At 37.3% G+C, this 72089-nt stretch overlaps 1 protein-coding gene across 3 annotated transcripts; it reads left to right on the top strand.

Moving 5' to 3' along the window:
• Nucleotides 1-32722: 32722 nt before the first annotated feature.
• PEX5L (peroxisomal biogenesis factor 5 like) lies at nucleotides 32723-71703 on the top strand. Of its 3 annotated transcripts, XM_068405744.1 has the most exons (14): nucleotides 32723-32806; nucleotides 34240-34278; nucleotides 47397-47508; nucleotides 49226-49435; nucleotides 50573-50699; nucleotides 51855-51951; nucleotides 58139-58234; nucleotides 64905-65021; nucleotides 65923-66066; nucleotides 66938-67008; nucleotides 68224-68421; nucleotides 70191-70356; nucleotides 70713-70870; nucleotides 71499-71703. In XM_068405744.1, the coding sequence occupies exons 1-14, from the start codon at nucleotides 32738-32740 to the stop codon at nucleotides 71701-71703; spliced, it is 1809 nt and encodes a 602-aa protein (XP_068261845.1). In that variant the 5' UTR covers nucleotides 32723-32737. The 3 variants fall into 3 exon arrangements, with proteins under 3 accessions (XP_068261845.1, XP_068261846.1, XP_068261847.1); XM_068405745.1 differs by lacking the exon at nucleotides 34240-34278; XM_068405746.1 differs by lacking the exons at nucleotides 34240-34278; nucleotides 49226-49435.
• The last annotated feature ends 386 nt before the right edge of the window (nucleotides 71704-72089 follow it).

The following is a 72089-nucleotide window of genomic DNA, read 5'->3' as shown; positions in this document are numbered from 1 at the left end:
CTCTCAGCTGTTCCAACAGTATTTAGCTTTGAAAGATGTCTCAATATACATTAAGCTAGGGAAATATCTGGGGATGGATTATTAGTGTGCTGTAGATGTTTTTTTCCTATTCATCCTGTTTAGTTTATCTTCATAATCTGAAAGACTGTGTAAAAGATAGCTACATAAACTAATTAGCTGTTACCGAATCTGCATTCTAAAGAGGAATCTGCTTCTTATTGAAAGCTGCAAGAAGCAGGTGACTTCTGGTTTCTTTGAGCATGCTAATGTATTCTGGGCTTTAATCTAGAAAAATCTTTTAAGTTCTCATCTCTTTCTTGTGATAGGTACATAAAGCGAGGCACCTCTTGTTGACGGGAACAGGAATGCTGATAAATTACCATGCTGTGGAAAGTTGTATCAGATTTATGTAATGCAGAAAGCATGAATGTTCAGATTTGTATTTAATATGCATAACAACTTTGTCCCCATAACTTTGCACACAGTTTCTATTAGTACAGGCTGAGCATAGATAAGTTGGTATGGCTTTGGGATATTTCTTTTTAAAAATTTGTCAGCCTTTAAAGTGTCTTCTCATAATCACTTACTGACTTTCAGCTTCAATCTATGCTTTCCTGACCCTGCTCCTGGAACCAAGATCCAAAGCTTCCAGCCTCTACCTTGCTTGAAGTCCTAACCAGCTGCAAACATATGCATGTGTACAGCAGACATCTCCTTTAGGACTGCCTTTTTTGTTCTTCTCCAGTGTTTTGCTGAAATTGATAGACAGTCTTAATGTGAATGGAAAAGACAACACACGAGTCAAGCTCTTCTACACCAATTTGAGGTCAATAGACAGCTTTAATTAGGGTTTGAAATGTGCACATTTTTTCTTTTGTGGCCAAACTATTCTCTCAGTTTCAATGGAATAACCCCACCAAACTAAGTCCCCATGGACAATCCTGTATGATCAAAGTTTGCACTATATGCATTAAGAGAATTCACGTTACAAACATTTAGCTGAAAATTAATGTAAATTAGAAAGGTTGGTGTATTATTTATATTGTTTTAGCCGCATGGATATATTTCAATATGTAGACTTCAGCTGGCTTAGAAGAATAAATTCTGCAACTGTAGAAAATATGTATTCCTGCTATGCTTTCTCCAACATAATAATGTTTAGTCTCAGCAATTTCTTGTCCTCTTTGGGGAAAAAATGCAAAAATTCAGTGCATTGTAACCTACTGTGAATTCAGCATCTGTTTATGATATTCTCAACAGGAAAAGCTGTTTCTTTTCATCATCTGCAGATGCAATTATAACAGCAAGCCCTGCAAAATGTTCAGATAAGAGATGTTTAAGACTAGCAAAAAGCCTAGAATGAAATGTTACTTTTGTCACAAAAAAAGATCCCTTGGGTTCTTCTGTTCAGAACCCTTTAGCCTGAGCATAAATATCATGTAACTATAATACTTTGCACCTTTGTTTCACCTTCCATCTGAGCCTCTCAATTCACTTTGCAAACATAACTGGATTGAGTATCCCAACAGAGAGAAGCACTCTGCAAAATGCAAAAGCAGAAGACCCCCAGAGGTCACACTTACACATTGAGCTCTGCACATCTACCACTGTTTACACACAAATATGCTAGCACTGTACATACAAAATAGAAATTTAAACTTTTGAATGCTAACATGCATATTTTCAAAATAAGCATGACAATATATTAAGATTTTGACCTGCTAATCACAATAGGATCTGAGAGTTTGAGTGGAAGTTTCAAAGCACAGTTCAAGGAGGGTTCAGAGCCATATTCCCCACAGATAACAAAAAAAAAAAAAAAGCAGTCCCATGCTCAAAGACTAGGTAAATTTGTCAAAAGTACGTATATAATTAAGGGCTTCGATACATGAAATTGTCACAAGTCAGTTAACCCACCAGACAATAAGTATTCACTCTCCTAGCCTGCACCAAATGCAAAACAACTCAAGTTACTGTAGCCATTCTTCATCAATTTCACAGAATCACATAACTGTTGATGTTGGCAGGAACTTCTAGGGACCATATAGATCTTCTCTGCTCGGAGAAGAGTTAACTAAAGCAAGTAGCCAAGGACCATGTCCATTAGATTTTACAGCTGAAGTAATTTATGTCTCTGTGATCCTTAGTCCCACTTCACTAAGTGCCTAAAGATGACACTTTGCAGTATTTACAGAATCATCAGACTACTTCCCCAACTTCCATTAGGATCAGCAACCTAATCTTTGTAGATACTTCGAAAATACCACTGGACGCCTATCTGCATCTTTTGGCAACAAAAACTTGGCAAAATTCTACCAGGAATCACGTCTTAAATGAAAATTCCAGCTCCTAAAAAATTTATCACATTTATTCTTACTTTGTAAATGAGCAATTAGTCATCATTGTCCTCTTAGAGGTGACAAATTGAAACAATAAGAATCTGGGCAAAGTTTCACCAAAAAAAATGTAGCTGAGCCAGGAGCTGAACCTAATCACAATGATTTAAGCATCACTCCTTTCAGAATTAAGTTGTGGTAAAATCGTTGAAGATTATGAACGTTATGCAGAAGGAGCATATATATCCATTCTCATTACAAATAAAGGGCAAGTTGGTTTTGATTGAAATAATATTTGCACTTTATTTTAGGACTCCTCCTTGCTGCTAATTTTCTCCAACTCTGCCCTTCTGCTTCATGTTTCTCATACCAACATTTATGTCTGGTTCACAAGTCTACTACAAGCCAGAGTAGGAGGCTGACAGAAGGAGCAATCAGAAGAAGGTGGGCAGCAAAGCAGGAGACATTTGCTTTGTTTTTCACTTGGTGCTGAGCTGACATGGATCCAGCTAGGAAGTCCAGTCCAAACAGGACATCTGAGAGAGCACAGAGGGCAAGTAACTGAAGGACAGACTTCAAAGCAGAGGACTGGTGGAAATTTTTGTGTGCAAGACAGGCGACTGTTGCACACCTCCAGCTTATGCAATCTAAGTAGATCCTAATATAGTTTTTCTATCACTAATTAAAACAACCCAAAATTCTACTGCCAGTTTTCAGTGGGACAATTCTGCAAAGATGAATAAGTGTGAAGTTACAGTAAGCAGCGTGCTTGCTTTCTGATCAGCTGGCAGTTAGTTACCCTCAAAGACAGACAATTTACTGGAGAAGACCTCATCTCATTTCTTGCCACACAGTAGTGGTAAAATTTACATAACAAACTGTATTAAGGGATTAAATTTTACTGTAAGGGTAAGTAAAGGCTAGGCTTTAAGTAACTGTTTATTGCAAAGGAATAAATGAGTCAGGGCCAAAATCTGATCCAGAATGTCCAGGTGACCACAGAGCCGTCTGGATGGCAGTAGTAAAATACAGAAGAAACAAAATTACCACCATTACTTTTTTTCTGGTCTGCTGCATATTGTTGCTTTATCCAATAAATCTTAGCCCACACCAATGGTTTTCCACCTGTGGCCCACAGACAGGGAAAATTCACAATTAAGGAAAATTCATGGATAATATCCAGGGAAACTAGAAATGCAATTAACAAAAGCAGTGTCACAGTTGCTACATCTAAATTCCCTCTGCAGAGGTTCGTACTTCCACTGGAAATACACAAGGATCTACAAGTGAAAAAGATTCAAAAATAGTACCCATGCTTCACACCCAGGAGAGAAAGGACAATTCATTGATTAGAAAGCAAGCTTATGAACTGGAGAAAAATATTCAAATCTCTGCTCTGCACTTATCTGATCCTCAGCAAATCAATCACAATGTTTCTCAGTCTCTACCTGCAAAACAGCGCACACACATCCTTATCTCTTCAGATCCTTGTGAGAATAGCATTAAAGACGTAAACTTCAAATGAATTATTGTCAATAGGTGTCACTAGATGGAGGAACAGCTGCCAACTGAATTATTTCAGAAACATTCATAAAAGAAGCTACCTGTAATTATCAGTGGATTAACTGGCTTCACTGCACTGTGGAAGAAGGAATATTAGAAACAGCAGCCAGTCCACTGTGTAGTCAATTTATGAGACAGCTATGAATAAGTGAAAGATTTTTGTGAAGAAATATGAAAAGCCAAAAGTATCCCCCAACTGTCATATATGAGATTAATCACAGGATAAAAATCAGTCACTCTGCATTCCACTGCTCAAACTATTCTATTAAACCAGCAAACCTACAGGAAGCAAGAGAAAAATCAATCAGTGGCTTAAAATGATTTGGGATATGCTCAGTCACAGCATAAAAGAGATTTCATTTTGTACTTGCAAGGAAGAAAGTACTTATATAGGAATTTGTTGTTTCACAGTTTCTACGTACTACAGAATGACATTAAAATGCCTCCCATAAATATTTATAAGTTCAAAGACAGTCAAAGCTTCCAGTATTTCAAACAGTACTCCACAGCCATCTCTGGGATACTATATATTTCCTCCTCCAGCAGAAATGCTGATGCACAAAGTATCAAAAGCTCTACCTGCCTTGTGAATTTACCTGTCAGTATGGAAATACAGGCTCAAAAGGGGTATAAATTGCAAGCTGTTGCCAGTGGAGTTATTACAGCTAGTAACAACAAAGGATTTTGTCCCTTTTGTCCAAGATGTAACATATCTCCCAAGTGCACAATAATAAAAAATAAAATAACATTTAAAAAATTGAGCTTATAGAAGTAACATAAGGTACAAATATTTTGTAAAGCGTGGAAAGGTGTCCCTGACCATGGCAGGGGGGTTGGAACTAGATGATCTTTAAGGTCCCTTCCAACCCAAGCCATTCTATGATTCTATGATAAATAACGCTGAGTATTCTGAGGGCTTTGGTCAATACAGATGCTTCAAAAGTGCAACTAGTCATTGAGTCATTCCAGGCTGCTAAAGACTTTTAAATGTTTGTCTTAATCTCTTTGTGCAAGATCTCCTTGCCTCTTGGCTATACTGTGAAGTCAGAAATTCATGTCTGAACAGGCCACTCCAGTTTCCAGAGACAGTGTTACATAGTGCAGCCTAGAACATTAAAAAATGCAAGTTGCACGATTCACAGTGCACAGGTAGGACCACTTCGAATACCAGCACCCATATGCCAAAACAGGCAGGGTTAATGCATATTCATGAAGCATTCAGATACTGTAATGATAACCACAAATAATGGAAAGATGATGACAAAAAATAACCTCACTCCTAAAACATCTTTAGGAGCCGTAGAAGTCTCACTAGGGATTGTCTTGATTTACTCAAAATGTAAGTTATATTACAAAAAACATGCAAGCACAATTGAAAACATCAGTCAAATCTGTAAAATAAAGGGCTGCAATATATCATATTTAGTCACCTTTTATATAAAGCCTTCTGTAACCATCTCAAATTTCTTGGCATATACATTTCTGAAGTGGAATCATATGGGTCTTCTGTAGTGAAGGTTTCCTGAGGTTTATCTTTGAAAACAGTATGCCCTATCACTGCTAAATTTCTCATAAAATGGTCTCTGCATCTTGGACAACACTATTAGTTTTCAGTTCTATTTCCAATCACGTAATATATGCTGTCTTCAGTAGGATGACGAGTCTTGGAATAACATGATTTTCTCAGTAGAAAAACAGGAAGAATATAAAAAGTCTATAAAAGCAGAAGGTAGTAATGAACTTCAAATGAAGCATCTGCAAACTCACAAGGCTTTTATAGACAACTTTGGCATTTTGAAGGGGATGGCGCAACATTTTATCATTTAGGTTAGATAGCTCATATTTTGCCTGCCAAAGCATGACTGCTTTTAACATCACGTATGCAAATGAAAACACGCACCTAAAAGTTGCATATGTGTCAATCAACGCTCATTTAAACCAACAGAACCATTTGCACATACATTTTCTCAAAATTTTAATGCATCTAGAACTCAAAAACTTCTCTGACTAAAAGATTTCAAAGGAATAAGTGAAAAGTTTGCTAATAAATTGCTACAAGTCCCTTGAATGCTGATCCACTTAGTAATATTTGTATCATAATGCAATTCGTAACCCAAATTGCATTCAGAGTCTGCTACATTTCAGTAATGAATATAGCAATTCCTTCACAATAGGTTTATAAGAGTAAAGTTCAGCAACTTCACTAGCAAAAAAAAGGTGTAAAGAATTCAAACAAACTTTATTAGTTGCTTGAAAAAGTGTCTGTATCTGATTTCCAATACAAGTGTTTTCAGAAGAATTCTGCACAACCTGGCTATGGGCACAATAATAATCCTGAAAGTCTTCAAGGAAATAGCTGATTATATGCCTAAAATATACAATTCTCCCAACATTCTGGTCTACTACAGCTTGGACAATGACAAACACTCAAGGACATTATAAGCAGGTGGAAAAAAAGACCCTTAAAAATAGAAAAAACAATGGTCTTTTTTTTTTAATTAAAAGAGTCCATGTGTTTATATGCAGTTGCACCTAGTTTGGGACCTACTTACCTTGTACATAAATACAGCTATCCTCAGCACCAATTTAGAAAGCTCAGTAGAAATTTTCATTAAGCAAGTTAGTAAGCAAATTGTTTCAAAAAGTTACCAAGTAGATAAACTGAAGGAGAGATTAATAGTATACAAAACTGTGGAGAATTAGTTTCTGGCCTTAAGTCAGATTTCATCAAGTACATGCTAGCACATGTCTTTCAACCTTTGGCAAGATCATCAACCGTATCTTATCCTGCTAACTATCTTTTCCCTATATTTTGTCCCAAGATAAAATAAGGTAACATCCATATCCAAAGTTTCTGGGCATAGATAGCACCAGGACAATGGCAATATCTCTGACATGACATGTGAGTTATATCCATGGAGTTAAATTTATTTGCTTGGCAAACTCTCCTCCTTCACGTATTATCACCTGTCGCTTACAAATTTGGCAATGATAAGCATTAGTCTCTGCAGAGCTGTGTTAATAGATTTAACAGAAAGGCCTGAAGAAATGTCCACAATGCCTGAGGCTTAAGTACATATACACATACATATGCTTTAAGTTTCACCACGTCAAATATTATACAGTATATTTGCTCCTTGTAACAATGCCTCTAGCAAGGTTCAGCCCAAGAAACCCAGAATAGAATATGTAAAGATCCCTTACTCAGCCAGTCTTCCTCTAGCAGCTTTTAAAAAATGATTTTAGCTCTATTTCTCAAGTCTTTGCTAGAGCTACATTCATCCAACCAAGAAACAGAGCCAATACCACATCCTCAAAGTAACAAATCACACAGAAGCTGAGTACTGAAAACACATCTTTAATCCTTCAGTAGACTGAAATAGGTTTGCATGAGAATCCATTCAATAATTCTGAATAAAAAGCCTACAACTGAGAATGAAGAACTGTTCACATGGGATTTCTCAACAAGAAGGACGGACTTAATACTCAACCCATCTATAGCGCCATTTATAAAGTAGTATGTGATTCATTATTTACATCAAATACTCACTGGAGAAAAGGCTTATGCTCCAAGTTGTTAAGTCTTAGGCATGCTTTCTTTCTTTTGAAGATTTATTTGAGCTCAATGGTTATGTAGGTGACATGCTACTAATTAAAAAGATTATCCAAAATTTACAGCCTAACACTGAAAACTGTTTAGTTTTAGATTATACTTAATCATGGATTTCAAGCAAGAATGCAAATAGGGGCCAGTGCCTATATCACAGTTAATATGATTGGAAAGAACATGATGTTCAGGAGAAGAGACAGAGACTGTCTGCTTCAGGTACACAGGAACTGATTAGTTTCATATAACAGCAACAAAATTCATTGACGTGGATCTGTCAGAGTATTCAGGTGATGACTTAACACTGAATGATGTGCAGCAACACAAAGAATTTACAGTCTAAATCAACTACAACACAGGAAGAGATGAAAATAAAGAAGTGGAAGCATGTGGCCATTTTTCTTGTTAGAATTCTACATGTGAAAAATCAACTTGATGTAGACATCAGTACTTAAAGGGCTACTTGAAGACAGTGAGTCTGGAGAGATTTTTGTTCTCATACAGGTAATAGAAATTAATTTCTTAGTTCAATGATTCTGTAAGGTACGAAGAATTTTCTAGAAGCATGAAAATAAAGATGATCGTTATCTCCTAGGAGACAATAATCTTCAGTAAGATCATCTTCCTGAACATATTTAGCAAATCTGTAGGGTTCAATTGTTTTACAGGAAGAATTCAGAGTTCACCTGTACTTTTAAATGTTTTTTCAAGGGTGGATAACAACTGCATCTTTTAAACAGCTTTTGAAAGGCCAGTAAAGTGAAATTATTGGAGAGGGACCAATACAATTTACAATTATTTCTTGTTTATAGTCTCCTGACATAACATAGTAGCAATATGTATTTCTTCAGAAGCCTTCTTATTTCCACAGCCAGATTTCATGCTTTAGCTTTTAGAGCCATACTGTCCATCAACTCCATCACAAGTCATGTAAGAATTCCTCTTTTCAAAACAAAGGTACACATTCAAAACTCCCAACAGAAATCTGAAGGTCAGGCATTTACGTTTTCACCAGTTAGTACCTTTCCAGCAGAAAAGTCCCATGGAGGAATTCAGTGAATTCCTCATTATTATAACTTTTTTTTACCATTTAGAGAACAGAGGGTGATATACCCCTTTTAATGGGAATATTGGTGGAAGCCAGTTATTAAAGAGTCATTTTCTCTTAGTACTGAAACAAATAGTTTATAATTTTGAAAATTATTGCCTTGTGTAACAAACACAGCATGTAACATTTCCTTCCACTGGAAACGCCCTAATGAGGCACTGTCGTCTCTGCACAAGAGGATTGCTCATATGTATCAATCTCAAAATGCGTCAAAGACTTTTGTTTCTTTGACCCAAGCTACTCTTAGATCATCAGCCTTGACTCTGGAAAACATCCTTACAGAAATTAATCAAAGTGACAGACACAGAAAGAGGAGCAGATCAAACAGCAAAATTACCATCAGCAATTAAAGAGAGCATTCTCTGAGGCCGCTGCCTGTTGCTGGGGACCCTCTTCCTGCTCTGGACCAAAAGGCCTCTGATCGGAGCAGGGAGGTGAGCAAGAAGAGGGGCAAGCATGACAGTCTGCCAGGGCTTGCACCTCCCTGCACTGAACAGACTCGGGTTTTGCATTCGAGTTCAGTAAGAGGGATGGGTTTTCATACTCTTCTCTTTCAGGTACCTAATTACTCACCTTATCAATTTGAGTGTTTTCATATTTCCAGCTCATTCACGTTCCTTCACAGCTGCTTTTCCCCGGGTCAGGACCCACCTTGCTGCAGTTCACTTTTTCAGGATTATCACACAGTACATGCTTTATATGACATGCTGGAGAATAAATGTTCCCACCATTTGTAAGAAAGCAATTTGCCAGATGGCATCTACAGAACAAGAACCTTGGACAATTTCATAAACACTGTCCCTCAGTTCTTACCTAGGTACCAAATGATTCAGGCAGAAATGCACCATGGGTGGCTCTGTGCTCCCTCATCTCGGGTCTGCTATTAAAAGTTCAAAACTTTTTTTTTTAAAAGGAAGTAAAGATTAAATTCAGGATAAGATAACAGAATCATATAATAATTTACTTTGGAATAGGCCTCTGGAGATCATCTGATGCAAACCCTTTTGCCCCAAAGTAGGTCTATTTAATATAATACAAAAAGAATCTATAAATCTGCAGAAGATAATCCTGTGCAGAGTCCCATACTAGAATATTCTTCATAGGACACAGAAATTAATTGAACTTATATCATGTGCAAACAGAAATGACAACCTTTGTTCTATTTGATACCCAGTGGCTGACCTAATCATAGGCTTTAACTAGGAAATGCATTCAGACTCCCATGACAAGCATTCACAACAGTTTTCCCAAATAGGAGCAATTTCCTGCCTCACACGTGGTCTAAGTCCCACATATCCCACAAACAGAAGGAATGAACAGTTACAATAAAAGAACAAGTATTTTACTTTGTCTTCCTTCTTGCAAAAGGCAGAGGAAGCTTCACTTGGTGACACCACAGCGCAGCTAAAGGAACCAAGACACTGTGTCATCCTAGTTTTCTACACACAGACAGCAGCAGCCAAATGCAAAAGACATTTAATTAAAACTCTCAAGTTCATTATTTAAGTTTGGAGTGCTTCCACTGAAATATATTCTCCCACATAAAACGAAAATTATAATCAGCCAGTATTGTGGGACCCACTGACAAGAGGAGCAACGGGCTTTCTGATGCAGCCTGCAGATTTTATTAGTACTCTATAAAAAAAAATATTTTGAAATTATTTTAATGACAGCAATACAGCAAAGTCAAAATACAAAGAGATGGACAAGCTGGTTTTGAAAAACCAATAACCCCATCTCTGAGAGAATTTTACTATACCTAAGAATATACCCTGCCACATTTTTAATTAAACGCTATGAACCCAATAAGCTTAATATAAAGATCAAATGCCAGGTACAGTCCAGATCATCCATTCCTTCTAGTGCAAATAAATTAAACTGGATTCAAAGTAGAGATCAGGATCAGATTATAGCACTTGAGTTAACTGCAAATAGTTTTTGTCTTTTGTGCCTACAAACCATAGCTATTACACCATCACCAATATTCATAACCTTAGTTATAAACAATTTCAGAGGGAACCCTGTGGAAAGCTGCACCCCGGTAGAGCTGTCTGGGCCACCTCTTCAGCTGTGTTTTCTGCAGATACATGCCAAGTACAACATTTTTAAAAAGATGAAACTCTTTTGAGGCATCCAGGAACCAAAGCTCTCCCTATGGCAAAGCAGATTTAATAACTCCTTTGAAGAAAGCTCTTGAGGAAGTCAGAGAAGCCACTAGAGTCTTATAAGTAGCACTTCCAATGACTCAATTCCAGCACCACGCTGTGGTGCCCTTTGCTTCCTCCATTTAACACAAAGCCTGAATCACAGTGTTAGCAGGCAGATAATAGTTATATAAAGCGGGCTTAGACAGAAGGACGGTAAAAAGAAACGGATTATTTGTGCCCCTCTTGCTTGCATCAGTACCTGGAGCATTCCTAACTCAGCTCCTCCAGGAAGGCTATACAAAAGACAAGGCTACGGCTGTACCCAAAACCCACACTGGGCAGCTGGTAAGAGAGTGATGAGATTGCCTGGTGACAGCACAGAACTGACTTTTGGCGTGACTCACAAACACATGGGCTGCACACAGCTACAAACAACTCTGACTTCAACCTTTCTATCAACAATTAGGCTCCAGTCCTGCTGCTGTATGAATAGAGACATCCACCTACATTTCCCAAAAGGAGGATATAGGATGATAGGTACTTCAAACTGGTTTAAAAGATAATGCAACAAAAATACAACTACATTTTCCTGGCAAAGATATATCAGACACATAGGAGCTACTAGCTCAAAGAAGGGCATATTAAAAATTACCGAGACTGAATTAGAAGGAACAAGGCACCTGGCCTTCCATGTGTAGCAGATTTCCAGGAGACAACCCTTCACACCTGAGTCTTTTAGAAAGAGCACGCTGAAGTTATAACATATATAAGGCTGAAGAACCACACAATATGATGTGCCAAGGCACCCAATTAGTTTCAGAAAGTGCATAGACATAGATAGGAGGAAAAAAAAAAATAAACTCTTTTTTTTTTTTTCCTCCAAAATTAACTTTAATCTTTGTGAATAAATTGTCCTCTAGGGTAAGAGGGAGGAAAAAGTTCCTAGAGTAGATTTTAAAACTTCAGGTTTTTGGCATTCTTCTTCAGGTTTTTTTCAGCTGCTAGATACCATCATAAACAGCTGCTCCCAGTCACAGTACACTTGCCCCTGCCAGACTGCACACTGAGAGCTGGAAATCTACTGTAAGAGGATTGTATAGAGGGAAACTCCACAGGCTACTTTTAAGGCTGATTTAGTACTCTAGAGGTTAATAATTTGCTTCCAGTTTTTACTGGAATTTTACAATTTTACTGGAAGTTTTACTTCTGCGTTTGATTATGTGACAGACCTTTAGTCTCAAAGAGAAAGGCTGTGTGCTCTGTGCAACTTGTCACTGGTATTTTACATATGCAATGGGTAAAACAACATGGCAGCATGAATCCTGCAAAATTTGGCAAATAATGTGACTTTTCAGTTGAAATCTTCTTACCTATTTACATCCTTCTGTACATTTAGGAAGGCATGATAGATAATGTGATTAATTGCAAATGAGTGCATGTTGTTGAAATATGATCATCCAATAGTTAGAAGCTTTAAAACTCCCATATTTGTGTTTCTGCAGTTGCTGAATCTTCTTCCTAACTGGTCTTTTAAAAAGATTTCACTCTAGAAAAATTACATGTCTGACTTCACCGAGTCTTTTCACTAATTTAAGCAGTAAAAGTAGTTCATTATACAACACAGAACACACATATTTAAAAGCTTAATTCTCTAGATTATGACTTTTAACGGGATGTATATAAAAGTTCAGCTAATGTATCCCTGCAGAAAAATGTTATGCCTCAAAATAAAATGCCTTTTGCAGGCAGCAGCTGGAGACAGTATTTTCTAACCACATGCAGTGCATGGAGATGCAGGGCTATAGGATTACTTCAGGTCATATTTGTACAATATATTTCTGGAGTTTAAGACAATCAGTTTTCACTGTTTACTATCAATTTGAACTTTATATCTCAGTAGGAAGTCCAAGTTCATCTGTAGTCCGGAAACTGCCAAAGACAGTTTTGAGCTTTAGCAAATCACAGCAAAGCTTCTATTGGAAATGAGCTGATAGGAGAACTTGCAAAGACACCTTTAACCATTACAATTCTTGGATGGTCCTGAGCAGACACCATCCTTCCTCCCTTGTGAAAAGGTCTAGGGAACTTGGTCCTGATGTACCATGACTTCATGTAGTTGCCTATGCCTCATAAGACTGTCAACATATTAGATCTACCTCTCTGAAGACCCAACAACGTAATTAGGAAAAATAGAAGAATGACTACAAAAGATAACACAAAGACTGGGAGGTAAAATATAAATTGCACTAGCATATGTCAGTTACCTGCCCACTTTAACAGAATGATTACTTATTAAAAATACATTATTACAAAACAAATCATACCAGGGAAATAGAGGTAGCAATGCCAGGTACCTGCATAACGACTCCAAAGTCAGCCAGGTCTATTTTACCTCCCCTCAAGCTAAGTACATAGGACAGGCTGCAAGTGTAAGATGGTACAGTTAGAGCCATGTGCTGTGCTGGTATTCGGATTTCACAGCTGCTGTGAGACTGCTCTAACTTGAGTGGAAGTCTTCTGAAATCCACAGACATTAATCGTTACAGAATCACAGAATGGTTGGGGTTGGAAGGGACCTCTGGAGATCATCTAGTCCAATCCCCTGCCAAAGCAGGTTCACCTAGAGCACATTGCACAGGGGTTACCTATAAATGCAAATAGTGGAAGTGCACCACCATGACGAATTACTTGTATCGTAGATACAGTTCCTGAGCATCACTTGCTGTAGCTCTTGATTGCTCTGATGCATTTCAAGCTTTCTGTGCTACGAGTTCTGTGGCAGACTCTTTGGAGAGAGTAGGCCGTCAAAGTCCACAGGAGAACTTATTTTTTCCCCTCCGAGTCCTTAATCACAAACATGCTCTAAAAAAATTCAGTGCTACAGATATGTGAGTGTATAAGCGGAGAAACTTCCAATGTACGGTATATGCTTATAATCTCACTTCATCACATCTAACACCTTTCTCTCTCACAAGCCCTTGGCTGAGCTCATCCCATGGCATACTTCATGAGGGTTGATGATCTCATCAGTCTTTTTCTTCTCTTCAGTTCTGACATTTTTCATTATCTGTGTTCTCTCTTCTGTCTGACCTCAGCGCTCTTCACCTCAACAACTGTCTCTAGTCTCCCGAAACCAGTATTTCTCTGTAAGTATACTTAATCCCTGATCATATTTGGAACAGGGAGATGTGGTGAAACTGATAATAGGACTGAATTTTGTCAGCGACTTTTTTTTTTTTTTAAATATGTGTGAAGAATAACTGATAAGGAGTATTTACCATCCAGCAGTTCTGCAGCTTGCCTGCAGCTGCGCCCATTGACTGGGGCTACCTCTAAATATTCAAGATGTTTCATGATCATAATTCCATATCATTTATAGTTATGAGCTTCATTTGCCACTTGGAACCAAGCTTAGTCTAAAGTTAGAAATTTCAAATCAGACATGGTTTTGTGCTGACTGAATACAAACTTTAGGCTGACTTTCAATGTTTATTTTTAATGGATTCTGAATGCTTCCACTAATTCAGGAATACAACAAGAGAAAGAAGACTTATTTTGCTCAATGTAATTCCTGCTTACGGGATTTACTGAGTACCCCTTATAGCTGGGATCCCTTATGGCAATGGGATTGTGAGCATTTAACACCTTACAGGGTCAGGCCATAACCACTGTCTAAATTCCACCAGGTTAATGCTCTAAGGGCAGATAACAAATGCTAGCCTGTGTCACATCCCTAACTACAGATAGGGCATTATATTTAGTATTTTAATGTGTGAGATTTAGTCTTTATACATGTTAAAATAGATTGTTATATTTAGATCTTAGACAAGCTTTTATCTTAATACAAGTGTCACATGTAGCTACAATTAGAATCCAGGATATAGTTTCTGGTGTTATAATTGCATTACTCAGACCTTAATAAAAGTGGAGGGGATATGCAAAACTACCTGTTTCTGATGTAAGCTACCAACAGTTTGGCTTTAGGAAATACTTACAGAACACGCTGTATTCATGTTCTCATGGGCTCATAATATAGCAATACCAACATGGATGGGCAGCAGTATAAAATCTTACAATAGGAGTATTTGTAATATTTTAAACTAGCTTCTAGCTATTTCGATAATTGCTAGTTTTACAGTACAAAAACTAATAACTGTTCTGGATTTCTCCAAGCAAAAACAGTATTATTTTTCAATAACTTATTTTACAGCATAAATTCCCAACAATCTAGATGGGATAAAGCACCTGTATGATTTTTTTGTTGCTCTTCACTCTTATTTTAATAGTTTTATATATGAAAGAAATAACAGGCTACAGACATTATTACTGCAAGAAGTTTAAGTACAGTCTCATCTTTGATTTCACATTAGAAGCTGAAACTAGTTTAAACAACTGGATATGGAAAAATATTTTCCCTTTAAAGTGGTGAGGGACAGCTGTGCTTATGCATTACCCTTCGTGTCACATTCCCTTATTTCTTTAGATTTGTCTCTCACACTGTATCCTCTTAGCCAGTATGATGCTATATGGCCTCTAGCTTTGGTTCACAATCCCGAACAATTTTTAAGTTAATACTCTTTTATAGAAGTGTTTCCTCACATCCATCCACTCACCAGAACCCCAGGGAGAAAAACATCAAACTCTCAGAAGTTGTTCTGTTCTACTGTAGAGATGACAACTGCATTGCAAAGATTTCCTGTCGAGCGCTGAGCCTTGCCATAAAATTCAGAAATTCTTTAACATCCCTCTAGTCCTGCTGGTTTTATTCCACTTGCTGCTAAGATTAGGTAGTTCTTACAGAATGAACAATCGAGAAAGAAGATATGATTTTTTTTTCCTTTGGAATTCATCCATGGAAATAGCAAGACCAACAAGGAAAAAAAGATATGACTAAACACAGCAAGCTCTGAAGTAGCACTGTAAAAAAAAAACCACCAACAAACAAAAAAATTCTGTTGATTTAACAAATCTAAGTTGGTTTTAAATGTCCACATTTCTTTTCACTGAGAGATTGACCAATATGACTGAGAGTTGCATGCAATTTTTATAAACATTCAATGAACATAGATTTTTCAGGGAAAATATAGCAGATATGGACTGGCTGGCTGGTGATGTCTGCAGTACACATCAAATGAACGTGCAATAAAGGTAAGAGTTTGGATAGGCCTGTCTAGCCATCTTGTTTTCAGAGACCCCTATTCATTAACACTATGAACTGTGTTCAGGTTTTATAAAAAGGAGAGATAGTATTAGAAAAATTATCTCATGGATGCATTTAGAAGATGAATCAGTAAGAGAATCTTTTTATAGATCCCTAAATATAGGAAGCCTGCTGGTTTTACAACATGCGAGTGTCCTGCCGAGAGAGATCAAAAATGCAGAACTAAAGTTGGGACAGAACTTCTTAGTCAATACATCATTCACTGAAAAAAGAAGAATCAGCACAGTATATTTACCCAATAGGTAAGAAGCAACCTGCTTAGTCTGAAAATTTATTGAGAATTCCAGATCCTCATTTTGAAAAACTTTCAAAATTTACATGGACTTATGTTAAAAATAAAGCTAGAGACCCAGGAACATGGATTCCCTTGAATGTCCAGGCCCCTACAGTAATAAGTCTTTGTCCTTTCTGTATGCAGAGATCCATCTTAAAAATAATTTTTTCCCCATTACTTCTTTTAGACAGCTTCAGAAGCTTTTCATTCCCAACCTAAGTCTACTCATTATCCATCTTTTATTCTGCTAAAAATACAACCTTTCAATTTTATTTTTTTTAAACAAAGGTTTCATCTCCCCAACTGGCCATTTGTGCATTTTTTAGTGTCAATCAACCCTTTTCAAACGTCACTACTATGGTTTTTAGATGAGGACCTAGAAGTATTTGTACAATAGAAACATTTCCTGTCTTAAACTGAAATACGTGTGATCAATTCACAGCTGCATAACATCACTAGCTTGCAATAGTCCTGTGACTGATTGGTGTTTTTTCTTACTCATTATTTCCAAATGATAGACTCCCAGATGACCACAGAAGTTCCTTTTTATTAGAAGGACCTTTCATCCTGGTTCTATTATTCTGATAAGCCTCTGTATTAATGATGCCTTCAAGCCTTGTATCATCCATAGGTTTATTAGTATCCCCAGCTTTTGGTGGCAGTCTTCTGTGAAAAATATTTGGAGATATCAGTCCCAGATGTTCAGCTACTGATTTCCTTTTGACCTATATTTTTTCTGTCACCTCAATAACTATACAGAAGACTTGGACTTAATAAAACATCCCATTTGATTCAAAGTCAAATATTTTCCTAATTTTGCATTGCATTGATAGTCATTTTAGTAGTGGGTCAAACAACAAGAATTTTTTCATTGTGACCTTTCCAGTCAGCCAATGAACGGAAGATAACTACTCACACACCAGAAGGCGCAGATACAATCTGCATACAAACAGAACATTTACAAGGGTATTCCCATAGCGTGTACACTGTTGCTGGTGCTAACTGAGCAGAGGTCCCCGTAGTTCTCCTACTAAATCTATGCTCGGACATTGCTTTATTCAGATCATCTTGTAAGGTGCTCAAGTATTCCAGACAATTCACATACCTTTTTCTAAATAATGTTATTAAATCAATATATAAACAAGTTAAGAGAAATGTCAACATTGTACAATAGCTACAGCATTCTAATCTGTGTTCCTAAGAAGCCACAGCTGTGCTTTATTGGTCCACAGTGTAATTCTAACTCAGCAGTTTCATTAGAGAATATTTCATATCCTGCTTTACAAATACTTCCTATTGTTTCTTGGTATGATATTCAGCATAACAAACATAATAGTGGGCAACATACATCAGGACAAACCTCCTGTTAGTCAAAAAGTGAAGCAGAAATACCTAATTTTAGTTCTGTAACAGCAGTTCTGACTCACTGAACATATAATTCTCTGAGGATGAATTTCAAGTGTTGATATATTTAAGTAAAATTAAGGGTCAAAAACTAGCCTTCATTACTATTTTATAGATATTTAATGGGAGAGTTGATAGAAATCATAACTTGAAACAAGTAGCAAGTGAGTATCCAAAATTCAACCACAACATACAACAGAACACTACTGTGTATAGCAGGCTCTCTGCTACCTTTTGGGCTGTACTATAAAGAGTAGAAAAGTAGCAGCAAAAAAAGAGGAAGACCAGCAGAGAAACCTAAGGCCACTGAAGGGAAATGCTGAACAGAACTGAAAATTCATGCAATCCTCTCTGCACAACATCACACCTTACCTGGAGTGTGGACCCAGGAGAAGAAAGGTAGCAGCCTTCCAAAATAAAATATTCCCCTCCAGATCAAGTAATGCCACCTGAACAGGCTGCTGAAGCCACTGCCTGTGCGAGTATTCTGGGCCACATACTCCCACTGGAGAAGTGAGGCACAGACATGATGAAGTGTATAGCAGAATTGGTTTTGTGGATGCATCTCATGAGGCAGGAGTAGGGAGCAAGTCAGTCTCTCAATCTGAGCTTGTTTTTTCTCTGAGCTGAGAGGTCAGGTAGTCAACAAACATGCTCCTTGCACTTCTGAGCAGGACTAGTGAGCTTCGTGAGCAGAATACTACAAATTCCATAAACTGACTTTTTTTTGTTATATATACATATATTTTTGAGGATATTCCCTGTGAGATACAAGTGATGTACAAAACAAAGAAATTTTTTTGTATTGATTATATATGAGGTCAACTAAGGTGAGCACATGGAATATTATAACCTTAAAAGTTATTAATTACTAGGGATTACTACATCACATGGTATCACACAGCCCAGAAATTTAAAGCTACTTTCTTAATTGTACAAAAAACCTTAATGCAAAATCTTGCAAAGAAAGTCCTCCTTTTCTTAGCTCCCACAGTATTTGTGACAATTGAAAGTCATCTATAATTTGCCGATCTGGTGATATCTGTAATGCTTCTCATTTGACTTAAATAGCTAACTTGAAATAATCATAAACAAGCCACGCTTGGTAATAGGAGTTCTAAATTAGGCAGCTACAAGACAGACAAAAGCCTGTACTTTGTTCTTGATCCTTCTCTTGTGCACAGGAAAGAGATTGTGCACATAGCTTTTGATTCACAAATAAACAAGGAAACTTCAGACTGAAATTTCAAAATGCAGCACAAAATACAAGCACTTGGTTGTATTCACTGCGTGCATCTCTGATCTACATTTCCTCTCAAAAAGCTCACTTTTGCACAGAAGACAATGCCTCATTTTTATTAAAAATTGATTTACAGGTATCTGTATATATGGAAACTAATATGCATATTCTTAACATTTGCAAGCAGATCTTGAAAAGAGTTTCTACAAACACAGCCTCTGGTATTGTCAGGATGCTTACAGTGCAAAAATAAATAAAGCATCCTGTATGCAGGAATAATATGCAGTTAATAATATTGTTGAGCTCTACTCTTGAAGAGTAAAATTTAAATTATATATTGCCACAGGCAATAAAGAAATAAAAGGTCAGCATTTGACATAAATGCCAACACCAAAAAAAAAACCTTTGGAAAAAATAGCAACAGCCTCAGCAGGCATACAAGGAGTTATTCCTTTACTTGTGAGAGGACAGGGGCATGAAAGAAATAGGGGTTTCTTCAACACTTTCAGGATCACACAGTAACGTTTGAAAGATGGTCTTTCATGTACTAGGAAATAAGAACAAGTTCTCAGTCTGCCTTAGCCAAACTGTCTGCAATCACTGGCACTGTCACTGACCAAAGAAACTTATTTTATTAATGAAATGGAGCAAAATGTGTGAAAAACTCAAGTGTAGTTGGTGAGAAGACAGTGCAATTCAGAGAGGAGTGTATGAAAATAGCTCTAAACTATCCTTTCCACTTCACTGACCATGAATCAGCTGCTTCAATTTTTTATTGGCTGCTAATGACTCCAAGGGCACTTTATGGTAAGGTGTGAACAGGAGGGGGGGAAAAGAAAATCCTGGCCATGCTGTGCACACTCTTAGTTCAGTCTTTATAGATCAACCACAGCTTGGCAGGGTTTCAAACAAGGCAGCTCATGTGTGGCCCAGGTAACACCCTCCCTTACAGGAAAGCACCGGTATTTTCCAATTCTACCAGGCATTTTACATAATCATAGGTGATTCTTCCTCACCCTGACCACGCAGTAGCTACACCATGCCAATACCACAGGCTGCCTCACTCCTGGAAATCCTCATTCCCTCCTCTCTGCTGGATGCTCTCTGGCACCAATCCACACATTTCTCAGTTCACTTTTCTACTCATCAACATCCCTCCATAGGAAGGAATGATTCGATTCACTCTCTTTACAAATATGCAAGTTTAATTAGTTAATAAGCATGTTTCTTAGAGCCTGAGATTTTGGCACTTACTCTAGTGTGTTATCCCACCTCAGTGACTCTCCTGTAGCAAACTCTGGGTTGAAGCACATGTCACTGGGCCTCTCACTGCTATCACCATCTGCGACAGCTTCTTTTTTTCCTCAATTATGCTCATGCTATCTGGGCTGAAAAAAAAAATCTTCCAGTCCTTGCCAGTCTAAGCATCCGCCTATGTATTAATTCAAGTAGTTTTTATCAATCTAAGTTGACAATGCGATCTTTCAGATAATTTCACTGGGGTTTCATTAACACAAAGTGTCTGAAGCTTAACAGGAAAGAATCAAGTTTGGATCAAGACTTCCTTATTTACAAGTTTTTCAGCATGGAATGGAGCAGCAGCGTGTTTCAGTGAATACAAAATTCAGAGTGCTGCCTGACAGACCGATCTCAGACAGTTGGAGTATTGTCACTAGGAAAGTCATCTAAGGTCACTCTACTTTCTTCCTAAACCCACCAGGAGACAATACAGTGAATTACTGCTGTACTATACCAACAGCAAACCACTATTTCTTTTCCTGTGGTGGTTCAGTTGCTCTCCTCAGTGAGTAGAAAGTAAAGTCAAGATACAATGCCTACTCTGTGAGAGGCGTTTACCATTACCAGCTTCTTTTTACCACCTGGTCACAGATACCACGCTGCAGGTACTCACAGAGTTTTTATCAAGCAAAATTACTACCCTACCAGACAAACTAAGTTGGTTTAAACAGTTGCTATAAAGGTGTGGACTCACCACCTTTTTAGTTTACTGCAGACTTGCAGACATCCCCAAACTGAGAGGAAATAACTGAATTTTGAAATACTGTTGAATTACAGCAAAAAAATAGAGAACTTACTTCTCTAATGAGGAACCTGACAACCTAAGCACATGTGGGCTGAAGAACAGTGTGCTTTATAAACATTATTATTATATAATGTTCAAGCATACATTTTAAAAGCATGTGTAAACTGAGTGAATAAGTACATTTTTTTTTTCTTTTTTTTCCTTTAATAGATGCTTGTTACTTTACAATTATGCAAAATTAAGTAGAGGTAAAAAAATTATGAAAAATAGTGCCTTTGACTGCATTACAGTAACTTGATATAGGAGAGGGTGAATGCCTGTTTAAACAGAACAATACAAAGCACATCTGATATCGGTGATGTGCTGGCTATTAGAAATAAGAGATACTGCTTTCACCTCCTTGTAGGACAGGCTAAATGCTAATCACTGTCACTGATGTAGAACGAAATTAAATCCAGTGAAGCCAAAAAGAATACAAAATACTGGCAAACATATACAGTAGGGCACTTTTATACAAATGTAACTGATATGGTCCATTATGCTAAAAAATTATCTTAAACAGTAAAGATAGAAGAATGAGCTTTTAATTGTCCAATACAGTTGAACTTCTGATTAGGTCTAGAAGTAATTATCTACTAGTGTACCTACATTTTTTCATTTTTGTAATCACAACATTTTTGCAGTATAAGAGTGGAAAAGTACATTCTCCACCTTAATAGTACAGATCAAAGGATTAAGTGTATCTTTTAAGAGTACACTCATAATACCTCAATTTTAAGAACTTGCTTCCTCAAGGTTTCCATACTGTGTGACAAACGAGGGGCTAAATGAAGGGACCTAATCCTCTCTAAATGGGCTTATACTATGCTGTTAATGCTGCTTTTGTGGCATTAACATACATCATTACTTCAGATGAGATCATTCCAAAGCTGAAACTGTGTGCAGAAGCCATGTCCAGGTCAGGGACATTAAGTTATTTTGCAGTCACACTGTTATTCCACTGCCTCATCTACTATTGCTATTGTCTGACAAATGGCAACCTTTAGGGAATAAAAAGGGGGTAAACATCTTCTACTGTCCTGTGTTAAGAACAGAGTTTTATTCTAGCAAGTACACTAAGATTCAGAAACCTTTGTTACCAAGAACACTCAGCGCAAGAGACACGGAATGAATTCTGAGTCAAGGATAGAGCATAAAGCCCCTTTATTACCAAATAAAACTCAAATAAGACTCAAATCTTAAGTTTGTAGCAGAAAAAAATGACATCATAAATTCAAGGGTATCAAACACTTATATTATGGTGAGAATCAAATGTTTGTATTGTAGTAAGTGCTAAATCTGTCCTGGCAGCATTCAGAGTGGTGGCTGGAGAGAACTCAAGTAGGTCAGGAAAATAAGTCCTAAAATTATTTAATCATAAACTATCCTGATCTGTTGTTTACAAACCTGCCATCTAGTATGATATGTTGTTGTTATTTAACATGTACAGGTCTAATCACAGGCCTGATGAGAAAGTAACAACTCCTTCAAAGCAAATCCAGATCATAACCCTCCATCTACTCTTTTTTACCTTTTTTGTTCCATTCATTCTCTGCCTCACCATCTTTCTACCCTTTTATGTAGTAGAATCACATATATTGTTATGCTGGGACTAAATATATTTTAGTATTTTCTGTTAAGAAATTTTTCCATTCTTTTTGCATAGCATTTGAGCAAGGCATTTAACTAAAGAGCCAAACAAAACCAAAAATCCTAAACAGAACTAAATCTTTTCTTGTAATCATTATACACAAATAACAAAAGAATCTACATGAAAGAATTAAACTGAAGGCACGGATTTTGATCACATAATGTTTACCCCAGATTTATACAACTCAAATCCTGAGATTTTCATCCTAATCTTCAATAAGAGTTAATACAGATGAGAATACATTACAAACTCTTGTGTCCAAGCTGTCTTCCTCCGTAAACAAAATTGGAACAATCAAACTAAGTCATCTTAGAAGCAATACAAGTTTAAAATGGTTCTGAAATTAGGCATCTATCAAGTGACATATACCAATTCATTTATTTGAACACATATCTTCTTATTCAAAACAGTATGCACAATTTTATCTGACTCTAAAGTAACAGGGCATTTGAACAGTTGCCCTTATTCAACATAATTCCACCTTTCCTAACTAATACCACTTTCCTTAAGGGCTTTCAAAACAAGAGTAAAACCATCCCTACAGTGGCAATAAGCAACACAGACTCTTTTAATCTGGTAATATAAAAGCCAGAGGAAACTACACACAACAGCTATCTCCATCCAGCACTTTTGATAAAAATTTCTGTTATATTCTCTACAGGTGTGCCAGTTCTTTCCTGTGCAGAAAACCAGAGTTTCAGGACTTAAATGATCTTAAGTCTCTCACAGAATTGTAACTATAGGATATGATCGGATTAGTATGCATGCAGAGCCTTCTTTTAGCTCTACAAGCTATTTTTTGTTCTTTTAAATCATGTTTGTTTCTTTACCTCTCTTTTTATCATTCTAAATGTCTCATGAGTTTCTGTTCAATCTAGAGAAAGTATCCACAAACAAGAAGATTGGGCTAATGGGACCTAATTCCTTTTTTGGCTACACAGGCGTACAACTGCTAAGTGAATGGTTTTATGATGATATCTGGAACAAGAACAACAAAGCACTTAAGCTTGCAAACACTGGAAAAAAATACACATATCTTCTATGTTCCAGGGAGGGAGAGCACAGATTATAGCATTTTAACATCAGAACCTGCATCACGTTCTTTTTTAAAAGAACTTGCATCATATCCCAGGCACAGTTATACTTCTAGTTGACTTTTATGCATACTTAAAAGTATTGTCATACACTTTTCAGAGTCTCATTGGTCCCAAGTAAAGTAGTAATAAAAAAGAGAACTAACCCACAGACTGATGCGTCCCCCAAGATCACCCACTTTTTTCTATGCAAAAGCTGGGGTCTGAGACTGAAGACAGACTGCTACTAGGTCCTTGGAGATTGCCTTTTACTTGAGGCCAAAATACTTCTATGTTGCCACATCTAAGCGCATTTTTTTATTGAGAAATGTTAGCAATAGCAAGATACAACAGTTAAGGCACAACAGTTTCTGGGAACAGCTAATCTATCTTTTTTCTTTTAAATAGGAACATTTAAACTATGCCATGACTCACTCCACATTTTGCTCTGGTCAACACTGCCTGTGCTATATTAACATCAATAAATTAATGTTTTGACTCTCAGGACACCACATCTGAGTACAAGAACCTCCCTCTAACAGCAGCAGAGTTAAAGGCAGAGATATGCAAAAGCAGATCCAAGCAAAACTATCAAAATCAAGATTCCCAACAGCTACAAAGATTGGTGACAAGCATGCAAACAGTTAAATGCTTGTCTCAAGCTTTGTAGCTCAAGCCATTTTCTGAGGTTAAATAAGAACAGCTACTAATTTCACTGAGGGTTACCCCATCACTACACCTACAAAACATTTTATATAAGACAGACTCAGAAGCAGTTGTCTTGTAACCAATTAGCTCAGAACAATGTTCTATATTTTGAATTTCCAAGACTATTCTGTATTCGTGTTCTTTGATAAACCTCTGATTTTTCCACATAAAATATCACACCTCAGTTTATTTTCATTGGTTTTCCTAAATAATTATTTTTTTCAAAAAAAAGCACAAACTATGTATATATTTTTCTAACTGTCTTGTTTACTCAGCTTACATCCATTCTGTGTTTAGTCTCACTGTGGCATTACATCTTGAATGGCATTAGCACTAATACAAAAGTTCTACATGCCCACAGATTACTTATAATCCACATTGATTTCAGCTGTATTAAATGGTTTACTCATCATTCTGGATTAACATCCTCCATTTCTGGGGGAGGGTATAAAAGAATGGAAACATAATTTCAACTTCTACCTCAAAAAATAACAAATTATAGATTTTTAAAGAGAAAACATTTAGTAACTAAATTCTTAGATACAGTTTTAAAGTCAAATGCTGAAATCTTTGCTGTCTGTTTTAAGTCAAACTTCTCAACAATTCTCACTGGTGATCAAACTTCTAGCCCTCAAATTACTCAGGAAATGAGCTAAACTTACCTAAAGGGAGAGTAAATGACTGAGGCCAGCACTTCATATCTACATACATCTTTAACTAATTCCTAAGGCATATTAAGAAGAGTACGTGGGAAGAAGACATACCTCTGTAGGCTGATAAGAAATCTTATGGATTTATCAAAAATTCTTCCATTCAGTATTTACGGTCCACTGACCAACCTGTCAGCTGAAACATCTGGGTTTGTGAATCAGCAGCAGAATACAAGGAAAATTTGCTAAAGCATGTTCCTATCTCCCATCTGAAGACAAGCACATGGAAGATTATTCAAAATTATCTCCTGCCCCATTTCTTACATGCCAAAACATTGCTAATTATTAAACAGAATGTATGTGCACCAAATGTTTTAAGGCACAGATTTCACTACTTTCTCACTGATGTGAATTTTTGCCAAACTACCACAGTGCCAGCACATGCACATAGCTCAGGCGGTATTGTTTCTTTATTAGGAAGTGGAATTTAAATTATCATTTGGAAACAACAGATAAAATGTAATGCCCAACTGTTTGTATACGTCAATAAATGTCATTGAAATTAAATTATCTTCACTCCCATGGCATGAAAGCAAGATCTACATTACACACACACATATCATGACAGATGCTGCCTGCCAGACATCTGTTCCAGGAGCCCTCTGCACTTTATCCTCATGTCTGCGGTTGCTGTAGCCCTTCATTCAACATGAACTGCACCCTGGGAAACTCCACTAAAGATAACATGTGAAGAAGTGCACAAAACTGGAAGTCGTATCAGGAGATCTTGTTTCATCAGTAATATTATATGTATCAAAGTAGCAAGTCAGACTCACTGTAAAGCCCTTAATCTCACTATGTTTGCCCCAGACTGTTAGTCTGAGTTCTCTGAACATTTCATGAAACAAAAGGATTAAAAGCTGTGTATCAGCTTTCAGAGGCGAGGAACCCCTACCACTTCCAAGAACAATACCTTATGTGCTGGGAGGAAGGGAGTGAGCAAAATGCAGAGTGGACACATCATGTGTGCAGTAAACACACATCTAAACAATGGACTGTACATTAGTCACCAGTCTGTTTATTTTCAAAGTGATTTGACTTCCTTGAATTTCACTTGAACTAGTACTAGAGGAATGTCTTATTCTAATTCAGTACATGCATTACTGTAGTAGAAACTAATTCTGTTATTGTTATGTATGTTTTGATTGGGGCTCATGATACTGAAGTCAACATAAAATGAATCCCAATAGAGAGAGAGAAAATACTTCAGTATTAATTCTCTGCTGAAGACTACCAAACAAATTTGAAATTGCCAGTTGCTAAACCCAATGATTTCACAATGTTCCTTGACACAGACTAAGCAAAGACAAAAGAAATTCTACATCTATTCCCTGAAATTTTTGAAGTCAAATACCACTGTGCAGTCAGAAGACTTGTCCCTTTGATAATGCAGCTCCAAATAATCAAGAAGTAAATCAAATAAGTGCTAAAAAAAGTTTCTACATATTCACAATGGCCTTATTAAAAGATGACACTTACATAAAAAGAAAGGACTGCAAAATGTCTCGTCCAAGCCTGCTATCACAAGCAGCTATATTATATAACTCGCTCATAAAAGGACCAGAACCTTAAACAACCTTTAAGTAGTTAGTTCTGTCCCAGACCTCACTCTTCTTACGAACCTTGCTCTATATTCCAGGCTGGATTTACTCTTTACAGTTAGGTCAACATTATTGTTCCAACATTAGAAAGTGTTACCTTGCTCAAAAGATACACTCCCTACGTATATTCCAAATAAAACTTTTTGACATAAGAGAAAAAAAAAAACAACCGAGTTTCACTGCATCTTCCTCTTATTAGCCTGCAGGAGTCATACTAGTTTACAGAGACCGAGTTAGATTGGACAGAATTGTTTATTAATTTCCAGTCTTGTGTTCAGATGCATTAAGTTCTTGAAAGCAAAATGGGTCTTGCAGAGTTTTCACCGAGATGCTTTAGAAGCAGTTCCACTTAGCCTTCAGAATGAACCTATAGGCGTCAGAATGAGACAACTTCTAATGGGAGCACACGTAATGCAACAGTTACTGATGGTCAATAAACAGGAAACCTAACAACATCATTTCAATGCAAATGCTTCTCAAACTGGAGCACAATTTAACCACAGTATTGACATTTAAATGGACATAAGACACAACCCAATGAAGGTAAAGGAACGTTTGTGCTGATTACCTTTTATCAGCTATTATCTCTTTCTTTGCCCATTTTCTTATATGCAGTAAAGGAAAAGTCTTCCCATGTTAATATTGAAATCTGTTATTCCATCAACATAAGAATGAAAAAAGAAAGGAATTAAAGATGAGTAGTACACTTTGAACTCATCCAATGGGGATTTAGTGGCTTTACTGTAAATTACTTCTTATGCAAGCCTTCCTATACCTAATTCCTTCTCTGTAGCCAACACTATCTGTATTTCATCATAATCTCATAAGAATGAGATACTAAAGGTCATGAGTCAAGAGAGGTTGGACCATTACTAACAGAAAGCTTGATAAGAGGTTCCAAAGGATGCAAGTACAACATGGAAACATTAGCTCAGGTCCTGAAAGCTGGTCTACTTTGACAATACTGCTTCCAGTTCAGGACTTACAGCTTGTTCACATGTCTCCACACCACCGTCAACTGAGCACTGCCTAAAGGAATTATGTTCCCATTTACCTTAGATACTTCACTAGTGTATCAATCATAATAAAATATCAAGAGCTTTGATGAAACAGAATTTTCTGTTTAAATATCCATCTTGTATTGGTTCATAAAATTGGCTGCCTCACCATATGGTTTCTCATTATTTTTAATGATCTATAAGATGCAAGATATAACACCACTAGAAAACAGTAGAAAAGCATAGATGATGAAAAGACAGACATATGGAGAAAATATGAACAGAAAAGCCTGAGAAGGGAAAGGTACAAAGTAATAAACACAGATCCTATGGGCAAGCAAGAGCTCACAGTCATATCATGGACACTAGAACCCTCATGGTACCGTTGCATAGCTGTGTGTATCATTTTCAGAGGTGAAAATGTTAGCACTGCATAATTTTAAACAGTAAAGCCAAGTTTGTCCCTTCATTTTTATTTTTAAATTGCACAAAACACAAAGATTTGTGGTGCATAAAGCCATTTTGAATAGGCTGCCTAATTGGTACTGTAAGTCTAATATATCAGCTGCCTGGGGATCTGGACAGCAGCCAAGCATCCCAAGTTCAATATGTACAGTAGCTCTAGCTGTTCTTTCTGCTAACATAGAAGGACTACAGCTACTATAACTTAAGGTTACCATCAATGCATCTTTCATAAAGTTTGCTTTATCAAACCCCTCCCCAACCTATTTAAATAGCAGATCAGTACTTCAAGGTATTCTGGACTGAAAAGTACTTGGTGGTTTTTTTGTTGTTTTGTTTTTAAACATTTATTCAATAGCCTGATGTGAAAAGTTCAGGATAGCTGGTCACTTTTTTGGCATTACATTCATAAATACAGCAAGTTGTTATTTCTCCTCAACTAGAAAGGAGAGATGCCACATGAAATAAGCAATCATATCATACATGTACTAGCACTGTCTGCATATCATTTTCTTCTATAAAACTTCTTTACAAGAGAACCTGTTAAAACTTCTGTTTCACAAAAGCTTAAATTTAAACATGCCCATGTTGAGATGATTTCCAACAGCTCAGTGAACAGTGATGCAGTGCAGTGTGTCAAGTAAAGCTGAAACAGTTTGGTAGGATCTTTGGAAAATACATGGAACAGCACTGGTTTACACAAAGGCAGAATTTCTTTCTCCATGTATACATATTTAAAAAAAAGGATCTGATCACTCAGTTTCTTTCCGTTCACTTTCTCACAAGAATAAGTGGTATAAATATTCCTGAAAGGTGAATTTGGGACTCAAGTACCTTAAATATTTGTCGAAACCAAACTAATTATGTTTTGGATTTAGATAAAATCCTTTTATTGCATAGAAGATGACAAAGAATTTCTGTAATTAGTCATTACAGTTTAAATGCTGTTGTCAAAATGTTAAATATTTACAAGGCACTGGCCGTTAGCTTTTCGTATACAAGAACAAGTTTGCAAACAACTGTAATGAAGAATTACAGAATTATATAGTATTTCACCAAACAGTAATGTTTCAAGTATGATCATGTATTCATTCCAACTGATCTGCCCATCATGACTTGAAGGTGATCGATTGGTCCCGTGTATTTAAAGAAAAGCTTTATCGTGAGCACAGTTACAAAGCTATAAGCATCACTGATTTAAAAAAAAAAACAAAACTGTATGCTGTCCTAGAAATTTAAATCAATATGTTCTTACAGTAGCTTAATTAAATACTCACTACTAAGTACCACATCTAAATAGTGCAACTTGTACAAAATTTAATTTGCAACTATTCAGAAACACCAGCTGCAAAAAAATAGAGTATTTCCTTACAAAAATCCTGTCAAATCAGCATAGTCCTTTGGAAATGCCTATTACTATCCATTATCTGATCCCAAAGGATAAACCTAGAGAAAACATTATTAAGTTTTGAACCCAATTCTATTATAAATATATATATAGCATCATGGGAATACTCTGAACTCGTCTCTTTATTTTGCTCTGGAGGCATCACCTAAAGGAGCCATTCCATTTTAAGTGTATCAAATAATGAAATACTGGCATGTTTCTCGGTTTTTCTTAAGCAGTATGTTCCATGAAAACAAATAATATATCTTTCCTTCATCAATTCATGTTCATCTTGATTTGTACATAGGTTGCCATGCTCTCCATCACGATTGTTTCTATCTGTATATTGCAGGCAAATAGGGAATGATGGAATTTATTTACTAAATTATTAAACTGTTGTTTACATGAGAAAATAACTCACCTTGCAAATCTGTACTATCAAGAAACTGTTCACTTTAATGACCTAGCAAGTGTAAATTAGCTGTTACAGAATCACAGGGTTTGAGCAATAAGGTACTGTAACAAATAAATATATACAGCAAGCCAAAACGCCAAGAAAAAACACTTAATATTGAAGGAGGCCAAGTAAATAGCACCTTTAAAAAAAAAAAAGAAGAATCCTTCAATGGTTATTGTAATAAATGTGCTAGAGATTATAATTTCAGCTGCAGTTCACAGCAGTAACAAGGTTGTCCTGGTCGTAGAAAAACTCTTATTTTTCCTTTCCAATTCTTCTGCCTAATCACTTCGTAGGCCAAGGAATGAATACATAGCATCCACTACAGTGAATACAGAGACCAACATTTTCAAGCTTACATACCTCACATTGGACAACAAAATCCATTTCTATCATCAGAATAAAAAACTGGATTTTCCAATGAATTGGCCACCAGTGTATCTCTCCACCAGAATCTGAGAATTTAAGCTATTTCACTGCAGTGCTTTTCTCTCTGGTATCCAGGAAATCACCTGCCAACTTCTAGTTTCAGAATAATGTTTTTCATGCCATAGGCCAAGTAGCCAGAAATAAATCAACCTAGCTTACGTGTAGTCTTTTAGGAAAGCTATAAGAAAGACCTAATAAAAAAAAGTAATATCAAAACACTTGCTTTGCCTAGTAACTGTACAAAGTCTGCTCATAAAAAGTAGCACAGAGGTATTCATCAGGTTACTATTCCCCATTGTGCTATAGCCACTTCAAACTGACGAGACAGATTTTATATATGGTATCCACCACTCCCAGGGTTTTGCAGCGTTATGTTTACGAAAGGTTACCAGCAGGCACTAATACAAGTATCATGACTCTTTTCAGGCAGTAGGTGAAACCTTGAAGAAAAAGTGGCTCTGTCTTCAAAAAAGTGACCTGACCTTTGCTTTGGTGGGTTTTTACTCTGCAAGAAATAAAAAGCACTGCATGCTTTCCAATGCATCCTTTCTAGCTGATAAATTATTTTGTTCTAGCACTCAGCACAAAAGGACTAAATTTTATAAAGATCAAATAGCATGTTATTAGTGCTAGCTAACGATAGCTCCACGCGTCATACTAGAAACAAGCTTCATAGACCTGGAATATGTCATATGAATCACAAACAGAGTAAATATGTAATTGGCCAAGAACCTTTGATATGCTTACCAATTAGAAGTAATTACTATTGAATTAAATGTATTTAATTTTACAATGACTTTGCAGTTCTTTGGATATCAAAGGCATCACAAATCCAGCATGCTTATCATTCATGGCACTTCTGCTCTGAGAATTTCTTGCAGCATGCAAAGAACTCTGTAGGGTAACTGCGATGTGTTGCACAAGCAAGCTAACCTAAGATTGACCTGATGATTAACAAAAGCTGTTCAAAAACCGCAATAGTACATAATGTTTTTACCTGCAATCCATGAAGTGTTTCTGAAACAACTGTAGTTCAGTATAAGAAATAGGGTTTTTTTATGGGCACAGAATACAGTGCTAGTGAAAGTAATTCTAGTATATGATGTGGTAGTAAAGAACCCCTTCTGTTAATAGCCTTCTAAGTATTTAAATATATTTAAAGTCTAGTGTAAAATACTGCTTTTATGGAGCCAGATCCTGCAGTCTTTGCTCAGCTAAAACTTCCATGGAAATCAATGGGAGCTTTTAAAGTATGATAGTAAGGACATGTCCAGGGTGAGTAGCATAACACAGTTCTGCTGCTATGCTTTATGTGTACTCTCAGACTTTCTCTGTCACTTGCAGGAGTATAAGAGATCAAAATACAGAAATCCATGTGAATTCAAGAAGATAAATACCCTTTTTAAATAAAGGGTATGGCTTCAAAGAGAGTACAGCACATAATGTTAGTGCATTTTTTGTTTGGCTAAAATATTAAATAATATTAAAATATTTTAACTTTGTCTTGACTATTTACACTATATTAAGTGAATTTTAAGAGTGATGTTTAAAAAAAGTCCTTACACTAATTTCAACAACAACCATTTTTGGGAGAACTGTAGCTATGCCTATGATGGCAGAATTTGGCTCCGTATATTCTGTTAGCAAAAAAACAGACTGTTTATATGATGTAAATTGCTTTTTAAAATGTTACTAGAGCTATAAACACTGCGGGCCAGCCCTACAGTTTACACATTCAAATCTCAGGGAGGGTTTGCCTCAGTGAACTACAAGGAACCGGTGCTTTATATGCAAAACCAGCTTGATGCTATTTTTAAGAAAAAAAAAACCAAACAAACAAATGGGTATTTCAGATATAAACTTTTGGGTAACTAAAATTAAATCAAGGGGCTGATCCTCCAGACCTTACCCCTATGGAGAATGTATCCTGCAAAAGGTCTAAATCCTTCCATTCGCACTCGAGTACTTCCAGGCAGCCTTGCCCCAGCAGGGCAGTGCCGTGTTCCTGTTGACTTCAATGGGGCAACTCTAACCAGTCACAACACTATGGCTAGACCCCAACTGTGGTGTTAACTAATGGGTTCAGAGATGATAATTTATTATAATTTTTAAACAGTGTTTGTGCATTCTACTTTCAACCAAGCTTTGCTTCCAGCCGCAAACGCCAATGACCAGATGGTTCTCGGGTGTGTTTTTGGGGGCTCGCTGCTGACTCGCGCCATTGTTGATTTCGCTGTTGTAGGGGAAAGGCTCTAGGGCGGCAGATAAGGCTGTTGCCATGGTGATGAAGGAGATGCCGAGGGAGGAGTCTGCAGAAGAAAAGCCCCTCCTTACTATGACATCACAGGTGGGCGGAGCGCGGGGCTCTGAGGAGGCCGCGGACACTGCGCGGGTGGGAGATGCCAAAGGGCACAGGCAGCCTGAGGGGAACCTCACCCGCGCCATTGCGGCGTTAGCGGTGCTGGGTGAACCCATCTGCTAGAGGATCTCCCCACACCAACGACATCACATTTCCTCGCTGACACGGGGGAAAATAGCGTGGGATGAATAACATAATCACTCGGGGTTTTAGATGTTTTGACATGAAAATTAAACAAAAACGCATTTTTCCCCCAAATAAAGGGATCTGTAGAAAGTACAGCATATGTCAGTTAGCAGAAAGTTATTTAAAACCCATTTAAAACTTCAATTATAATTCATGTCATCAATATTCATGCCACAAATATTCATTTGCAATGTATATATAAAATACTCATATTCATATGAAATAAGAAACCACCACTTCACAGTAGTATCACTTTCAATATCTCAGATCCCATCCCTAAGCTCTCACTAGGATTCTACTCCTGGTCCAGGTCAAAATACGTTATTTTGCACACCTCATTACTTTCATTTCTACAACTTCAGTCAAAGGAAGTACGCAACATCATCACACTAAACCCTGCACCTTGGAGCACCCATCGAACCTTAGGTGGTTTCATTAGTTTCTTGAAGACAGTGACTGAACACTACTGTAACACACAGCACTTCCATCTCACTACAAGACTGGATTTTACTCCCTCCTATTGCTCACATACATGAATTTGTTCCCCAAGCAAGTGCATTTAGTTTACTGTTAATATTTAGCACACACAAGTTGTTCCTACTCAACAGGAGGCTTAATGGAAGTAATCTCAGCACATAGTTGTTCTTTTGTGAGAGAACAACTCAAAATCCACAATCCTATTTTATTCCTTTCATGTTTTAGGATAACAGCTACTGTACTTTTTGAAAGTATTTAAGATGCACACAAGGCCAGCACATACTTCTCTTAGAGTACATAACAGATGCACTGCATTAGTATACACGTTATAGAAATATCATCATTTACTTTGGAAACCAGGCCCGGCAATCCCCTCCTCAGCCCCTGTTGAACACCATATTTTGGTTGTGGTAAACTCTAATGTCTATGAAGTAATTGCACAAAGGAAAAGGATGCTCCCTTTAAGGCATCATTTCTAATTTCCTACTGAGCGATTAACAAACAATTAGAAATCAGCATAAAATGCTGCCCCCTCTACCCACCCCCACAAAAAGCCCATGCAAAAAGTCCATTGGCTTCAACAGGGCCAGGAGTTCAGCCTGGGTTCATTAAATGTTTAATGCACCATTTGTAGTGGTTGTCTGTCAGTCTACTCAGCAATAGTCTATGATAAATTTATGAGTAAAATGCTTGTGTCTGTTAGTCAGTGTAATTCTTCCACTAAACACAAATACCTACTTCCCTGCTATGCACCAAAGGGGTGCAGAAGCCAAAAGGAAGCAGAATCAAGTGAAAAAGTGAGTATTTTCCATAGCCATCTCTGCATCATGTACGTGTGATGTGCAGTTATACGACCATATTGCATACATCATTTGTGTCCTAATTGGCTGTAATGTTGTTTTGAGATGCTTCCTCTCCAGCGTGTCTGTGTAAACCTTTCATTCAGACCATTCATTCATTATAACGCTCTGCTATATTGCAATACACATTTAGCCATCACCATCAAAGTGTTTGTCTCTGCTCTTTACATGATGAAACAGATGGATGTGGTTGCTGCTCGTGCGGTGAAATACCTAAGTTCCAAATTGGCTGCAAACTTTCTGACCCAGATTAAACTGGGTCATGAGAAGACCAGAGTCTTTCCAAAGTTATCACCACCACTGAACCCAGTATGGGCACATGTATAGCTTAGGAAGTTGTTATTTACATTAGCTATCTGTGTTGCTCCATCCCTACAACTAACTAAGCAAGAAACCTGCAAGTAAAATGCAAGGACAAAGCACAGATAGAGTACCGGCTTCTCTAAAAGTAAAAAAAAAAAAAAAAAAACCAACAAAAAAAAAAAACCAAACTAAAAGCAAAACCTCCCATTTCCAAAATCCTTGATGAATGGAGCATTAATCATGCCTGACTGGAAGTAGACTCCACAGGAAGCATAAACGGAATCTCATACACAAAGACAAGACTCTAAATCCTCGTTTTGAAATAGTTAGTGATAATGTAGGGAGGCCCCTGAACTTGTATTTTAAGAGATGCCTCTTTGCTCTCTTCCTCTGGAAAACGTTAAAAACATCCAACACAAAGCAAGTCAGATACACATTCACATTTTACTGTTATGCTCCTAGCAAAGCCCTGCTTGTAAAATATGACACTTATTTGTTGACATAAATACTGTGAATTCAATTTTGATGAAGTTTCCAATTCACAGATTATTTTATATTGTCAGGTGTTATTTCATGCCATCAGATCTAGAGGCAAATCTTCAAATAACATGAACCAAAAAAGTACTGCAGACTCCAGTGGGGTTATGCCAGTATATGGCAACTGGGAATCTTGACCATCATTCCAGCAGTAATGAGTATACTACAATAAGCAGAGGGGTATTCTTGGTAACTGAGCAGGCCTTTCAGTATCTATTTTTTGGGATTCTATCTCAATTATTTTCAATGAAAGTCACTTTATTGGTGTGAGAAAGCATTCAGTTGCCAAATTTAATAATTCAAGCATTAACAGAGTGAGCTTTCAGTAGTAATGGGATTTTGTAGAACGTAACTCCATACTATGTTGCTGTCTCCCTTATCTTTTTAAAGATAATTCAGAAGAGAAAGTAACAAATGAAAAAAAGGTATTTTTAATATGAATAGAACCTAGAAAAAGTGAAAGAAAGTTTGCTGAAGGTTCAAGGATTAACTGGGAGTTAAGCTATGAGCAAATTACTGCTAACTAAAGCAGAGAAATAAATTAGAAAAAAATGTGCATAAAAGTTCAATTTGAATTCCAAAATAAAATTTTTCTTTAACCTCTTCATAGCTTCTTTGCATTTGTTATGAGAAAAAAAGCTCAGTTCAGAATTACTTTCTAATGAGAAATTTAAACCTAAATATCCCCTGGAGTCAAAGTTTAATTGTACAGTCAGCTATGAAATTCCCAATTTACTACAGGTCAGTGAACTTCAAAGGATCTGATTCAATGAAGTACTTCGATCCACACTTAAAAATATGATTAACTGCTTTACTGAGCAATAAAAAGAGTGCCTGCTTAAATGCCTTGCCAACCTGACTTTAAACAAACAAATCTCCCAGTGTCACGAGAGTTATTTGTTCTAGATTCATCACACCTAATTTAGAGTCTTCCTCAGAGTACATAAACTGAAAAGCTAGTGATTCTAGGATCCCTATCAAGATGATCAAAAGAAATAAGACCTGCAGGAGGCGATTCATGTCCAAGATGATCCTGTGACAAATATACTCTGGTATTATATGGAACAGAAATGGGAGCCCATGAAAAATTCGCCAATAGGAAAAAGAGATGCAAAGTCTATATTGAAAGCTATCCCCACTTGTGTTTGCAACAGAAAAATATGGGAGCTGCCTACTTAGAATTTACATGAACTACACAGACGTTGCTCAGAGTGCAATTTTAATATTGACTGCTTATAATTTTAAAAGTTAACCCACAGAACACTTAGGTTTTAGAACCTGAACTGGAAAGAAGACATTTTAAAAGCTGAAATTACATCATAAGAAATGTGCTGAAATTCATGCTATCCCATGAAAAATGCAGGCTACAACACACAAGCTGTCAAAAGAGAGATATGTTTCATGACTACACCCCAATTAACTCCACCAGATGCTTAGGACTTTTTTTATAGTCTCTCTCTGAGCTATTAATTAGTATTCAGAGTAGGAACAATTTTTTTTTTAATCTCTGATAGATCTTTCAAATGCTTCCGTTCAATTTTATAAAGGAAACAGAGTAAAGGTAGCCAATATTCAGCTCCCAATGTTGTTACTAGATTTTTCTGATGTGTGTATCGAGGACTCGCTACTTGAATTTGATTGCATAATCACCATTTTCCATATAAAAGTTAACAGTCCCATTTGAATCAATCACGTTCATTCTAAGCTTCTTAGCATTAGACTCGCATTGACTTACAGCCCGCTCTGTAAATGTTCACTAAACATTGTAACAGAATTGTGGAAAGTTAAAGTGAATGTAATTAACTTCTGTTCTCTTTTATACCAATCTAAACCAGAATTAACTCCATTTTAACTAATCGATACACATTAATGTAAAAAAGACAAAAATCATGCCAGTTTTAGATAATAACAATAATTGAGCTTGGACTACAATAATTCACCATACATTCCAATCTGCCCTCTGAGAAGAGTGGCAATTTCCTTACTGATCTTGGGAGGACTAGACCCGAGATCATATTTTTATATTATTTTTAAAGGATTAGCAGTATTTTCCATACATCTCAAATCTGTCTCGTTTGATTTATTATAAAAGTTTTAAGAAGTGTCCCCAGCTAAACTACTTAAGTCCTACTGATAACTTTTTCATCTGTTATTAAAACAGGGTAAATACAAGAAGAGTAAAAAAGAAAATACAATATTCACAAATGCATGCTTAGCAGTACAAATATTGATTGATTCTTTACCTCTAAGTTAAATACTGCTCAACACCATTATTGCTTTTAGGGCAGTATGCATAATTTCAGCAGAAATATTCTCATGAGTATAATAAAGTTGCCTTGACAATATGCTTAAAAGTCATAAATTGGCTCCTTGCCTGAAGTTATACAGATTTCTCCATCACATAAATTAAATACATTTTCCATGAAATAACAGTTTTCATTTGAAATTACCATGGGAATTTATGGTATAATTTTTTTTCCTAAAATAAAAAATTAACTATACTGTTTCATATATTGAAAAAAGCCTTACCACTCCATAAACACAGCAAGATTTGGACAAACATTTTTTGTAAATAATATATTATGCCAGTTTAACCCTGTTATTGTAATATTAATAATGTATGGATAGGAATTAATTTTCAGAAATTGGTTCTTCATTCATTAATACTGTAAGTAAAAATATACTATCCTGTTAAAGAGTTGCAAGCCATGTACTAGAGCTGTTCTATATTTAATGAACTCGCTGTTTGTACCGTGAAATTGTTTTACTGAATTGCAAGTCCAAGAAAAATCATAAACAGCTGTTAAGTTTCAAGCTTTTCAATCTGCAAAAAACATTTCAAAGCAAACACACACGCCGTGACAGATCCCTAAGGAGAAAGAACGTATCACTTAACAAGAAGTTATGACTTGCTTACTATGACTGCCCACAATAATACATCCAAAACAACAGCCTTATTCTAGATATGCTACAGAACTTTGTTTTAAAAGAAAAATCCACAGAAAGAACAAGAATAATCTGTGTGATTCCAAAGAAATTACAGCATGTATGCAAAGATACAGCAAGAGTGCAGTAAAAGATGAATTTTGTTGCATGGGAAATTAAAAAAGGGCATTTTCAACACAGTTGAAGATCAGAAGGAATGGCATAAGCTTTACAAAAATTAAATTCTGTGATAAGCCATAATATATTTGATATTGTTAATCTCACCTTTGTCTTTACAGTCTTCATGCTGCTATAGCATGAAGATTTGGTCTTAAGAAAAGCAGCAGTTATGCATCTTTCATCTAAACTGACATTTGATTATGTACCATACTCAGAATAGTGCATGACACTGTATACAATCCACTGCTGCTGAAACTCTTGTACTTATCTGTGGATCACTGGTGGTTCACAAAGAATTGGTACGTGCAGCTCAGTTCCATAAACTGGCAGCCGCCTTTACTTTTGCCTAATGAAAAGCATTAAATAATTTTCTAGTATTTTGTAAGTAATCATCATAGTTGCCCTCAGAGATGCTGCAAGAGTATAAGTGTAATCACTGCAGCGTGAGCAAACCAAGAGTCCTCTAGTTTCTGTCCTCTGCACTTTATGGAAAACATTAGAGAACTGTGGTTCTCGAAGTCAGACTTCCTCTTCAGCTGGAGTTGCCACACAAAAAGCACTTTCAATGAATGACACAGAAACCAGAATCCAGCATCATGAATTACTATTTCTTCCCTGTAGATACTGTCATGACACTTGTAGTGCCCCCCCACCAGTATAGGTTTCTTCAGAGCTTTCTCAACAGATAACATTGGATTCTGTAGCCTTCCTGTTCTACAAAACTTTCCCAACCTGCATTTACTCAGCTTACATCTCAAATTTGTTAATCCCTCAATTAACTAGCAGGCCATTTTAGGAGTACAGACAGGTACTTCTATCAACTAACATTACAGAAACAATTTCTTTAAAGGAACATTTTGTAATTTCTTAGTGTCTATATTACTTTAAGGATCTCTAAGCATCTATGATGAGTTAATTTTGTCTTTGATCACCATTGTGGATTAGTTCACAAGTTCAGATAGCGATATGGGGAATGGGAGAGGCTAAAACACAAATCGCAGGGTAACACCACAGAGACAATGCAGAGCCAAGTGAGGGAAAATAAATAAATAAAATCATTTAACACCCAGGAAAGGGAGGCACTGTGTTTTAGTAAACAGCTTCCTTTACTTAAAAAGTGCATAGAACATGCACATATTAACGCAACAGACACGTTTGCAATAAATCACATTTTTATATAAGTAGTAAAGGCCGAATTGTCAGTCACAGTCAAAACGTGACAGGAGCAACTTTCATCCCCTTCCTCCATGGCTCAGATCCAGCAAGACTGTTAAGACCATGCTTAACCTTGAGTTTTGCAGGACATGCTTAAGTGCTTTGCTGGAGCGAGGCCAAAACGCAGGAGCCAGATACAACTGCAATTCCCATGTTTAGTTTCCTTTAGCCAGACAAGAGGAACAGAGGGAAGGAGATGGTGACCTGTGAGATATTTAGTGCTACCTTGCAACAATACCCCATAAATTGTATAGGTCAGTCCTTACAAACACAGACAGGATGCTACTGTGACACAGCGATCACAGCAAGTATTACCACCAAGCAATGCAACTGCTGTTTATGAAGATACAACTAAGCATGTTATGTTTACCGATTTAGACACCAAGCCTAGTTTTTAAACAACACAGCTGGCACATGAATTTAAATATCCAATAGGCCGTGTATAGTAATCCTCCCACAGCTTCCCTGACTTCACACAAGCCCTCTGTCAGTTGTTTGCATTAAGTCCCAGGGAGTCCCTTGGCTTGTGTGATTTCAGGTAAGATATTTGCACCTCTGATTCACAGGCCACTCCACACACTTCCTGCTACTGAGCAACAGAGTACCCGTTATCACCTCCTGGGCAAGGCTAGTCTTCAGAGAGGCAGCAACACCAGAACTGCTCTTTGCAGGAGAGTGAAAGGAATTCGTCTCCATTTTAGAGCTTCCCACAATTCACATTAGGTGGAAGTCAGTTATACCATGTGTCCTGTGAATTGATTCTCTGTTCTCACAAAAACTAAATATTTCGCTGGCATGTCAGTTTTGTTGGGACATAAATTCACACTAGAGTGACAGAGGAAAATATTAGTATGACCCTGGCACAAGGATGATGCGAAAAGTCAAGTAGCGACCACACTTACTATATAATAGTAAATAAAGTGTGCGTGGTGGTAATTTTGATTGTGAAATATTTATAAACATGCTAGAAAAGCAAGTGAAGAAAAACATAACTTTGAATTTGAACTTTTAGCACAAGACTAGTGATTTGGTCAGGAGTTCCCTTTCCAAACCTCCCTCAGTGAGCAGAAAAGGAGGTCTTCCAGTTCTTATCCTGCCAAGATAATGATACACAGACACAACTGTCAGGCAAGTACTTCCGGTTATGCTCTAGAGAACAATAGCCTCAATTTCTAGTTGTGGTTCCCATTTATCAGTTTTTAGAAATAGCTAGTTAGTGGAAATGAAGTCACTTGTTTCGTCTTACCCTAGTGAACGCCACCAAAGATCACAATGTGCCAGACAGGTGCAGAGAATCTATCAGAAACCATTGCTATGTACCCTACAAATAATTAGCGATTGAAGTTAGTTGACGCCTTAGTAGATGCCTCTGGTTAAGTTAAAAGAACAGTATAACACTTACAAACTCCTCAAATTAATCCAACTCATTCACCTATTTGTCCAGCCTCATCCTAGCAGCAGACAAGTTTCTCAGAGTAAAGTTCAAAAATACAATTTCCCCAATAGAAAGCCTGAGTTAAAAGGCTCCTGCTTTCTCTCATGCTCATTGCCACACCCTGAGCTTTCTAGGTCAGATCATTTCACTGGTGCAGTTAGCAGCCCAATCACACTCTCGCCAGCACACTGAGTGGGCAGTACAGCAAAAGGGTTACCCCAGGAGCGTCTTTGCTGCTGAACTGTACAGGGGATTACCCATCAGTAGTTTGGGGCTTCCTAAATTAGTGCCTTGAGTAATTCAATCAGCCTCAGGTAACAAAATGGTTAGAATCCAATCCAACTAACTTGAGTAGCTAATTACATGTAAATTTTAGGTGCCTCTTGAACCAGTCCTTCTAAAATAAGTTCCATATATAGCCAGTGGGAAAGCTAGGTGCCTTTGAGAGCCTCCTGAGGGACAGCCTAAATTAGGCAGGCAGCATCTCCCTCTGGAGTTGCTTTTCTAGGCATTTATCTCTCTTTATTGCACATGGAGGGAATGTGGGCACTTAATTTAAGAGAACTAGTTCACTATGTGCTCAAAACATAGGTGCTTAATTAGCTGCCTATGCCTGACTGAAACCCCCCAATTTAGATTCAAAATAATTTATCTTAAATCAAGCATTATGTTATATCCTACTAACATTAAAAAAAAAGAAAACAACATGCATTATGCACTGTAAACAGATCAAGATCAGGAATGCAGTAGGAGAGCGTATAAAATAAGATGTCAGGACCATACCTTACTGATGGCCTCAGTGCGCTCCAGCACTACCACAGCGTAAGCTCAGCACTCTAAGAAGAAAAAGCAGATAAAGTACTTGTAGCTATGAGCAGGGCAGGTTGTGCAGCTGAACATTATCAACTGTAAATGTGACACTAATTAAGAAGTTGGTCCTCAGCTGTTCCCCTGAGGTGTTCTACAACTCCCTCTGCCTTAAGGCCAAACCAAGCTGCTCTGTGGAAACTTTTCACAACAGAGCCCTGTTGGCTGCCCACATCCCCTTCCTCCCCCTTTTTTATTTTTTCTTTTTTAAATTTTAAATCAGGCTACTCCCTAGGTATTTCATAACTCTCTTACTACAACATAAGACATAGACTGGGAGCAAAGCAAAACCAAAGCCATCATAGTTGCTGTACACACACATAATCTCACATTGTCTCTGGCACAGTAAAACACACCACCACAGACACCAGCATCACAAGGGGCACCTGCATTAAAACTATGAGCCAAAGGCCCCAAAGATAAGCAGAAAACAAGTTTTTCCAGGACAGCAGAGCTGCCACTATGGCAGCGGCTGGGCCCTCCCTGTGCCCCATGCAGGCTCCCTCAGGCACTGCCCAGCCTAAGGAGATGCCCTGGGGCTGAGGCGCCAGGAGGGTGTTTTCCCAGGCAGGGCACTCCTGTGACGGCAAGGGACAGACAAGGCCTGGGAGGACTTTGGGGTGACTGCAGGGCAAAGGAGGAGGCACTGGTGCGTGACTGAAGGAAGCTGAGACCACGCTAGATAGTGGCTAGAGAGAAGAAATCCCTCTCATGGCCACCGCTCCCTTTCAGGGGGCCAGCGCCACACCTCTTCCACAGCAATGTCTCCCCTCCCACCCCAGCACACCCATGCCCAGGCCTACCTCGGGCTTAATATTTTTGACCCCAAACTAGCACCATTCTTAGGGCTCCCACCTACCTTTCAGGCCTGAGGATCACCCAGAGAGGAAACCGACATAAGCCACCACCTCCTTATCTCAGAGCAGCTCTGGGGGAGAACCCAGCTCTTATGGAGAGCACCAGCCAAAGCAGAGCCCTACAAAAAAGAAAATGCAGCTGCAGGTAATGAACTACATCAGCTGAATAAATGCAGACAGCTGGTGACAGGGCACAGAAAATGGAGACCAGGTGATTCCCCTCAGTGCCCTGGGCCGCAGGACTGCCCAGCCTGTGCTGAGGGGAAATATGGCAGAGGTGGCCTCCAGCACGGCAGCTGCTGCCTCCTGACCCAGCCTCTGTGCCTTGTCTTGGATCTCTGCTAAATAATCCTCACTCAAAGTATATTTAAGCTAATATTGGCCATCAGATAATGCTTTTCACTCTCCCAGTATCTCTTCCAAAACACCAAAAAAAACCCAGAGTTACGCTTTTTTAGAACAAAACAGTCCAATAGCAGTACTAGAGTGAGAAAAATCACCTTTTTCTGTGATGCTGTCCAACAGCAGAAGTCAGTCATAGAAAACTCATTTGAATTTAAAGTATTTTATACTATGGATGAGTCTCTTCAGATGCAGCAGTAGTAGGGAACATCACCCTTCACAGATATTAGATATCCTTCAGTTAAAGGAGTGTGTGGGGTTTTCCTTTAATTAAAATGGATTTTATAAAGAAAAATTAAGTTCTTAGAGACATTATGAGAATTTATGTCACTCACTGACAAAATTAGTGCTTGGAAATCAACAGTTTCACAGACTGAGTCTCTGTCGCTTGGCGTGTGTACAAATATTTCAGGCATAAATACTGTGCAGTGGTGCAGTGCCAGCCGCCTGGCTCCTGCTCCCAGCGCCGCTTCCTCCAGTGCCGAGTGATGTTGGGCAGCTTGCTTAATTTCGCTTTGCTTCTCTCGTCTGCAATGTAGAGATAATACTTCTCAGTTCTGCGGTGGTGCCAGGCTTGATTCATGAATGTTTTAAAGCATTCTGTGATATTCACCCTGAAAGGTGCTTGAGAACCATAAATTATTACTTTAATATAGATAATAGTTTTCATCTCATGAATGTTTTATAGCACTACTCCAAATTCATGCCTGATATAACTCTAATAACTTGAGCAGAGTTAAACTAGGGATATATTTGGTACAATATATGAGGCAGCAAAATGAAATTCAAAGTGTGAGACTGAGGGCTTACCAAGTGGCATTGCATACACAATAATGTTAGAAACCTACCCCACTGCCTCCTTAACAACAGCAAATATATCAGCTCATGGCACTCTTTAACCTGTTAAGGTCTGATTCATCATGAACTGTCTGCTTCATGTCAAAAACATATTTTTTCTAATATGTTCTATTGCTATATATATGTAGTTTGTTTTTATTGAGAATTAGTAGACTTGATCATGTATTTGCGATCTGTTTTGACTCAGATATTTCAGTTGAAAGCAGATGGTTTTTCACAGGAACAATCCTTTTAATAAGACACTCCTATAGCTTCCAGTCCTTAGTCAAGAGAGCACAGGGGACAGGACTGGGAGGGATCCTCTGGGCCACAGTCCACTTCTCAAAAGCAATCACATCATAAACAGACATGTAGAAAGCTTGTCAAAAGCCATTTTAAATAGTTAGGCTTTTTGTGCCCCTACCCTAAAAAATACTGTCCATACACTTCACTGCTGCGATAGCAAGATTCTTTTAATTCCCAGACCAAATCTATTCATGGCCAGTTTAGATCTCTTTGTTGTCATGCCAGCCTTTCTCTATAGCTTTCCTCCTCCAATGTCACGTCTACGTGAAGAATAATTATATTCCTACTCAATCTTCATTTTGTTAGCCTAAGCAAGTCAAACTCTTTTAGTGTCCCTGTAAAATGTGTTCTTTATTCCTCTGATCATCTGGGTGACCCATCTCTGATAAATTTAGTGTATATGTTCACAAAGTAAGAGAGTCAGAGAAGAGGAACCTATTTGTTTTCTAATTAAACAGAAGTGCTGCAAATGCAGCAGAAAAAAGACACAACTTCTTAGTAAAAATAAAATCTTGGTGTTTGCTGGCAAAATTGTTTATGAAGAAGTGGATGTTACCATCAATCTTTCAGTTTGATGGTACAATTTTATCAAGGGACTTTGAACAATACACTGCTGGTATCAAAGTAACGAAGGCCAGTTGCTGAGCAGGTCTCCCTTATATAAACAATATAACAAAGAAGTTACATGGGATGTGATAACCAGCTTTAAAAAGAAAAAATATTTGCCAGACATCTGGTAATTCATACTTCATTTGAACCTTGGAGAAATTCAGACCTGTGTTGATTTTAGTCTCCTTGCCCTTCGTGACTCTGATTCTCAGCATTATTGCTGGTCTTCCCACAGTTTATTCTCTTACCCCCGCAACAGGTTGGGCAATAAATTCAGATTTTGTATTCTTCATTGTCTCCAGGGAGTGATCTTGGCTGTCTTGGTTCTCATAATCCTTCTTCATTTCCTCCTCCCCCATTCTTTCCTACTAAAGAAAATTTCCATAAAATGTAATGGGAAACTTGATAAGCATCCAAATCTTATGTGATAATGTACCCTATTGATACACTGTTATAGATACAGAAACAGAATATTTCCTATGAAGTTTTTACATTTACAGTGATTCCTATAGAACCTCTTATTTCTTCCCTCCTGTCTGCCTCCAAATGGTGTAGGACTTTTCTTTATGCTGTTAGTATATCACAGATAATTGAAAATCCAGCTGATCCAGAGGCTTTGACAATCTTTCTGCTGGATGCTATGTTTACCTGAATATGCAACTTGATGCAAAAGTGCAGCAGCTGTTACTGATGCTAGTTCCTAGAATGGGATGTGTAAATGCAAAAAGAAAAATTTATTCAAGCAATTTTTGCTGATATCTGGAGATGATGATCATAAAGAAACTTTAAAAATATTAAAAGTAATTTGGACAAGAATTAACTAGGCATCCACCTTCATTTTTTCACCAATAGATATGAGTAAGGACTGTCACCTAATCATAAACAGAAAATAAGTTCCTCTTAAGTCTTAAATATCAGTATTGGTAAAATTATACACCTGGAGATAATGTGGGTAGTGTAGAGCCACTTTAATGGAAATCAAAGGTGTGCAGCTGGTATAAATGTAATTTCCAATCAGGCATTGCCATTTACCAAATTAAGCAACAACTTCTGTGCATTGAATGAGACAGCAACCTGGGCAATCAATTCAGTGAGTTAAAAACCCACATGATCAAGTCCCCTGTAAGGTGCATCTGCAGTCTGAGTTTAGCATATGCAGAATTAGTTTGGGACAGTATCATTGTCAGATTTCTAAATTAAGTGCCCACATTTGCACATTCTGCTACACGGAGTTGGGCAGGCACTCACTCATCTGTCTTCCATGTTAATCATGTAAATTGGTATTTAAATGCAAAACTGTAAGGTCCTGGGGAAATGAATAAATGCACATATTATACAGTCAAACAGCATTAGGTACCAGCTTAAATGTTTGGCCCATCAAAATAATAGACTTTTTATTTCAATAGCTCCAGTATTTTCTTGCAACTTTGTAATACAAAAATCAAGTACTGAACAACAGTGAACCTAAGCTGTTTTGCTGTAATAACTTTAGAGGCAACCCTGCTACTGGAGCCGCTAAATACCAGTAATTAACAAATGTCAAATGAGGATGAGTAAATACCTTTTTTTGCCAGTTTTAGTCCATGTTAGCATCCTAAATTTAAAAGTTCAAATATATCTGAGAGAAAATTTTGAAAATTCAACGATGGAAAAAGAGTGAGAACGGAACAGAGAGGAGAGCAGAGAGGATAAAAGTAAAGCTGAAATAGCTCCAGATGAAAGCAACAGACAGAGGGAAAACAGGTTTTCACATTATTAAAGATAAAGTAAGTGCAGGCCCACACCATCAGACATCCATCCAGCTCAGCTTAGGTCTTGATCCTCCAATTAGAGATAGATTGCAGAGAGACTTTTATTTATGAGACTGTTTTACTGTTTCATCTTTTTAATCCCTGATACATGAAATAGCCTGTAATATAGAGATTTTTTTTAGGTAGCAGAAAACCAATGCATTCATGCAATTACAAAAAAAAGGGAAAACTTCTCATGAATAAAAACTGTATTATGAGTCTTCACACAGTCAAAACTCATGCAGGAAGTTCATACATTCACCAGGCTCCATCCACTGCCATTCATGTGTCTTTGTATTGGAGAGAAGTGTTGTCTGTCTCAGCAGGTTGTTGGTTAATGGGCTAATGCACATTTGCTAGATGAAACAGTATTGTGCAAGTTCTGTGGGGAGGCATGTTACTGGTGAAAAAAATGACCACTTCCAAATACTAAAGAAGCCCTGCTTAGTCTCCTGGTGATAGAGAAGGCCAACTTCACCCATTGATTTGAAGGGAGATACATCAGGCCTTGTATTCTTTAGCCCTATAAGCAATAGTATGCAATAATTGCTACAGAAAAATCGCCTTGCTGCTTTCTTTTTGTGCAATTTGTAAAACTGGAATATAATTTTGGCCCAAAAGAGTGACTAAAGTTTTTTTATTTTAAGCCCAGAGCTATTTGTACATCTTCTAATTGCAATGTCTTACTCTCACAATCAAAAATAAAGTGCATGATATTGTGAGAATATGCTTTGTTTCTTTAAATTCTGCATCACAACAACACTCTGTGACCCTGGGGTTTTTTGTTGCTAGCTGGTGAATGAGCAACAAGAAAGCAGGCCCCTTCTGAGCCCCTCCATTGATGACTTTCTCTGTGAAGCTAAACCAGAAGCTGTTGCAAGGCCTGTAACATCAAATACTGCAGGTAAACAAAATTCTTTACTATGCCTCACTAGAGAGAAATTATTTTAGTTTTATCTTAATTATGGTACATTTTTGTCAAGTGATTTCTTGATTTGTTACTATTTGCACAAACTTACAAGCTGGTATTAAATTATAATTACCTGATCTATTAGAAGAAAAAACTTTATTCATTACATTTGAGGTCAAATCTGATGTGATCCGAATCACATGTATTTACTCTAGAAATATTTGCTTTAATAAAAACTTGGATGGGATGTCAGAGAAAAGGGAAGAGGTATCAAAACAGTTTATCCAGGCTGAGTTTGGACACTTTATTAGTGAAAGTATCTAACACATTTCTTAGCTCCTTTGTGTTGCAGTGAGATAATAGAGCAGATAATAAAAAGTAAGAGTGAATCTTTGAAAGCCTTTTGAATTATATTGAATTACATCTGAAGTATATTGTTCTTTGGAAGTGTTTATAGAAATTGGCTTCCTCCTATTCGGTATTTGTGCAAAGGTAATCAAAACGGTTGAGCAGATTAACTAAGATACAATAAAATCAGCATAGCGCTGTTATGGTCTATTGCTGTCTCATAAAATGACTTGGCTTGTTAGAAGCCATTTAATTAAAATCTATATACATGCAAATTATTAACATGAATAATTGACAGCTGTGTGATTATCTTCACATCTAATTAATGTGTGTCTAAAGCTCTATGCAAGTTCTAACAACAAAAACTGGAACACTGAATCAAATAACAATTGTAAATAATATTTTTTCCTTTTATATATAGCTAAAGTTATTACAGGGATGAATAGAAATATTTCAGGTTGTTTAAGAGTGGTTGTTGTAAAAAAGTAAGTAAGTATCTGTAGATCCTATATCTGCCTTGAATATCTATCAGGTTTGGGGGGGTTAATTAGATTTATTTAATAACAAAATAAAAATTTCTTATTCTATGCAGATTGATGAAATTCAGTGATTTACCACAAACACAGATAAAGCACTCCAAGAGATAATACAAATTGATCTGTCAAAAACACCTGCCATATAAATGATGATAAAGAGGGAGTTTTTCTATCTTTTATGTGCTAAAGAATTTTAAATGTTACTCTTTAAGCAACCTTTAAATTAAGAACTTAGACTGAAATATGCCTTTTATAACGATATTGTCCTTAATAGAAATAGCAGTAGAATTTACAACTATATTCAATATTTATCCCCCAAAAGACAAACAGCAACAACAGTAGAAACCATCACTAAACATACCATTATTCCTTTATGACCCAAGAAGTCCACCCAAGAAGCTGCCTACTCTTCAGCTTTTTCCTCAATGGCATGTGGCACAACAGCAGTGCCCTAAGCAGCTGTTACCAGTACTTGATAAATCATAAGATTAAACCAAATCTTGTCTAAAAGCTCAATTGTATAGGGAACCCTAACAACATAAGAAAATCTGTGGAGTAAGGCCACAGCCTTAAGGCCTAAGATGTCTTTAAGATTTTCAGAGGAAAAGCCTTTTATGCAAATCAAGGTTTTAAAAACTGCATCCAGTTAAGCACCTGAAATCCCTGGTCATATTTAAATATGCTGGTCATCATCTTTAGCCAGGAAATATACACCTACTCTAGACAAACGCAAATACATCAGTAATCTTTTTTCCAATTAAAACAATTTTTAAAAAGTGAGCTATCTGAATTAAACCAACATTGAATTCTAACATTTTGTCTCTAAGTATTATCACCAGGTCTGGATCTCTTGGATCTTAGTGAACCTGTCTTACAAACCCAAAACAAAGCAAAGAAATCAGAGAATCCATCAAGAAGCGAAGGCTTAAAAGCTTCATCCCACAGAAAGAAGACAGACAATTCTGACCTTATCAGTGTGGATACTGAGCAGAAAGTCCAGGCTGTCAAAGTTTCAGACAAGTCTTCACTAGATTTAGGTAAGAGTGTAGCTATTTTATCAGTGCCGCATGGGCTTGCTTAGCCCAAGTTCCTCCTTGATACTATCACAAAACAACGAGCAACATCAGAATTTTTGTTGCGCTGCATTTTAGCACGGAGTGTAACATTTTGTTCCCCATTATAAACTACTTGAAACACTTTGACACTGTAAACACATTTTGCTTTTGCCTTTGCCATTATACCTATTAAGTTGTCACTAAACGTGCAAATAAAGTTTTGAAAGGATCCTTTCATGAAAGAATTCAGTCAGGGTCAGTAAAATGGTAGAAAAATCTATAGGGGTATCATGAGAAATTGGTAAAGGGGACAAATCAGAGGCAGCCCATGCTGGATGTCCTTTTCAGAACTGCAGATGTCAGAAACACACACGATATTTGTAAATACTGCTTTATCTATGCACACAAGAGAAAAAAATATCCGTTCTTGACAAAAGAGCTATATTTGTACAGATTGAAAAAAAAAATCCCAAACACAACTCAATATCCTGCCAAGCGTGATCTATAGATGAGCTTTGGAAAAGGTGTATTTAATTTAGTTCCATCCAAACTAAATTACTTGCACTGCAACTGAAAAATTTGCAAGGTAAATGTAATTTATACCAAGGCAGCACATTTTCCATTCATCAGCACAGAAATTCTTTTGGAGAACTTTATCTTCAAACAGGAGCTGAACACTTGATTTTGTAAAGCAAGTTCGACATATGACTGAATAATATCAGTTGCCTGCACAGTCATTTTTAAATGGTAGTCACTAAAAGAAGTTTTATTTTTATGATTTGACTACAATTAGGAAATTAAAAATATCCAAAACTATCAATTGCTTAATATAATTTTATCAACAGGTCTAAATTACATACAAATCACTGATTTTAAGTCAAGAGTTCCACTGACATTCTGACCACGAATGCTAATAGATTTAGAAAAATGTTATGAATTCCCAAATATTTTCACAGAACACCAGCTAGAAAGGTGCACAACATTTCTGGGTATTGGACCTTAACTAAAATATATTCTTTGATGGCACCATTTTCTCTACAACCTACATTTAACAGAGGAGATAAAATTTTCTGCAGTAGTTTCTTTAAAAGATTTGTATTTTCTTTTCTTGTTTTTCAGTTGATATTCAGACACAGATAGAGAAATGGGATGATGTCAGTTTTCAAGGAGACAGGGGTAGCAAGGTCCACCCTTCTACAGAGCGAACATCATCATCATCTAGAGCTCCATCAAAAGAGCTTTTATGGTACAACTTTTTGCTTTCCTTACAAAAATATTTCCAGTCCAGCTCTCGATTCACAGCAATGCTCACTTGATGACAAGTCATATTATTAAATCTATTATGATTACATTAATGGTGTTCAAGCAGACATTTTGGACAATGTATCATAAGCAAGTCCTCTACAAAATCACATTTTGCCAGCAATTTCTAATGTAAAAAGTAGCAGGTGCAATTACCATATAAATGATGGTGAGAATTCTACAGAGGCATGCAGTGATCCAAAACTAACCACAAACATGTCAGTAAAATGAGTGAAAAAGGATACTTGGCAGTGATTTGACAGTCACTGGATATCCAGTGTATTTTGGTTTTGCTTACCAAGAGGGCAGAATTTCTGTGTATAACTAGAAGAGGCAAGATAAAATATCCAAGCCAAGCACTACCTCACCTCTTTCACGCAGTTCAACTAAAATTGCAGGTGATGTAAACGAGGGAAGAACTGGACTTTGTCTTTGGGAACAGTTCATGTAGATTCATTCTGCTGCCTTCTTGATATGTAAGCAACAATCTTTCACTACGTTATGCACGACCACAATTAGTATTTTCATACACTAGAAGCAGTCTTCTGACCAAACGATGCTTATCCCGTATCTTAGCCTGCCCTTTAAGTGTGTGTTTCATTAACTTAGAGCTTTACACAAGTTTTGCTCAGTTAACTTGATTTTGGTCTCCACGGTTTCATTTTCCAGAAAGAAACAATATTGGGATATTGTGGCACAAAAAGGCACATATGCCAAGCTGAAGGCTTGTAATGTGGGGGTTGATTCTTAGACACTGACTGCAGGTACAGTCTTGTGTCATTGACTAACTTCATTTTGCCTGGCTATGAAAGAGAAGCAAAGTCTTCATCCATTATACTAGTTTCATGCCAGTATATACCCAGGGCTCTGCTGGTGAATCAAGCCTGACTCCGTTCTGTTGTATTAACTATTTTCTGAATGCAACTGAAAAGCATAAGAGTGAACACTGAGAAGGGTCCAGACACTTCTGATAGCTGCAAGTTAAACAATTCAGTTAAAAGAAATAAGCTAATTAATCAGTATGGGCTTATGAACCTGAAAGACATAAGGCAGCACGTCCTAGTGTGCAGTGGTGAGTATGTAAATGCATTATTTCTAGGTCCACAGAAAACAGATCACAGTCCGAGCTGGCTAACGTCAAGAGTGCCTTGGACTCTGATTCAACGTCAGAATTAGAACTTGCACCTCCAACACAGGTAAGACCATTTGGTAGATTTAGTAGCAATAAAAAGGCAAGTAGGAATTGTCCCACTGGCTAACCGTTCACATTCTGGAAGAACTATTTAAGGGATATTTTCAGGTTCATCAGTTAAAAGATTCATACAGCCAAATCTTCACACAACTTCCAAATTAATATGTTATGAAAATAATGTAACTATGTCAGTATCTCAAACATTCAGAGTTTAGTACTGCAGTGAACCCTTCTGTACAGACAGAAAGACTTCAAACCACAATTTACAGCATCATCTTTTTTCCCTTCCTCCTGTTCCAATATTCAGACTTCTAATGGTTCCCTCTTCCTGTAATATACCTATTCTCAAGGTCTCTTGGCCAACCAGGAATCCCCAGAATTGGGAAATGGCTAAGGAATACAGGAAGGAATCGTTAGACCAATGTTCATTAGCAGTTTATCTCCACAGGTGGGAGAGCAGTGTGGTCAAAGGACTTTTTTCTGCTGGAAAAGGAACAGTGATACAGAGGGCTCTGGGAGGAAAGTTTGTAGATTTGCCCAATTCCACTGTCATATCGTATATTGGACAGGACATTGTGGAAATGATTACTTAGAGGCGTATAGTTTTAGATATGTATGTATGCATATACGTGTACAAACATACATTTATATATGTATTCATGTAGATCAGGTTGCTTATACGCCTTCTTTCCTGCTTATTTTTTAATTGAAAGATTTCAAGTTCAGCCAATGCCGCTGGCTGTGGGAAGAGAGAGTTGTTTGGTGGACTAACTTTCAGTTGAAAATAATTTTCTCTTCTTCAACAGCTATTTTTAGGCCTGGACTTCAAAACCTTTCAGTGAGATGAAAAATCTGGAAATTAATGGAAAAGAATAGCCTCATTTGAAAATGGAAAAAATGAGACACTAAAAAGCCAAATGTCTTCCCTGAGATTATGCACCAGTTTCTGCAGAAAATAGAAGCAGAACCCAGTTATCAAGATCCATTCCTGTGTTTTGGTTAGGAAAAAAGTCTCCTTTACTTCCCTGCCATCACTAAATTACACACAGGATTTTTTTTTCCCCTTTGGAAAGCCTAACACTACTTGTAATGCATGATACCTTTCCTTTCTGTGCAACAGATTTATATATCTTCGTAATGGAAAAGATCTATTGCATAATATCATCCACTTGAGATGGACAGTGTGTTTTTCACATGCTTTGTCCAGCTTATCTTTAAGTACCTCTAACCTCTTTTTAGGAGGCTGTTCCTCAGCCTAATAGATCTAAATGGCAGGAAGTTTGTGCTCAACCAAGATGTGTGTAAATCAAGTAGACAGTCACAGAACTTAAGTGCTGTGGCTTTCTGTAAAAGCAGTTGCAAATTTAGTATATAACATCTCTATTTTATATAGTCTATTTCCTGTTTATCTTCCACTAGAATAACTGCAGAAGCAAAAATCCACATTTTTAATTCAGTATATGTTCAGTCAGTTGAGGCTCCATACTATTTTGTAAAATGATCAGTATTTCAAAATAAAAAAATGTAAATTGAATCAGCCAACTTGCAAAAGAAGCAGAGTATAAAATTCTTACCTGTCATTCCAGTGTATTTCATGTTTTGTTTTGCTTTATCATAAGCTGCTTTTTTTCAAACTTGTGATCCATTCAAGTAACAAAATGTTGTTAAACTGGTAATCAGTAATGCAGAGAAATGTCCTGAAGTGAGATTGCATTCTTATGCTAGGTAGTTTACTTAGAAATTTAGTATTTTCATTCACTGCCTGCTTCATCCTTCTTACTCTTGGACTGTTAAAGTTGTCAGCTTCCAACAAACAGGCTCATCTGTCTTGACTGAGTTCTTAATCTCCTTGTAAAAGAAATCACGTTAGAGCTTTTATCAAAGCATATGTTTTCCATACTTTGTCCTCTACAGATCTTGTCTATCTCATTTGAGGGTAACCTTTGCATATGCAACAGATTCTGCCATACCCTAAAGATTTAATTTTGTCAAACTGGATGCCATTTTCCATCAGCAATTTCTCAGACAATCAATCACCTTCATCATTCATCTTTGACATGTTAGATTTAGTTCCTCAAAGTGAAATACTAAGTACCTAGGTCATATTTTCATTAAAATTATGCAATCTTCTTAACAAAATCCTGTGTTTACCAGCACTTATGCCAATACAAAATCAAAAAGGCAAGCTTTGGATTAATAAGGAAGAAATGTGTTTGAAGGCTGGAACGGGCACCAGCATGGTGGCTGTCACTGGATGTGGCCGTCTTGCTTCTCAGTATTCTACTCGCGTCATATGTTACTATTATTCATTCTTAAACTGCATTGGCCCAAACTATCTTTGTTCTTTCTTTCATCAGCCATTCCGGAAAGTTCCTTGTTATGCTTTTATTAGTACTGAGATATCCTACAGTGTTTGGGGTTTTTTTAGGGTTTATTTTTTCTCTTGTAATTACAAACTGCAGAGGGAGATAATATGTTCAATTGTATATGCATAAAGTCTGCTCATGTTTTAACTCTCTAAATGCCTCCCTGGGCATTTCAGATATTTTATTGCTCACTCAGAATGCATACACACACACTCTGCTGTGCTAAAAAACTAATTCTAATATGTCAGCACTCAGACAAAGATATAGCACAAAGCCTGTAAACCTTAGAAATGTGCAGTTTGGGGCAACAATATTTAGAATGCAAAATTTATTCCCCACTTCTCCCAAATAGCTACAGTAAGACTAAAGGCCCTAGCGCTCCTTGGATGTGCTAGTTACTCTAATGAAATGAAGAGTTACACGGGACAGATTTAGCTCATTATTTGAAGACCTGCTCAAAAGTTAAGACTATAATTTAAGCCTCTCACCAACAGTTAAGGTCCAACAGCACATAAGCAGACTACAAGCGCAGGAAAGTGTGTGCAAATGCATTGGAATGGAAGATTTTGTCCCTGAAGACAGCAGCCAGTGATCAGCTACAGCACCGCCATTGTAGAGTGGTGAGCATATCAAACCACAGTGTACGCAGAGTGTCCATGCCTCAGACATACCCATTCCACCCTGACCCATACCCCACCTTGGGTTCCCCTTAAGGGAGGCAGCTGCAGAGTCCCACCCCATCACCAGCTGGAGATAAGTTCTCCAGTGCTGGCACTCCATTCCCATCCCCTCTCCTCCCGCACTAGTGAAAGGCAGCATGTTTGTTATATGTGGGGTCCTTCATTTCTGGGTATCGCAACTCAGAATATGACTCTGCATTGTCTATATGTAAATGCAGCTTATGTGGGTTTTGTTAATTACTTTTTTTTCCCTCTGGTTGAGGGTAGGTGTGCATTTAGTGGAGGAGAAGGTACATTTCTGTGGGGATTATGCAGGGACAATGTGTAAACTCTGACATGTGGCAGAGGAGAGGACTTCTGTGCTTCTTGTCCTCTTCCCGCTCGCCTCTCTGCTGCCCCTACAAGCTCACTCTCCCCTTCTGCAGTACTACTTAGTCTGAACATCATGATTTACAGTATTGTCCTTGACCTAAGGAAATTGCCATCACTGGAAACACAAGATTAAAAGGCGGAAGTAATCAAACAGTTTGCAAGAGCCAACTCATAACTAATGAAAAGGCCAGGAACATAATTAATGTCTATCAATCAACCGAGTTTTGTGTCAAGAAAACCAAATTTAATCCTTTGATCAGATTACAGGTCCGGTTGATAAATGTTGCTGTGTGTTATTCTGCAAGATGTTTGAATTAACATACCATATTCTGATTTTAAAATTAGCACCATACAATATGAATAAAGCAACAGTTAAACAGATCAGAACTGGCTAACTTAAGTTCTCAAGTACAGTAGTTATTTACTAGGAATTGTAGTCACATGGGGGTTCTGTGATTCTAAAGAGAAATCATGGTCTTCAATATTATTGTTCCAAAAATAAATATGCAAGTCATTCCTGATAAAATTTGCATATGATGCAACAGTGGAATGAAAACAATGTAAATAAGAGAGTCATAAAAATGAACTGGTGACCAAGACATCTGTATAAATACATATTCCAATACAGTCACTTGAAAAATCATACATTTCAGAACAAGAATGCAGGCTCTACTTACAACACCATGCTGGAAGGCAATCTGAAAAGAATCTGTGGCTCAGTGTGTACGAGGATGTCACCATGAGTGCTCCCTGTGCAGTACTGTGGCAAGAAGAGCATGTAGAAGTAGGCATAATTAGTGGGAGACAGGAGATAACCTGATTTTGTGTAGAGGAACGTCAAGACAGGTACTGGAATATAGGGTTCACTTTGGTTGACTGTATGGCTATTAAAAAAATAAAGCTATAAAACTATAAAGAGGGAGAGTAAAAGAGACACCAAAAAAATCTGAATAAAATACCTCATAATGAGAAAATTTAAGATCTCAATCTCTTAATATCATTTAAAAGACAATTAAAACCTGATTAAAGTAATCAGTATCTTTCCACAGAGAAAATAAAGGGAACTAAAAAGTGCTTTAAACTACTGGGAAAAAAATCAGAAGTGATAGTTGGAAACAGAAATTAAAATTAATAAGCGAAACAAGGAGGGCAATTAAACAAATTTGCAAACAAAGTGATAAGATTAAGGTCTCTTGATAACTTTAAATTAAATCCAAGCACCTTCCTCAAAGGCATATATTCCAGACAACCTCGATTTATTCTCTGTGGAATGTCAGTTTCATCCTGCGGATGTTGAGTGACAAACACTGTCATGTGATATATGGACAAACGGATGGTTTGAACCAGTCTCTTCTGTCCTAGATTCTATTAATCAGTAAAATAACTGTTTTGTGTATAGGATTGTTTTTTCTATGTTTTCAATGACAACCTGAAATCTCTTCCTGGCCTCACCAAAGGAAAAAAAAATATTTTCCAAACAACAGGGACCCCAGGTAGTAGATGTGAAAGCAGAAACAACTGATCCTCAGCATAGACCTTCCCTCATGCTCTGTGCTTCCTGCCACTTGCTGCAAAGTCCAGAAGCCAACACAGAAGAATTCACACAGTGCCCCCCACCACATGCTTCTCACAGAAGTTGTGCTGTATCGTTCTTTTCTAACCGGATGTGTATCATCAACCCAACACACATCTTACTCATCAATCTCTACCCGAGAGACAAAAGACTCAGGAACAAAACAGAAACTTTAGGGCTAGATAGACAAACAAATGTCATCTTTCTAGGTAAAAAACCAAGTGTGTACACACGCAGACATACGTGTTTGACCATGCACTGCATGTTACTTATATGAACACCCAGGAATGTTTTCGGTGTTTCATCCCAGCAGTGCACATTCCAACACTTGCAGATACAGCCCAATGAGTCTGAAGTGAGCAAAATTAGCCTTTTAGCAATGTGGCTCATTGAAATTGAACGTTACAAGTACAGTCATCAGAAATATAATCACATAAATTAATGCAATTGGGACCATGGTCCGGCAAATGGCTAATGAGTTTAACCTCTGACAAACACGAGGGAAGGGATTAGCAGTCACAGCTCTGTTTAGCAAGATTAGGCCACTTTGTGCTTTTCTGTGCCACCATAGAATACTGTTTGGTTTTGTACTGTGCCTTTTGTGCAAAAAAAAATAAATAAAATGTTTTTAATAAAAGAACAGGGAGAAACTTGTTATGTACTTCCAATGGAATCGACTGATAGTAAGGCACAGAAGAAAGAGCCACTGACTGTTAAAAGGATTTGTCCTTCCAGTGAAATCCATAGCAAACCTGGCTCTCCAATGTGATCCCAAAGCAGGACCTGAAAGAAAAACACAAACTGTACAGGGAAAATTAGATGTTTTCTTCCTGGAGCATAGTGAATGAAATGCCTTGCCACAGTCATAATACAGAAGAAGGAACAATTAGAGTGAAAGTCTTATACAAAATAGTCAGCTCTTCCCTTTGTAGCCGAACTCGTGCATTGTCTTTTCTTGGACGTCTCTTATCTTTCGTGAATCTTGAGTGAAAAGAAAAGTCTGGAAGAGAAAAATTGCTCTGCTTCCCCTGAGGAATGATCTCTGCTACAGTGTAAGAGAATTCAGAGGAATTTATGCAGGGACACAACTAGTTTTGCCCAAGAAAAAGGCCATTTAGGGCTCTAGACAATTAAGGAAATAACTCAGAAATGTGGCAGAGAGTGTATCATCCCTTTCTGATTTATTCTTTTATTTTTTAGGCACGATCAACTAAGGAGCAGCGTTGGGGAGGGCCTCTTCTCTCCAGAAATCACTCCTTGGAGGAGGAATTCGAAAGAGCAAAGGCAGCTGTTGAGGTATTACTTCATGTACCGTTTTCATTTTCAGCTAATGATGTTCTACGGATTTCTTATTCATCTTGTAGCACAAGTATAAGACAAAAGGTGGAACTGGATTATTTAAAGCAGAAAAAAGTGCATTTCCTGGAGTTACTAATTTAAAATAACAGTTTCTCTCAAAAAAAAAAAAAAAACACCTTAGCTATAAATGAAGATTAGACAGAACCAACTTTTCAAGCTTGATTTTGTATTGCTATAGCAAGTGGGTCAAGAAAAATTCCCAGTAAATGTAAGTACATCCAAGCTGAATGTATAAAAGTGAAGCATATTTTTCCCCAGCAACTGAATACGTGCAATCAGTTATTTAAGCTCAGACACAAACCAACTCTCCACAGTGAAACTGCACGGATAGCAGTAACCATGCACCAATGCGTTTTTATAACTAGCGGCAGAATGTTAAACACAGGAGTATTCTCATTTCCTGGTAAATCAATTTAGTTTGAAAAGGTGCAGGTATTTGGATAATTCTCCTATTGCTCTTCTGGTTTTTTTTCACTAACTACTACTTTTCCAACATGAAAAATGCCTTTTGAGTGTTGTCCTATACCACTAGTTCCAACTGAAATTCTGATCCTGTCTAGAGACAAAGTGGCATACAGTTTTTTTAACAGAATCCAATAAAAAATTAGATACAAGCATCAATCTTGAGCATCCTGTCTTCTCAGGGGTTCAGTCAGTAACCCTTCAAAATCCCATCGCCACAAAGAGCCAAGACAGATGCATCCCACTGAGGACAAAAGTTCAGGCTGAATTATGTAACAGCCACTGAAATAAGTTTTTAGGGTGGAAAGGACAAGGCTGTGAAACCGATTCCTCAAAACTGATTATTTTTAGCACAAACTGCAGTCTCATTAGTCTCCAAACATCTTAGAACACTTTAGGGATATTTGGGTTTAGATTTAATTTTTAGTGCCTGTATTTTAATACTCCTCTAACTCAAGTTTTATACCATCGTAATTCCAGTGTTGGCAGTTGAACTATTCTAGATTAATATTGGTTGATTACAAACAAAACTAAGCCTAAATCAGATGCTGGCTTCTAGCTAGAAACAGAATTTCTTATTTACGAAATTAATTTGATTTGTAGGGTTTTTTCATGATAAGGTAAGACTGTATGGTTTCTGCCATGGTTTCTTAGGATCTTATTGCACCCAAAAAAAATACTTGTGTCAGCGTACAAGGCTAAAATGGACACAATCAGTAAGTTAGCTGTTTTATAAACTATACACTGAATGCATTCTTCTTGTATTTTCTGAGTGCATTGGTTTTTCCTGATCAAAGAGATTCTTTATAAGCAACTGCTAGTGACGTACAATAGGTTTTTTGATGTCACCCATCATACATGTTTGCTCCAGGCAGGAAAGGAGAGACTTGCTTTCAAACTGCCACTGCTTAAAATGCTCTAGATGTTCCTAATTGCACTGCAGACTGATCCTTAAGGTGCTGTAATCTGTGATTGCGACACAGGGAATCTGATGATGAACATCTCTGTGTTATGGTTAGTGGTTAAGCAAATTATGTCAGTACTTTTGAAATCGCCAGAAACCATGTGTGATGGGGAGCTCCCAGGCATTCAGCAGAAAGGAAAATAAGTTGAGGCCAACAATAGATTACAAGACATTACTGAATTACTTTACAGAGTAAAGTAAGGAGAATATATTGTAAAAAACCCCAAAACCTGCAGGTCAAAAGGTCATTCTAAGGCAACAAAGGTTATTAAAATGCTTCGATGTAGTCTCAAAACCAGCTATTTAAAATAATCTAATTAAATGTTTCCCTAACCGTGTAGCTGGCAGCCTTAAGTTATTCTTTCTGCTTAAAATAGAAACTTGGACCAGCTAGTGGGAATGTAAAGGAAAGGATTCTTCAAAACCTTATAGAGCAGTTATTTCCATTTGCATATGAAAAGAGTTGAATTTTCATCCTAGCTAAAATTAAATGGTAAGAAAGCTAGAGAGATTGAAATAAATTGCAGCCCATCTCAGAAAGATTAGTGCTTTCTTAAGTGGAGAATAGATACAGTTCAAAAATTCATCTTTTAGGCTTTGGATGCTTCTGTAATATTCTTGAACTGGGAAAGCTCCAAGTGGTAAGATTACACGGAAAATTGATCAAGAAAAGGAAGCAAATCTCAGGTTCTTTGTGGCCTAGTTCAAAAGGAATTAATTAACAATTCAGTAAATGAAGACACTAAACTTTATCCTCCACCCAGTATTCACTTCAGAGCTTTGGGAATGGTTTTAAGATGTCAAACTTTGAGATTAATGAAGATCTGTGAGGTAATTCTTTCTTAAGAAGGTTTAAAGATGTCTGTGCCATTGGGGAATCTTTTAAGAATAAGGAGGTAAGGAAATTAGCTTTTTTACCAGAGAGGGCTCAGATTTATTTGCAGTGATTGGGTGCTTGTAGACTTGGCTGCCTTTTCTGTCATTCTGGAAATTGGATTTGTTTTTTGCCTCATCCCTTTGCTATACAAATGAGGGAAGCACAAATAGCCTTCATAATTTCCAAGTGCCATACCAAATATGTTTTAACATAATTTTTCTGATAATTAGCTCTGTTTTACCAAAAATTGGTACTTTTGAATTTTTAAAAAATGCCAGCATGGGGATTCAGATCCATCCTGTACCTATATTTAATTAAAACGATTGCTTTATCCTCCACCATCCTATTGGTAATGAGTTAGAATAAATAAAAATGAAACCAAGAATGTGCAAAAACTTCTGACTGAGAAATGTCTCGGAGATGGGAAAAAAGCAATTTTAATATTTTCTTATTCCACATTTCCCTGATGTAGAGATCAAACTGCAGATCCCACACTGTTTTGTGAGCTTACGCAAAAGAAATTTTGATCTGTCCTTCTCAGCAGCATTTTATTTACAGCACTATGTCACTTGAGCCATCTGCTGTATAACATACTGTTATGAAGCATCAGAACATATTACAGCTAAATTATGTGAACAATAGTAGGAAGAAGATGGGATTAATTTATTCTAGCCTAGGAAACGATAGTCCAGTATCATCAGCTTTGTGGTTTGCATAAATACAGGCTAGAATCCTTTCTGTACCTGCGATATTCCTGTGTCACTGTTTCAACATCCCTTTTGGATGTGCCTGAGGCTGCCTAAACCACATTTTAAATTGGAATCTAGAAGCTGGAGTCATTCAGATGCATTTTATTTGGTACTCTCTCAAATCACAATGGGAATATTTGCCTTGATATCAGTTTTTTATCTCTAAACTTTACTAAAAAGGCATACTTCAAATTTTGTTTTGAGAAGATATCAGCTAAGGAGTTCTTATGCAGTTAGCACATAAGCTTAACTGACTGTGTCTTTCACATTGAAGTGCATGTTGATGCAGTAATTCAAAGAAAGATCAACCACAGAACCTTTGTTTCTTATGCATTGGTCAAGAAGGAACATTGCAAATTAATTTTTGGCAGTACAGGACAGGCAAAATTCTATTCTTAAAGTTATGAAAATAGGTAAGTTTAGAAATCAGCCATCAATATTCAGAAAGCACACACCACCCCCCCCTTCACTGTATCGTAGCAAGTAAAGAGCCTGGAAATATGCCTCCCATTTGTTTAACTGCTTCAGCATATTTTTAAACACTAAGAGTAAAAATAGCCTCTTTGACAAAATGCAGAATATTCTGCTTGGAAGTAGTCAGATGGTACGAACATTTTTCCTGGTTGTCATTCCACTTAACTGCTGCAGATGATCTGAGAATGTGTTAAATGTGTTCAACTGGCCTGAAAACTTTTAGTACGTCCAAAGTAATTCACCAGCATCAAGGTAGCAAAAACACTGAAATGAAGTAATTGCCACCAGTCACATAGCAAACAGAGTTAAAATTAGATCAGGAGTCTTGATCCAAAGCCAGATTTTCAGAAACACTCAATATTAATTTAACTTTCCTGCCCCTGAAGTCAACGAGGAAATTGCTACTAACGACAGCTGAAACAGACTTAGGCCTTTAACAAAGACTGTGTAATATATATGGTCCTCTTCCTCAAGGACGTTAAACTGCTCTGCTGCTGACATTGTGTTTTGTCACGGCAATTTTATAGCATTTTATCAGGTGCCATAATTGTGTGTGACCCAGTTGCTCAGTGCAGCTTTGCCATACCGGTTTCAGAAACCCCACATGCTGGATGTGCTTAGAAAGCTGTAGCTGGGACTTGAGCCCATTTGGCCCAAAGAAGCAAATTTTGCTTATAGTTGCAAAATAACAATTGGGTCCTGGCCCGTGTCCAAGTAGCATGAGATGAGTTGAGAGACTTTATAACAAAGCAGGTCTTCTCCCCATTACATTTTTCCTCCACCTTTGACTCATTATAGATGGATATTAAGCATGGGTACTTGAATGCATGGTAATTAATTAGCTCCTTAAGTGGAGTATGCACACAGTGAACTTCTGTGTGAGTTATAAATATGTAATTAAGCAGCAGAATTTGAACTTAAGACCTAAAACCATTTATATGCTTGCTTACAATCTGCAGAAATGTGATTTGATATGTTTCCAAACCATTGATTCATAAGGGATTTTTTGGGGAAAAATACAAGCAAAAATTCTAATATAAACATCTCATACATATATGTATCTATATATAATTAGTTCTATAAGTTAATCTGTTTAAAAAGGCACTACTAATTACTTCTCAGTAGTTTTATTAATATGAATCTGTAGGAAAGGGAAATTTCCACTCCTTTACCTCATCCTGAACCTCAAAACTACTGCTAGTAAAAACATGGTCAAGTAATTTTTTTTTCAATGCAGTGCAGATTTGCTCTGAATGCACAATAGTCGACAGAGATATCTGTTGAACAGGACAGTTCAAGGGATTCAAGTGCCTCTGGTCATGGCTGATAAGAGTAAAAGAGGGAGTGATCCAATTCACTATCCTAGCCTTTTCAAACCCTAAATGGACATTTCAGCACAATCTCACAGCTATTTAAAAGACTGTATTTCCTTCAAATTTAGAATGAAAGCAAATTTTGAAACCTCAGAAGTTGTGTAACGGAGTTGTCATGTTCTGTTTCCTTCTATTACAAGGAGTGAAATCTCCTCTCTGGGAATGAATGATTCATGTTTGTTTCCTAGTCCACAGAGCAACATAGCAGGTACCTTCACAGATCCAATAATTGCATAATTCAGACAATTCTGAGTCTCCTGTAGGAAAGTGCTGGATATCAGGAGACACATGCTACAGTAAGAGCCAAAGGGAAATGCCTGTTAGATTTCTAGAGAGGGAATGCATATTGCCATTGGTAGAGAGCCTTATAATTTACAGCAGCCACACTTACTGTTAGCCAGTGCAAGTCCTCCTAACCCTTCACACCTAGTCTCAAATGTTCATTGCTGACTCATTCTAGATCTGTTAATAGTGTCTGTTTTCCTTTTTCCAAGTGCCTAAAAAGGAGGGTTGTAGCAAGTCATGCAATCACAGGCTAAGCTGTATCCTTGCAAATCATGCCTGGCTGTGGAGCAGCAGCAAAGTGGTCAGTCTTGTAATGAAGATTCAGACAAAACTATCTGGACTGTTTATGATACCTTCGATTAATTTTGATTAGCACTTCACTCTCAAATAGTTCTGTCTAAACCTCAACAGAATTATTTGTGCTGCTGTCTTTGACATAAATAAGCTGAGAAACTGTGCCCTCAGTAGTGTCAGTTCATTGAAGTTCTGGCCATGACCTTGTAGGAACTGGAGAACTTTGCAAAGGCTCATAGTGCTCAGCGTATATTCTGCTGTGGAACTGCTTTTCAGGGCTTATGACTAATGTAGGGAGGCTGAAAAAATATCAACTTAACTTGGATTCTCCCCTCTCTTTTTTTTTTTAATCCTATTTCTGTTTCTTAGCATCACTTTCTAGTAGACACAGTGGTTCCCTCATTCTGGTCGTTACACATACTAAATCTCATTCTTTTTTTATCATTTCTGTTTCTCTTGTATATGCATTTTTCCTCTTGTCTTTGAGCTGAATGTTAATCTTATTGTACAATTTTATAATCTCTTATGGATTCCTCTCATCAGCACAGTATATGATGCAATATTAGGATTTCTCCACTATGTCAAAAAGCCCCACAATTCTCTTGTGCGAACACCCTCCGTCTGAGCTTTGACATTACTCTTTTACATAATTGAAAATGGTGCTGAATCTTCCAGAGAGGGATGCTTGTTCTCTTTTAAACTGTTTTATCTATTGTTATTCCTTAGTGTGTATGCTTGGTTGATTTTTTCTTTTTTTTCTTTCTTTTTTTTTTTGACTAGGGACTAGCAGCATTCATTTCCTTCAAATTTTATGTAACAATTGGCTGTTAGCATCAATAAGATGCAGTGTAAGCTACTGCAAATCCTGCTTCAAATAGAACATACGCTGCCTCTGAGATAAAGAGTTTTCTGTTGACAAAATGCATTCCAATGTAAGAGATGAAATTTAATTATATGGAATTCCAAATTTGTGCTGTAGTATTTCAGTCAGTATGATTATTAAAAGAATTAATACTGCTCAGCAAAATTGCCACACTCAGACCACTGGCAGAAAGAAATTAAAAGCTTACCATTTTATTTTAAAGTTTTGTTGTTCATTTTCTTCCCTTTTTTCCTCTTTTTCTTCTAGTCAGACACAGAGTTTTGGGATAAAATGCAAGCAGAATGGGAAGAAATGGCTCGCAGAAACTGGATTTCAGAGAACCAGGAAGCACTAGGGCAAGTCACCATCTCAACCATTGAGAAGGTAACAGAAAGTTTTTTAATACAGTACATCCTGTAAAAGAAAAAATCTTTAGAGATGGAAGCTAATTTTACTCAAAGGAGCTCATCTTCTTTAAGTGTCTGTGAGCGGGGTAGATTTAAAAGACCTTACCATAGTGAGAATAGATTTAGACTTGCACACTGCCTGAATTCAGCTGAAAGCATCATGAAGCAAACTGCCGGATTATGGGCCCTTTTGAAGACAGGCACTTAAGGAAAAGCACCAAATAAAAAAATCTGGGCTGGAACATTCTAACACTGTTGAGGGTAGAAATGATAGAGGTTCTGTCTCTGTTCTTCATTCCCTCCATTGTATGCTTTAATTTGATCTATATTATGCAGCTGATATTAGCATACACCATTTATGCTGCAGTGGCAAGAAGAGAAAAGGGCAAAATTTAAAGAAATCCTAAAATAAACTCAGGCGCTTGCAACACTCTTCTGTGTCTTGAAGATTAATTGAAGATTTCAGGGTATTAACTAAACAGACATCAGGTTACAAGCCCTGCAGGGAGTCAACTGCTTGATGTGTGCACTTTACCATCAAATTGGATGTACTGGGCTCATGCTAGGTTCAGTTCTGCTGTTATTGCAGTCAGTGTGAGTTGTTGCCATTATCTTTGATGGGAGCAGGAGAGCCCAACACGAGTACCAGTGAGTGTAACTTCAGAGCTAAAGTACAAATAAAGAGAGCAGAAACAAATGTCCAGTGATGCTGATTTTTTTTACACTTTTTGTCATTGAAATTTCATGGGGGAGCTCATACTGTTTCCGGAGAACAAAGGCTGTTTATATCCAGTTGGAAAATAGTGAGTCATTTAATTTTATGGTCGCCATTGCTTGCTACAGTACTTCATCATGGGTCAACCATATATCTTCTCCAGGGTTATTATTTCCATACTGAGAATCCCTTCAAAGACTGGCCTGGGGCTTTTGAGGAAGGACTGAAAAAAATGAAAGAAGGTGACCTGCCAGTTACAATCTTGTACCTGGAGGCTGCTATTCTACAAGAACCCAATGATGCAGAGGTATTCACTCATGTGCCTTTTACTGATAAAGGAAAATGGGACTCCCTTTAGCATGCAAGGATGGAATGATTTTGGGGCCCAAACCTTTGCTAATCATGACTGACTGAAGCAGATTGAACGCTAACAGTGGTTTTAGAATAGTGTATGCCTTGAAACAGATAAAGGTGAGCTCTTCATACGATGAGAATCTATTTTTGAAATTGTAGCATTTCCAAGCTGTCATTTAAAAGCATTCAAGAGAGACAATATTTCAAACCTTTCCTTCTTTTCCTGATGTTTTCAAACTATCTTTTAAACAATGCTATTGAAAAGATGAACATTCTTGATTTAACAAGCATGTTGACAAGTTTTTAAGGTATATCGATTTCTGCGTTATTGATGTTTTCAATGAGTATATATTTAAACTCTGTATTCTATGAAACATGAAGAATATTTACAGTGTAAGTATCTAGGTCTCTTTGAATCTATTGCTATATTAAATTAAGTAGCAGTATTTTGAAAAGCAGAGAGAATCCCCGGACCCTCTAGAATCCCTTAAACCTGTACAACTTAATAAACGTTCTTCACCATTTCCCACAGAATTCTAGCAACATTTAAAATGCACAGTAACTCAAATTTAAGAAGTCAGCCTGTGATCATACACTGACAGAATATATTTGCATTTATTGATTATAAATATTATCAGGCCCAAAGATATTCAACACTGCATTGATTGGTACTGTTGGTATGCACGCCGTAGAAAAATCTGTAGTTAGTGCTGGACAGATCTGCTATTTTTATTCACCCCGCTGCTTAACAGTGATATTAGTTGTAACTCTGCTTGCTGTTGGGTATATATAACAAAATAACACGATGATGATTATTTTTGCAGGCCTGGCAGTTCCTGGGCATAACACAGGCAGAGAATGAAAATGAGCAGGCAGCCATTGTCGCCCTCCAAAGGTAGATGAAGATAATTGCTAAATAAGGGGTCTGATGAGTATTAGGTAATAGAGGCCTAGACATATTTAGCGTCGTACTTATCTTGTAACATGAAGCATTTATTTAACTAAGTAAAGCACTGACATAGATATTGAAATCTTCCCAGTGACTTCAGAGGGATGACTAGTGATTTATATTTATGTTTTATGAAATAAGTGCAATATTTAATCTAGTAAGTTAAGTAGTTGCACAAAAGAAAAGTTACATTGCCTGATAAACATGAATTAGACATAACGCAAATAAAGTGCCTTTTTGATATTCCAGCCACTTGGCATATTTTCTGTAGTTTGTCCTTTAATGAAGATGTTTTCTTAATTGGAACAAGCTCCCTTCAGCTGCTGAATACTAAACAGAAAACATTTTTAGGCTGATAGAGATGTGAAGATCACAGTATGCTTGTATGTAAAATGTCAGTTCCAAAATATCAGCATTAGTATTATCTTTCTGTAGTGGGTTTTCATGTTTCCATCTGAAGCAAGTACCCTCTCCATATTCGATTACATTAGCAGTGTTAACTTTCAAGTCATTTCACTTAAGGACACTCTAACTTATTTATATGTAACTTATTAGCTTACCTGGATAGAAATCCAAGGGGTTGCCTGATTTAGGGCTTGCTCATCCCTGCAGTTTTGAAACAAGCAACAGTGATGTTCACAAAATAGACTAGATTCTGCTTTCAGTTAATGGTATGTAACTGTAGAGAGACTACTCGAGTTGATTGGTTCCAGCTTTATCAAACAAAAACTGAGAATTCAGGATGACTGAGAAGATTCACAGGGATGGAAGAAATTTTGTCTTCAAAATCCTTTTTTGTATAGCTGCAAACCATATTAAACTGTTCACTTGAATTTACATAAAGATTCTCTTTGTTTACTAGACAGATACTATAAAAATAAATCTACCTACATTTACTCATAACCAGAAGGATGAAAACAAAACTTATATGCATACGTTTATGTACATATGTGTGTATGCAATGTGCATGCATATGTCTGTGTATACACATGCATAATGCACTTATCGCAGAAAAAAAAGACAAAGTCCCTTCTTTAAAAGTATGATTGGGTAGATCTTACTTGTGTGAGTGATTTTTTTTTTACACAGATTATTTTGGAATAATTCAAGAATTATGTTTGGCTAAAAAAATACCTCAATATATTTTTATTTTCTGCCTAGGTGCTTGGAACTACAGCCAAACAACCTAAAAGCTCTGATGGCCCTGGCTGTAAGTTATACTAACACTGGCCATCAACAAGAAGCCTATCAAGCTCTAAGAAACTGGATAAAGCAAAATCCAAAATACAAGTACATAGTGAAAAGCAAAAAAGGGTCCCCAGCACTTACCAGGAGAATGTCTAAGACATCAGATGAAAGGTAAATGCAGTGTAAATCCTGATGGTGGAAATTTTAACATCACTAGAAATGATGGTGCACGCTGTGCCCCCTTACTCTGTAGCAGTCCAGCCTGTTCCCTATGATGGAAGACTCAGTGTCTCCAGTGGCAGGAGTGGGAAGTCAACACAGGACATTTGGTTTAGCAACTTAAGGGTATATCTTATGCCATCCCTGGAAGTTTAAAAAAAAAAATAAAACAGCTAAAAAAAGATGCTTCCCCTCAACTCCTATCACTTTCCTCTGACCTTGTCTGCCGTCTGTATTTCCACATCCCACATCCTCATTCTTCAGCTGCTTCCAAATCCGTACCAGGCCTGTATCCTGCTCTACGTGTGTGTGTTCTTCCTACTGTTCATCATATTTCCTCTATCCCAACCAAGCCACTCGAATCCAGGAATGATAGCCATTTTGCAGTGGGACATGGCTTCAGTTCATTGAAAATATTGGGAGGTAGCATCTGCTTGCTTAAAAGCCATTCTGGTTCTAACAAAAGAGACAGTGTAGTCATTTTATCTGACTTCAGCCTAGCGTACTGTACTGGGAGCTGGCAGCCATTTTAAATAACAAAAAAATTCATGAGTTGGCAGCCCTTCGTCATGATTTCATGAGCTCAATAAATAAATAAATCTCTGAATTGTGAGATGCATGATAAAGTCATTAAAGGCATAAACATGATTTATAGAACTAAAATGCTAGGGCTATCTCACTGCTTGTCATTTTGAAGATAGGCCTTATGTTTTTACCCTTATCACTAACAAGCCCTGGGTTGACAAGATAATTTAATATAAGCAAAAATAAAATGTGTAAGTAAGTTCTGCTTAATTGCTAAGTGTGTCATTCTACTTTGGCCTCATCCCGCTGACATCCGGTGTTGTCAGTGCAAACGTTTTATGAAGCCTACAGCGGGTACAGACGTCTTAAATTTTGGCATCTTTCTTCAGGGGTCTTGTCTAGTCACTTGATGTATTCCTCTTAGGAATGACTACTATTTTTGCCCATAAATAACTCTTTTACATCTGAGAAACTCATGCAATTTTAGTAGTTTTAATAAGCCTCCATGTTATCTCACTTGGGTTTATAGCTCCACTTTGACTTCATAAGAAGCATTTAGGTTGGAAAAGACCTTTAAGATCATCAAACCCAACCGTTAACCTACCACTGCCAAGCCCACCACTAAACCATGTCCCTGAGCACCACATCTACATGTCTTTTAAACACCTCCAGGGATGGTGACTCCACCACTTCCCTGGGCAGCCTGTTCCAATGCTTGACAACCTTTTCAGTGAAGAAATTTTTCGTACTGTCCAATTTAAACCTCCCCTGGCTCAACTTGAGGCCATTTCCTCTTGTCCTATCACTTGTTACTTGGGAGAAGAGACCAACCCGCACCTCGCTACAACCTCCTTTCAGGTAGTTGTAGAGAGAGAAGTCTCCTCTGAGCTTCCTTTTCTCCAGGCTAAACAACCCTAGTTCCCTCAGCTGCTCCTTGTAAGACTTGTTCTCTTCATTAGATAGGTGAACTTCATTACACAGGTGAACTTTTTTATTCCAGACATGAGTTTGTAACAGCACCTGGAAGTAAATCTTTGCCATGATGAAGCTGAAGAAGCTTATTTTCAAATTTTAGAAGTATATAACTTCTGATACATCCACTACAAGGATTTTAATTTCTGGCTATGCAGTCAATATTGCAATATTTGTAAATAACTGTAAGATGGAACTTTAAGTTATTTTTCACCCTCGTCTAGCTCGTTACTTGAAGAAGTAAAGGATTTTTACCTGGAGGCTGCTCACCAGAACGGTGACATGATAGACCCTGACTTGCAGACGGGACTTGGAGTTCTTTTCCACCTGAACGGAGAATTTAACAGAGCAATAGATGCATTTAGTGCTGCTTTAACTGTTCGGCCAGAGGTACATTTTATGCTTTTACATTTTTAAGAATTTAGCTTTACAGGCCATTCTCTTTCTCCCCTCTTGATCAAGCTAATATTAATGAGATGTCACTTCAGCCATTAAAATTTTAATACGTGAAATAGAAATGTTAATTACAAGACAGTCCCATTTAGAAGCAGATTTATACATGTCCAATTCCTAGCTGTGTGCTGATTAATTGTACCAGTTAATCATGAGTCAGAACCTCTCATTCCGTGTCAATTAAGAGACGATACGATACTGTTATTTTCTGCAGTCCTCCTTACTTTGCAACCAAAAATTAGCTATTGTGTCCCTTTTCGACACCTTCAGTAGAAAACTCATTTTCTCACCAGGACTATACGTTATGGAACCGTCTCGGAGCAACCTTGGCAAATGGGGATCGAAGCGAAGAAGCTGTCGAGGCCTACACACGTGCTTTAGAAATACAACCTGGCTTCATTAGGTCCAGATACAATTTAGGGATAAGCTGCATAAACCTAGGGGCATACAGGTAAGCTACAAAAATGTGTAAACAAAAAAGTCAGAGATCATAACTACCAAGTGAAAATTCATTTTCTAGCTGGAGCCATCTAAGAAAAAACAAAATCAGAATATAGCTACATGATCTCAGCTATTGTAAAATTTTGTAATTATTTAGCAAGCTGGTTAAGCATTTTTTAGCTCTAAGTGCAAGTACTCTTGTTATAATCAGTGGGATTGTTCTCACCCTTAAACTTAGTCCTGTGCTTAAGAGCTTTTCGAAAAGAAAACATAGGAGCCTGTCTTTAGAAAGGAAACTTCAGTAAACTGCTTCAAGTAGCTAATGCTGTCAAAAACTTTCAGTACCTCCTTCAGGATTCAAGGGTGATATTCCAGGGTCCCAACTATCAGCTTAAAACAGTTCAGATGAAGGGGAGCTACACAGCAATGAAGACAATATCCCCAGATGTATGAATAGACTGAGCTCTGCATTACTACAAGCCACGTCCACTTGTTTAAAGAAAATCAAGCAAGAATAACACAGAGCCTGATGAAGTGCATTGTAAAATAATATACTTGAGTCTAGCACAGAACTTTAGAAAGTTTTACTTCAGTTAAGCAAATTACATTGCTTGTTTCTTTTTTCTTTTCCCCTACAGAGAGGCCGTCAGCAATTTTCTCACTGCTCTCAGTTTGCAAAGAAAGAGCAGGAATCAACAGCAGGTTCCCCATCCTGCTCTATCAGGCAATATTTGGGCAGCACTCCGAATTGCTCTGTCTATGATGGACCAGCCAGAACTATTTCAAGCTGCCAATGTGGGTGATCTAGACATTCTGTTAAGAGCTTTTAATCTAGAGCCGTAATAAAAAGTATCCACAAATTGATTAAATTGTATTAGGAAACACAGAACTCTTTTATTACTCATCTCAAAATGACTACATTTTCCAAAAGATCATGGCTGTAGATCAGTAGGGGAATTCTCTCGGACATTATTCAAAAAGGGAAAGTTCAAAAGCACAAAATATTGTAAATAAATTCAAACTCAAAGAATTGAAATAAGCTGCGGCTAATCTGACAAAGCCCTGAACTAGATGAAATAGCCATTTCTGAAGAATCTTCATCCCATGCAAGCGGTATCTCTCTATATATACACAGCTCTACAAAGAAAAACAATAATATTAAGAACAAACCTAGATAATCGTTATTGCACATTAGAATGGCAAGAAATGCATCCAAGGAACCTGCTTAG

Source organism: Nyctibius grandis, chromosome 8, assembly GCF_013368605.1.
Source record: "Nyctibius grandis isolate bNycGra1 chromosome 8, bNycGra1.pri, whole genome shotgun sequence".
Taxonomy (NCBI): Eukaryota; Metazoa; Chordata; class Aves; order Nyctibiiformes; family Nyctibiidae; genus Nyctibius; species Nyctibius grandis.
This window is presented reverse-complemented; position numbering and strand designations above follow the sequence as displayed.

Coding starts and splice junctions, on each gene's coding strand:
- PEX5L (XM_068405744.1), top strand. CDS start 32,738: ATGGTGATGAAGGAGATGCCGAGGGAGGAGTCTGCAGAAGAAAAGCCC. Junction 51,952..58,138: donor AACTTGCACCTCCAACACAG/GTAAGACCATTT, acceptor TTTATTTTTTAG/GCACGATCAACTAAGGAGCA. Junction 58,235..64,904: donor GAGCAAAGGCAGCTGTTGAG/GTATTACTTCAT, acceptor TTTTTCTTCTAG/TCAGACACAGAGTTTTGGGA.